We start from the raw sequence: 71,273 nt of genomic DNA on the forward strand, positions 1-71,273 counted from the left end.
TTTCAATTATGAATTTCAAAACGTCATAATCGTCTTCCCCAGGATAGAGAGGCACCCCTGTAGCAAGCTCCACAGCTACCAGCCCTAGAGACCACATGTCAATTGCTTCATCATATGGAGTGCCAAGCATAATCTCAGGTGCACAATAACCAATTGTCCCCACACAGTCACCAGGAATCACTGCAGAGGTGTTACATGCGATGCCAAAGTCTATAAGTTTGACTCTGACTTGAGACTCACTGCGGTTCACAACCATGATGTTGACAGGTTTGAGGTCAGCATGCACTATTCCCACAGAACCCAGGTGGAATAGAGCATTTGCGAGCTGATTCAAAATTGGCCTGATTTCTCTCATTGGGAGACCTCGGTTATTCCGGTCCCCTATGTAGTCTGACAGGCTTTGGTCGAGGAGTTCAAAATTCAGGCAAATGCGCTCTCCATCGAGGAAATAGCCGTTCCATTCGACGATGTTGCACCTGTCTGGATCCAAGCGTCGTAGCTGCTCCAGGATGAAAATTTCCAGTTTTGCCTGGAGCAGAATTTCAGGGTCGCTCTTGTTGACTTTAACAGCAACAGTTTTGTTGTTTTTTGTATCGCGACATCTGGTTACAACACCAAAGCTTCCTTCTCCAAGGAAAGCCTCCACCATGTGGTGATCTCCCAAAATGGTCCCTTTAGATATTCCAAGCTCATCTGAGCCGAAGGCTGGGTTGGCTGACATGGTGTAATGTGTCTGTTTGCGCTGTGAATTGGTGAGAAACAAAACTGAACTTGTTTTGGTTTCTCTCGTAAATTGCTCTCAAAGCTTCTCAAAAGGGTTTTAGTTGCTGCAGGTCAACGTCCGTTAAGCATAAAGTAACAGGTGAGCGCTTCTATTTATAGGTTTTGGATCAAAGCAAAGTTATGACGTCAGAAAGGATCAAAGCAAAGTTATCACGTCACAAGCGATCGAAGCGATTCTAATATGTGCGCATGCGCACATATGAGAAGCGATCGAAGCGATTCTAATATGTGTGCATGCGCACATATGAGAAGCGATCGAAGGGATTCTAATATGTGCGCATGCGCACACACGTGCTTGTTTGTGTAATATTGTTCACACTAAACTTGACCCTAATCCATTTAATATCAGTCAATCAAAGAAAATGTTAGTTTTGGAAAATTTTAAAATGACATAACTGACAGTTAAAACATTTTTTGTTCATGTATTTGTATTTGTATTGTCTTCGGAATTTTTTTTTGCATACCATGTCAAGCTTTTCTGTATATAGTCATGTCGTAGATTTCGGAGCAAACAAGAAATTGAATTGGATTTTAATATTGCAGTGCTTGGATTTCGGATTTGGTGCTTAAAACTTCTTGAAACTGTAACCGTATTTCATTCACCACAAAGAACTATCTGATTGAATAGTTTTCTTATCAGATAGAGAAATAAAACGAGTCGCAAAGTCTAAAAGCAACATTTCTCTGCCTGGGCTGTACCTCTGCACGTTAGTCTGTTTCAGTGTGTGACCCCCCACCCCCTCCCTGATCAGTCGGGGGTGAGTGCGCTAATGTGCCTGGAGGCCGTTTTAATGAGTGTTTGCTGGAAAACGAAAAATACAAGAAGGATTTGTACGTTTTCACAACGGGGGAGTTTGCGTAAGTACTAGTAAATAATTTTCTCGAGTGTGTACGTTACACATGTTATTTGTTTAAAATTGGTATTATTATTTTGCTAGCTAGCAAACTCGCGGGATAAAGGATTGAAGTGCACTCAGTGCGATACAATACGGTGGCGCTATTCTAACAGTTAGTTATTGCAGGGTAACTTGTAGAATATGCTGTGAATTGAACCAAGATTACACAGCAGTAGCAGTAATACGAGTTACTTCCCTCAAGTGAAAGCGTTAAACGTTAGCCCGATGCTTAACTAGCCAACGTCAGGCTTTCTGATTGAAGGCTAAAAGCGACGTTGTCACCAAGTAAACAGAATATTGATGATATTTTTGTGTATCGCTGCAGCCTTTTCAAGTATTAACCTGGTGTCTTTGGGAACAGCTTAGGGGGAAATGACGGTAATATGACTGAACCATATGGGAAGAAAGAATAGGCACTTTTTGTGCTAGCGAAGTTTCCTCGCTTTCATTCAAAATCTGTTTATCATTAAACAATTGAAACATAATGGCTTCGAGCTGACATTGAGGCCTGTGGGGCACTATCAGCCACTGAGACAGTAGACAAGTGACTATTTCACACTTTAAGGCTGCCTGTTTATTTAAGGGAGATGAACAGTACATTCTAACTGTACATAATAATATCAATGATGATAGATTAAATAAATGGGTTTTTGAAAGACGCTTGTGCATTTTTAAAGTCTAAAGTGTTGAATTGATCTGAGTATGTCATGTGTTCAAAGCCTCTCCCAGTCAGTGCTGTTCTCTATGCCTGTCTTACTCTACATGATGTTATTAGCACAAACACTTTAAAGGTGATAATTAGGTCTACAACAATAATACAGACTGCAATGTAGTTAAGCGTCTTACAGTTAGTTTTGAATGAATGAACTTAAAAAACAACACAAGCAAAGATCTGTCTCCTCCTGTTTTTTGTGTCACATAAGAAAGAAGCATCAATATCTGATGAGAAGACTTATTAATTTGGCCTTTCACGTGGTCTTACTCAGGTGATGCGAAGTGAAATATGCATCCTTTTTATGGTAATGTGCTGGAAAATGTTGAAAATGGACATTAAACGTGCTTACAAAGTGCTTGAATTTGACCCTGAAAGGTGTATGAAGCCAGAAAAAGTCACACTTGGAGTAAAAACCTCTCATAGCAAGTTAATCATATTCAATTGATTTGATGCTTTCAGCACAAAATTTAGCCACACAGTCAGGACAGCGTCTGATTTACCTTCATCGGTAAACGTGTTTATGCAGTACATAGTAACAGTGTGGCTGAGTCCTCTGGTTCAAATCAGTTCCAGTACATTTGGAGATGTAAGTCTTAACCTTTCACATGCATCGGGAAGGAAAAAACATTTAATCTTCACAGTACTGCCGAAGTGCAGCGATACATTGTGAAGTGCACATTTGCATTTCTCATACAGTACCGAGCAAAAGTCTTGAACCACCCCCTTATTTTTTCGTGTTTTGCCAGGTCAGTCTGTGTTAACGGTGTTATTAACTGCATTCTTCAACTAAAGAAGTGAGAACAAATGATGTGGGCTTTTGTTTTTTTGCAATAGGCTGCAAGTAAATGTGTACAGATACAATTTAAAATTGGTTCTTTGTTAAGTTTTGTGGTCCTTTCCGTGACTTAGGTGTCTGTTTATGTTTGAATGTTTCAGAGATTAGTGTGAAGGGTCTTAACAGACAAAAAGTGGTCAAATACAAGCCCTGGATTAAAAATCAGAAACACTTTAAAAAGCCTGGAGAGCTATTCCTTAATACCACGTTAAAGATTACAGGGAAGTCCGGATCCCTGGAAGCAAATGAGGGATGGCTCAAGACTTTTTCACAGTGCTGTACATGTCATGTTCCCTGTTTTATAGCTCAGCTCAAACTGACACGTTCTCACTAACTGCTTCTCATTTTCTCCACAGTAAACTTTGACCACTTCCAGATACTGCGGGCCATCGGGAAAGGAAGCTTTGGAAAGGTAATGCAGCCTCCATTTTTCACGCCACTTGTATATTGTTTGCCCTTAATTACCCACCACGGTCGTCATCTCTAAAGAATCAGTGCAAGCGAAGCGAAATGTGCTGGGATTACACTTTAGTTCTCGTGTGCTGCTGTTATTTAATAACAGTTATAAATGCAGCTGATGTAATTATTTCTATAAAGTCAGTTAGAGGAGAGCCGATTTCTATTTCATCTCACTCAATCTAGGTGGGAATTTTGACCCCACGTCTCAATTTAATTACACAGCAGCAAAATTCTGCGGCTCTATTTGTCATCGCGCTCAACGGTTGGGCTGAAGGCAGGAGGAGAACTTAGTGTGTGTGTGATACACAATTGGGGCTGCAGAGATTGGAATAGTTTACCTTCATTTTAAATATCACTGCCCTGTGCACATTGTCGGCTTTAAAATTCAAACTTAAAGAGTTTGTAAGTAAACTGGCTGAGATGAGACAGACGATGCACCGGGTCCTCGTCTGAGTGCTGGCTTTCAGTTGTGCTGTCTCTCTTGCCCAGCCATGCACACACAGACACTGTGCTACACTTACACAGTGAGACAGATGCTCACAGAGACGTCCAGATACATTTTGTCCTTGCTGGAGGTCATCTTGTGTTTTTTGGCCCACTGTGGCCTCACACCGAGCTCCTGCTGTTTTTTGAACACTTTAACAGCACCAGTCTTTAGCTTCCTGTTGAACACACTTCAGTGGGGGAGGTGTTATTATTAGTGGTAAATGATTTGTGTATTTGTTGGATGCACCTCAGAGTAGGGCTGGGCGATATGACCCAAAATTCATATCTCGATGTTTTTTAGCTGGATGGCGATATAAGATATATATCTCGATTTTTTTTTTTTTAAAGTTTTAAGTTTTAAGTTAAGAACAAAAAGAGAGTTCTAGTCACACTGTGTCCCAGATGTCACATGGGCACTTTTATTTACATACAGCAAACCCGGCCTTCCAGTGGGTGGTCGACCCCTCGTGCACAGCTCAGGAGTCTAAACGACCCAGCAGTTATGGACATGTGTGTTTTTGGTGTGCTGTCCCTCCTTCTCCCTGCTTGCAGGTGTGTGTGTGTGTGTGTGTGTGTGTGTGTGTGTATGCCGGCGTTTCTGAGAGCACCTGTTTACAGGCACCTTCAGGCCTGGTGGGTGTGGCCCTGCCAGGTGGTTGGCCACACCTGAAGACCATCACACAGCTGATCAAGCCTTGTCGGAGGAGCTACTTAAGAATGCGGTGGCGCTCTCTCTGACGCTGGATCATTGCGTGACTTCACGTTAGTCTCTCGGCCAGTCAGTACGGATAGTCTGCCGCATTGTATGTGTCTTACGGCTGCCTGTTTGTTATCTCCCCAGGAGAAGCGTGGAGACGAGAGGGCAGCGAGCACGGGGTGCTCAGACACTGAGGAGCGGAGACAAGGAACACTAGCACTGGGAAGAGGACATTTCACGGGAGTCGGGAACGCACTGCGGATTTATTGTTATTTTCCATTCACTGTAAATAAACGCACTGCTTGCATTCAGAGCTCCGTGCCTGGCTCCTCCTTCCTCACATCCCCACGGTTGACGCTGGACAACCGTGACAAATAGCTGTTCTTAGATTCATTATTAGTTCAACATTGACAAATAGTAGTTGACTAATATCAGGAGCCAAAAAGAAAACAAAAAACAAACTAAATAAATATTTCAGACGCTGAAAATAAATTATTACGGTCGTTTAAATTTGCTGTCAGCAAGTTAGGTCTAATACATGTAGTCAATCTAATGAATCAATATTACATGTAAAAAGTACAGAACTGAAAATAAAACTAAAATATAACGGTAAATGAACTGGTTCTTGTATAAAACTTTTCTACTCTCTACAACTTGCCTCATTCATGCACTCACTTTTTTCTATGCTTTTTCTCTGTAAGTGCTTTCTATCTAACATTAATACGCATTCATCCTCCCGATGGATGCATCGGAGAGCAACTTGGGGTTAGCATCTTGCCCAAGGATATTTGGCATGCAGGCTGGAGCAGAGGGGGATTGAACCAGCAACTTTCTGATTAGTAAGTTTCCTGCTCTACCTGAGCTACAGACACCCCAATTTGTGGTGTTTTGGAAACAACCAGTGGCGTGTCCAGCGGGGTGGCCTGGGGGGGCACAGGCCACCCCCCCAACCAGACTGGCCACCCCGAAGCTAAAACAATAAAATTCAATGAAATATCAAATGTATGATTATGTTTTCACAGTGAAGCTCTGATATCCGAGTGTGAGTGAATGCAGCATCGGCTTCTGCATTATGAGCATCATGTTAGCAAAGGTAGGAGAGCCAAGCACAAAAGACGGCACCGCAGAAAACAATGTTTTGGCGAAAGATTAACAGGTTAACATAGCTGGACTGGCCATCGGGCATACCGGGCATTTGCCCGGTGGGCTGATGACTTTTTCTTTTTGTAACGGCATGAACAATGAGACGTGGTGGATTGGCCAGATGCTGGCCGATGTGTAAAAATAACTTCTTCTCTCATTCTCTCCCCCTCCCTCTCCTGTTTCTACTTCAATCATGAAACTGATCAATGATCAGCTGATCGGCTTTTCTCTCTTGTTTGTTTATCGCCCACTTTGCGCCAGAAACAGGAAACCAGCGGATGTCGCGCTAAACAACAGCAGCACATTTAAGCTTGATCAGCTGTTGTTAGAATTTATTTAATATTAATTTCTAGTATCAGCTGATGTTTGCTGGAGCCACAGCTGTAAAGCTGCTGGTCATGATGTCGGTTTGTATATCTGGTGAGAGGGAATCATGAAGATGAAACCAGGAGATGTCCTTACTGAATCATCAGAGCTGAACAGTGATGGAGAAACAGGTTTACCTTTTAGGTGACATGAATGAGTTGAAGGGAAGTTATGAACTGTTTCTGAGAGACAAATAACACCAGCATCCTTTTCTAAGTAGCTGACAGCTGGTAACTGTGCAGGGGCGGGTCTAGGAAAGTTTTGCCAGGGGGGCCAGGTAGGGCTTTAATAGGGAAAGGGGGGCACAAGGAAATACTTTTCTTTCTTATTCTCATTTCAAATATTTAGCTTTTATTAAATAATTATCTGAATCTTGCGAACAAAGTTTTTATCTGACGTAAAATGTATAGAAATCATACATATACCAAAAAGACAGTGTACATCACTGTCACAACAGCGTTTGTTTTCATTCAAAGGCTTTATGGCTTTAATACCTGGTGGGCTGGTCTGTAGTGAAAATGCCCAATTTTTCGTCCCAGTCCAGCCCTGCAGGTTCATACTGGCAGTGTCACCATGCCAGCTGACTGTATTTCATCATCAGCCAGTGTTGTTCTTTATACATCAATATTACCAAAGTTTACCATAAGGCAGCATAGAAAGTATTTACTTGCTTTCAGGTTTTATTCAAATGTTAGTCTTCCTGTTTCAAAATCAAACAACAGTTTGTAAGAAGATTATCTTCTTTTTTTAATAGACAGATAAAGTTTTGCATTGGCATTGGCTAATTTGCCAATTGTATGTTAAAATGTTCGTATTTTAATATTAAAAAATGTTTTTGCCCAAAACATATGTGCACTACATGTCAGTAAAAATACTATGCAAATATTGATGTCCTTGACTGCTGAATAAACACTGACTGATTGTATCTCTTGTACTTTATCAACGCAGTATCTAAAAACTTTGCACCGTAGTGGTTAAAATCTCATTCTAATAAGAGTTAAAAGCGCATTCGGTTATTAGGTTTATAGGGTTATTGAATTATGGTTAACGGTTGGTAGAATTTTTTTTTAACATTATCTGCCAATTAAATCTGCCACCCTTCTCCAAATCTGTGCCCCTACCTGGCCCCCCCAACAAAAATTTTCTAGACACGCCACTGGAAACAACACGTTCTCATCCCAACAGGTAACGATGCTATGTGACAAATCATCAGTATGTGTAAATGTGTTTTTTGTTCTAATCATGAATCGCTTTGTAAAACAAGACCTGATAGGGTTAAGGTTAAAGTTACGGTTAGAGTTAATGTTAGGGATAGGGCTGGAATGGACGGCTGGAGCCTCTCCTCCAAGTGTGTGTTACTGCCGCGAACAGCATTCTGTTGTATTCTGTTGTATGCGTTTCTCTGTAAGCGCTTCGAGCCTGTACTTTTTTTGCTTTAACTGAGTAATGAAGTTGAATCAGTACTTTAACTTTCACTGGAACAATAGTATTTTTACTTCTACTTAAGAATGTCTGATCTTTTGCCAACTCTGGCTGTCTCTCAGTCTTGGAATACCCACTTGTTGTCCAGCGGTGTCCTGGGAATATGGGAACTAGACAGACTGGGGAAACAATGGGAGGAGACACAAAGATGGAATCACTTTTACCATCTTTTATGTATTTGCTGGTCGTTGTGGGCGGGTGGGTGTATGGGGGCGCAGGGTGCCGCCGGTGCGTCGAGCCACCTGGGGGGGGCTCTTCAACTGGTGGGGGAGATGGTCACATCTTGCAGGAGCTTTCCTCTCTTCAGGAACTCTCTGCAGGAGGGGGAGATACAGGAGAGGTGGAGGAAGATCTCAGCCTGGGCGTCTATTGTCTTATGTAGTCTGGAAGATGAGTGGATGGTGGGGTGGGTGCAGTTTTCTCTGTGGTGGGGTTGGGTGGACTGTCCCGGGCTCTGTGCGGCCGGGCAGCGCTGCTGCACTGGGCCCCGGCCCGGATGGGCCTGGGCCCCCTTTCCCTGGCGGGTCGCGGAGTATGGGGGTGCCTACTGGGGTCAGCGGGGGAGCTGGCCCCAGGGAGGGGTCACTTGCCCCTCCCTTCCTTCCCTCCCCATCTCCAGCTGCCTCCCTCTTCCTGCTCCACCACAACCACCCACACATGCAGGGACTTGGAGTAGGGGTGTGTCACTAGGGTGCACAGGAGGCATCCCCCCCTCTGTCCCCTTCTGGCTGCCTCTGCCTCAATTTTATCTCACAACTTAGACATTCACATTACTCACACTCTCATTACACATACATATAGGATCTTGGGGGTGGGCACGCTGCACGGAATCCAAGTTACCATCAGGGTGTACACCTCACCCCTGGCGTCGTTGCCCACCTCTCAATTTTAAATACACGTAGACATTGAGGGCTAGCAGGAGGGACCATGCACTTACCTGCTGCTCTCTGGCAGGTAGCTCCATGCCATCCTGGGTTTTAAATGCACCTTAGAACACATCGGGCGTGTTCAGGGTGATATCACAGCATGTTTAAAAAGGCTGTTTCTGTGCTCTTCTCTCGCTTACGGCCATACCACCCTGAACTCGTCTGATCTCGGAAGCTAAGCAGGGTCGGGCCTGGTCAGTACTTGGATGGGAGACCGCCTGGGAATACCAGGCGCTGTAAGCTTTTGCACTTCCACACACAAAGTGCAGAGAGCGCTGCTGCTCATGTTTATGCTCACAGGCATGAAAAGTTAGATTTCTGGGTAATAAAATCTTTTTTCTATCTTTTTAACATGAGAATATTATATTTCCATCTTGTCTTAAACAGTAATCAGATTAATGATGAGATAAAAGTAGAACAAGGAAAGAATAGGCAATGTATCTCACGTTTAAACAAAATTGATGTTTTCTGAAAAATCTCACACAGATAAACATTTACAGGAAATTACTTTTCCTTCAAAACAAACATCAAAGAGTTTGTTGTTTTCTTTATTGATTGTACTTGAGTAGAAGCTATAATGGAAAATTTCTATTATTCTCATTCAAAGTGTTTAAGTTCTTAAAAGCATATGCTTTGTTCTGACAGTATAATAGACTGTTCAGTGGAAGTTTCTAAACTAGATGAACTTATTTCAGCCCCAGTAGTTGAAGAAGACAACTCCCTATTGCATGAATAATATACCACTGAAATTTATAAAACAGCTTTCAAAAACAAGTTTGAATTTATTTTGGATTTTCTCAAATGCACACAGTGCCAAAAGCATACACACAGTCAAATCTTTTCATGTGAGGTGCTGAAGGTTCTGCACCTCATAACTCAACAAGCCCTATTAACTTCTCATTAGTGATCATGGCCGACTACAAGTGTTAGTTTCTCTTCGCAGCGTAAAAAGGATCAGCTTGAAAGCACTTGTTGGATTGACCAATATTTAGAACAACAGAAAGTCCAAGGAACTCACTGTAAACCATTTTAAGCCATTTTTATACACTTACAGATTCGGTTTAAATAATCGTTTGTAATTACAAGTTGTTTGGATATGTTACCACTTGGCCAAGGACTGGAAGAAGACCAAAGAGTCCCCCTTAGATCAGTGGGAATTTGTTATTACTGTGAACTGAGGATCCCAACCCCTTCTGGAAAGACAGCTTTCTGGGCAGACTAGACTATGACTGAGCTATATGTCCACAATGACAACAGTATGTTTGGCGTATCAAAGGTGATCCTTTGAAAACTGAGAACACTGTACCAGATGTTAAGCCTGGTGGTGGTAGGATCATGCTCCGGGGCTGATTTGCCGGATGGAATAATGAAGGAGGAGGACTAGTAAAGTGAGTTTACAATCAACCATTGAAACTGATCATCAGAAATAGAAAACTTCTATATTTAGTGCTACTCCAAATCCTCAACCTCGACTTATTAGTAAAAGAAAACAAATTTCATAATATAATATGTTCTGATGACATTCAGTTGGATCTGATTTACACATCAGAGGCTTGGTCAAGTAAATGAACATGAAATATACAGAATAAAAAACTGCATGAGAAAATATTCAATACATGACTTTCCGTGAAGCCGTGCTGTCACAACCATCAGATGACACTGCATCAGAATTTTCGCTAACCACTTTCTTCTTTTCATGACCACAACTCAGCACCTTATGAGTGTTTGCAGCTTGGTAATGCACCGTGTGCCAAAACTGTGAACAACTGAATCTGTTCTGAGAGCAGAAGAAACTTCTATGAATGCAATAACTCTAGATGTTATCACACTAACTACATATGTTATAATGCAATCTTTGTGTAATTTAAGGTTATAAATGGCAGTTTTTGGTTACTTTTGAGTTTACCTTCATTAATTTCACTTTTACAAACTGCTTATTTTGCCTTGTTTGAGTTCATTCTTTTCAGAACAACAGTACAAATAAGAATTTACAGTTATTATTTCATTCTGACTGTATTTTTGATAAACAAACATACACACACACACACACACGTACACACACACACAAAGCTAGACTACACAGTCAAAAAATTCCAGAAATCTCTCAAATCTCAAAATTTGCTGTCAGTGTTGCTGTTCTTTATTTTGCATTCACTCCAAGAACCCCTTTCCATAGCAAATACCACATGCTGTCATATAATTTTGGCTGTCATGCTGCATTCCCCCCCAATAGGAAATTGAAGTTGTGTTTTATTTACATTTTTCCTTAGAAGATGCCGTTTTTACTGTTTCTTCTTGCACTAAAGGTGATTTTCAAAACTGGTATGTAGTTTGGCGTCCGCATTTCTGACCCAAACTGAAACGAGACTCAGTGAGGGTTTGATGTCATCTTAAATCAATCACGTGATTTGGATGCTTTGTCTGTAGACTCTAGAGGGTGATACGTTCTCAGTTTATTGCTTCACACCAGACAGCCTCCTGTAATTCAGAAAGCAACTTTAATGCTTCAATACAAATGAAGAAGATAATTATCTTCTTCATTTGTAATAGCAGCCAGATGCTGCTAATGAACTGCACTTGATTAACTGTTTATCAGCAAGTGTGAGCACCTTTACGAAAGCATAATATTTGACAGTTAACACAATTATCATAATCTTCCCAGGAATCATGTCCCAGAAAATTCACGCCAAGGTCAAACTGTGCAATGGTCAGAAAAAGCCCAAAAATCCAAGATTATATGTCAGACTCTACAGGCCTCAGTTGGCATGTTAAATATTAAAGTCCATGACAGTACAATTAGAAAAAGGTTGAAGGCTTGGTTGGAAGGGTTGCAAAGAGAAAGTCTGCATGGATGCAAGTTTGGTAGTAAAGTTGCAATCTCATACCAGCTGTCAACATATAAACACATAAATAAATGTCAGAAACTTCAATGATGTGAAGAAACAATGTAAAGAAGAGTGAGCCAAACATCCTTGTGAAACACTGATAGTCATACAGAAACAATTTGGTGACACTATTGCTGCTAAAAGGTAAATGACTGAATCCTGGAGTGTTCTTAGTTTTTCAGAGTATGCAATAGATTTCTATGAAAACAATCTTTTCCACATGACTGTATGTTTGTTTGTTTTCTTCTGACTGTGCTATGAGGATTAAGTTATGAATCTCTTAAGAGTGCAGCAGCAGCTTGAGAATGCTGCTTGGTTAATGGGACGTCTTAAAAGACCTGGTCAAATGTCTTACTGGAAATGTTTGATATCTTCAGTCAGCTCAGTGCAGGTTTCCCCAACCTGTGTTTGAATTCAGACTTTACATGACAGCATTGACTTGCTGCTGAATTAAAAAAAAACTAGTTCAAGGTGTCCTGCATATATAATACAGTGGTCCCTTGCTATAACGCGGCCTCGCTGTGTCGCAGTTTGGTTTTTGCAATTTTACATGCTTTTTTTTTTTTTTTTTTTTTTTTTTTTTACAGCGCATTGTGTTCTGCGTCTTGATCAGCTGTCAAATTTACTTAAATCTTCGATCGCTAGCAGTGTGACACTGAAGTGCTGTACTGTATGTTTGTAAGTTTTCTCACCAACAAACACAATAATTTGATTTCATTCTGTAATACTGGACTTATTTTCTACGAAGGTTTTAACTGTGATTGCAGCCATTCCCCAACTCTCTGTGAATGGTACTCATGGCTGTTGATCAGTCGGCTGTGATCAGTGGTTGTTGATCAATGGTCATGAGAATGTGCATAATGATGATGGAACTGACCTCCCAGCCCGTTGTTCCTTCAGTCGGCTGGTTTCAGTCATTATGCAAATGTACTGTTTATAAGATTGAGGAAACCTGCAGTCAGCTGAGACTGAAGATGTCAAGGCTCGGCTGTGTGGCAGGCAGGAGGAGGACCCAAAATGCAAAACTCACACACACGGGGATGAACTCAAAAAGCAGCTTTATTGCTGACCAAAGATAATAGGAGATACAAAACTAAACTGGGAAAAACTAACATAAAGCTCACCAGGAAACACGGGGGAATCACACACAGCATGAGGGACGACGTCACGCTGAACAGAGGGAGACGCAGACAGAAATACACAGAGGGTTAACGAGGAAAGTGGGAACACAGGTGACACTGATAATCATAACGAGACAGGGCGGGGTGAACTGAACATGACATGTACGGGCGTGAGAGTCACAAGGTAAACAGGAAGTGCACAGAGGTTCAGACAGGAGAAGAGAGAGCACGGGGAGAACTTAGACATAATGGGCAGGGGAAGCATGGAATAAAACATAAGGAGAGACGAGGGCTCACAGATACACAGAGGGGCACACAGGGGGTAAAAGCCATGAAGGGAAAACACTTAGGGAACAACACAACAGGGCAACTCAGAAAACATGGCCTAAGCAAGGAACAAAATACAAACATACAAGGAAACTAAGAACACTGGGCCAACATGGCCCAGGACCATGACAGAAGAAGTCACTTGGATGAGTGACGAAACGTTTCTCCCACAAATTGCTACGTCCAGATGAACAGAATCAACTTTTGGAGGTTCCCTGTGCTTTGTTTGGCCTATTGTCATAGCGGGAGGGGACGTGGCCCCCCCTCACGTGACATCACGCTCCAAAGCCCTATAAGATGTCTGGCTCCGCCTCTGCTCAGTCGGCTAGTGCCTGAGCTCGGATCATAGCAAAATTAGGGGGAATTTAGGACTGTGCGCTATGTGCTTCGAATATTGTGTGTAGTTTTTTGTTTTATATAGTTGTCAGTCAGGCAACTAACTATGAAACAAATTACACTCCAAAAGACCCCGGGCTTCTGAAACAACAACCCGGGCTTAAGCCCAGTAAGCCACCTCCCGCTCCGCTGATTTCGTGAACACAGCAGAACTGAGGCAAGTGAACTAAGAGGTTATTTATTATTAATGACTGAACAGGGACGGCCAGTTTTCTCCCTAATATTATAATGCTAATGTATATCAGAGAGCTGTTAATAGAACTGAGTCTGTTAATAGAATTAAAAGCATATTAAAAACAAAAATGTAACTTTGTTGGAGTCATTTCAAATTGAGAGACATGGTCATCATTAACTAGGGATGCAATGATACACAAAATTCACGGTTCGGTTCGATACTTTGGTGTCACAGTTCGATATTTTTTCAATGCAAAAAGAGAGTTTATTACAGAGAAATGGCTCTTTCCAAAATAAAAGCTATACTATACGCTTCTTCTGGGCTATATTCTCAGCAGCATATTAAACATATCAGGTCCCCATAAGGAGAATCCTGTGCTAACGGCTGTCTAAATGACTCAGGTAAAGTTTGTAGCATGCGTGCTTGTTGTTTTTGTCTGCTTCCACTTGTCTTTGCACTAGGATGATGTCGGCGTAAATGTGCAGTCATATTCATTGTGTTCCCACTAGTGCTGTCAGCGTTAACCTTGTTAAAATGACATTAACGCCATAACGCTGCAAATCTCCGTTAACGAGTTACCGTGGATCGACCCGTGCGTGGGGCTGGACGGCGTCAAAATGTTAACACGCTAACTGCGCTAACGCACTAGTTCCCACCAATTGAGCATTGCGTGGCACATCCGACATACTGTTTTACTTTTGTCCATGATGCGCTTACCATCTGGGTCATGCTTCACATGAAAACCGAGATAGTTCCAAACGCCAGATCTCAATGACGGTGGGGGAGGTTCAATTTCGGGTAGCGTGAGGCAGTTGCCATGTTGCAACGAGCTGAGCTTCAGTCTTGCTAGCTTGCGCTGCGCTCAGTGGATCTACACTCGACAGTGCAGCCTAGGCGGAGTAGTCGAACACAGATCCACTGAGTGCTCAACACAGACAGCATCGTCAGAAGAAAAGTTGATAAAATAAATTAAAAATGTTGAATTGTTCGATACATATGCATACCGAACCGAAAACACTGTATCGAATGGTTCAATATCAATACGAGTATTGTTGCACCCCTATCATTAACATCACAGGGTGCTTTGCATAGAAACACATAAACAAGCACCAAATACAGAGCCATTTATTCTTTTTGTTCTCAAAGACAAAAGTGGACGAAAGAGAGACAAAATTGTGGCTCCACAAGTATAATTATAATGTAAAATAGACAATATTGATGTAAACGATATTGTCACATCTCATATCTCGTATAAAAATATATCGATATATTTAAAAGCTCGATATATCGCCCAGCCCTACTGCTGAAAGTTCTTTGTTAGTTGTCTCTGCTTATTCCCACACATGGAGCAGATAGAAATCCAATGCAGTCCAGATGAACTCCAGCACTAACTCAGACCTCAGCACTAAGACAAAATCTGTAGCTCCTCTCTTCATCAATGATTTTAAAACCAGTGAGTGTTTGTGGTTTTACAAGAGCTTTGTTTTAAGTATAAAAAAATTCTCTGGAGCAGCAACTTGGTTTTTTTTGTAGATTATTTATTGAATGCTGAAAGACAAGCAATGTCTGTGATCTGAGAGAACAGGATGAACAGCCGGTTAGAAAAAAATGTCAGAATGTAATGTTTACTTATGCAAGTGAGACAAGAAAGTCAAAAGTTCTTTCAATAACTCTTGTGATTGTGGTATTATTCCACATTCACTTACAAACAATTCTTCCATATTTCCTTAATAATAATATTCCCATTATTGTTTATGCAAACTTTACAAAGTCTTAAGAATTCCAAATCTGAAGAAATCCAAAGCAACATCATGAAACAATGATAGAAAGATCACAGTGAGTACAGAGCAGCTCTCAAATCAACAGCAGCATTCGAAGTGTACAGGTTGAAGAACATGGCCGATTTTCACACATGCAATTTCAATATGCTTCTTTATCTTTACGCCTTCGTATTTTCTTTTGTCATTTTGCAGTTTGCAGTGCAAAAGCTCCATCTCTTCAGAGCTTCTATAAAGATTGTCATTTTTATAAACACGTTGTTCTTCTTTACAAATATCTTTGACCTTTTTAAAAGTGCTAAAGATGAAGGTGTTTCTTTTTTTTTTATCTTTACCATTAACATCTTTGATCTTCCGGTCTTCTATTAGTTTATCACATGACTCTTCTGTTTCGATGATATGCTGGTCTATGAAGTGTTTAACACGTTCGTCATCACTTTCTTGTGTTGATCTTCTAGAAGAAACAGACGACATTTTTGTGTCTGGTTCGATGATACGCTGATTTTTGACCTTCTTAACATGTTCGTAATCCACACAGAGCACAGTGACAGAGAGCACCACCAGCAAGAAAATGGAGAGCTTCATATTTCTATTTTGAAGACAAAAAAAGAACACTGATAAGAGTAAGTAAAGTAGTCAGTTTGTTTGTTTCTGAAACGTTTTACCATTTGAACATGCTTACACATTAAAACACATTTAAAATACACATTTAATACAACAAACTGGATGATCCCAGTTGGATGAACCAAAACAACAACTGGTAAAGATGTATTACTTTTACCTGTTTCTTCAGTTAGCAGAGTGATTTGTTGTGCAGTGCAGTGTTTGGTGGGAGTCGGCTCTCTGACGCAGGGATCAATGAAGATCTTCAGGGAAGGAAATTCTCTGAAATGTCAGATTAATTGCTATAAGTTAATAAACTAAATGGTTGAATGAACAGCAGCTGCATGTAAGATCAGTTTGAATGAAGATATTTGTTTAAACAGAAATTATGTAAAGTTGACTGTATATGATACATGCAAGTAAAATATGAAAAATAGTAATGTTAGGAAAGTAAACAGTCAACATGCATCTAAAAGCTGACATGTTTTTTTGGAACAAACGAAGTGAAGCAGCCAAATACTTGTGAGCAATTTGGAGGATCCGCCCACCTGCTGCACCTGAACCAGTTGACTGGCACTCTAATTTCCTAGCTCCAGGTTTTACTTCCACTGTATTATTCTGTCTGGTGTGTTTCTGCCATGTCTGCCTCATCTATTGGAGCTCACAATAGAAACTTCAAATATTTAGGTGTTGAGGTCAGTTGGCCTGTTTACGATGTTGACAACAGCAAATAGAACTTTTTTAAAACTTTGTTTTTCTCTACTTGTGTTACAAAAGATTACAAGATAACATATTATATTCATTATAATTATAATTTAAGTTTAAATAAAGTTTTAATTTCTTTATATTTTTTATTATATTAGTAATGAGGTTTGTTTAGCTTTGCACCAAAATAGATTGTAGAAATAGGCTTTACAATGCACTCAAGTACATTTTAGAGATTTTATTTTCCTCACTTTTGAGTAAAGAAGTTGAATCTCAAAGTTTACTAGACTAATTTTAACCCAAGCACATGTACTTGTACTTAAATGATAAAAATATGTGTTTTACCACATCTGCACTCATGAGAAATTGGACAAACTAACATCTTTTTAAATATAAAAATTGTTTTTAATACTCGGATGAAAAAGTTAATCGTGACCTGAAGTTTTATTACAAGTAAAAGGTTATGCAAAAGTAAAGAGACATAAAATCAAAGTTAAAATATAACAAGTCTAAAGACTGACCTGTGTCAAGCTGAGGATCACTCAAAAAGGACCACGAAAGAAAGCCAAGGGACAAGAGTAAAAAAGATCAGTGATTTCCATGTCAGCCCTTTTTATACTACACAACTGCCTTAGCCATAAATAGATTCAGCGCACATAGCAGCAGCTTAGCAACCACATTTCCTGTCAACTTTGCGTCTTTGAGCCCATATATGGCATATATACATCAACATGAAGCGCTACACAAACATGACTACAAAAAAAAAAATTTATAAGCTGTTTGTCTGCACAGCCAAATATGTAAAGATATGAGTCTCTGTCTGTGTACAGTTTTACACATGTTTGGTTTAATACTTAATAGCAAAAGGTCATGAACTGTTAATTAATGCACCAAACATAATAAATATTACATGAAGTTGATTAACTCATTCACTGCCATTGACGTCTATAGACGTCAATAGCAGTGAATGAGTCAATGGGTTTAACTCATTCACTGCCAATGGCTGGCAGTGAATGAGTTAATAAAAATGTTCCTTGTAATTATGTTACTTTAATTTTACAGGAAATGTGTACTACCCATTTTTTTTGTGAATGTAGTGGCGTAAAGTTCCCATCTGGTCAGCTGGTCAAAATAGAACATGTTTGCAAAAGTGCTCTGATGTTTTTGGAGATGTTGCTAGCTCAGCTAACAGTCAGCTGACAGAGTGCACCGAGCTCACAGCTCCAGTGTTCCAGCTAAAATGTTAACCAGTTAGATTTGTGTGTTCCACATGTTGCATTTAAGAGTTTTGTGACATTTAGCGTGTTTGGAGTCTATAGTTAGTGTGCAGTTAGTGTGTAGTGCAGTTGTTGTTTTGTTTGTCAGTTATACTGATGAATGTCACAGTTGCTCAAAAAAGCCACCAAAGGCAGACTGCAGTGTAAATGCTAGTGGTGTGTTTGACAAGAATCTGGCGATACAATATGTATCACAATACAGGGGAGACGATACGATATATTGCGATACTAAAAGCCAGATGATATTTGTGTTTGTGTCAATTGTAGGAAAACTCGCAGTAAACAGTCTAAACTCTTAAATGTGTGACATGAGCAATCTCAACTAAAATAGAGGGATACAGTTGACTAGAGAAAACAAGTTATTTGGATGTGCTACCACTTTGCCAAGGTCTGCAAGAAGACCCGAAGTGTCCCTCTTAAGCTGTGCATACACTGTGCGATTTTTTTCAGTCACGTTATTCAGCTCCTGCTCAACCCTGTATGATTGAATCGAAGGGGTTAGAACAGGGGTGGGCAACTCCAGGCCTCGAGGGCCAGTGTCCTTGCAGGTTTTAAATGTGTCCTCAAACCAGCACAGCTGATTTAAATGACTAAATTAGCTCCTCAACATGTCCTGAAGTTTTCCAGAGGCCTGGTAGTGAACTAATCATGTGATTCAGGTGTGTTGACCCAAGGTGAGATCTAAAACCTGCAGGACACCGGCCCTCGTGGACTGAGATTGCCCACCCCTGGGTTAGAAGGTCGTAGGTCACGATGCATGGTCTCACAATATGCGGCCTGATGCTCTGATGCGACCTGAATGCTCACACTGTGCGTGTATAACGTGAAGCTTATAACACAAAATCTGTCTCTCCCTCTCTATCTTTAACACACACACACACACACACACACACACACACACACACACACACACACACACACACACACACACACCACCATCAACTTTGCAAACTTGCTAATGAAAAACATTGACCAGACAGCTGCAATTGAGCAGCAATGTCCATCCACCTCTTTTCACGGTTGTTGCAGTCGTGATAATTTTGTGAGGCCACATTGAAGAGGCTTGGACGAGTTGGGCCTCCATCGCTTGTGTCCAGATCACACACTGCACTGCCATGCTACGTCTTTTTCATTTCCTTTTCTGTGTTTGTCCGTGTGCAGTGTGACAGGTTGTGTTAAATCAGCTCGTGGCACCGCTTCAACGGTGCGATACCCTCATGAGGGGCGACCAGAATTTCTAACAGGTTTGAAATTCTGGTCGCAACCATATGATTGCTGATCGGGAGCTGGTCGTGAGGTGTTAATTGCTTCTCGTTACCCCATGTGTACTACACGATATATGACACACGACTAAGGTGCACGACTGAAAATTCATCTTAAATTGGGCCAAAAATCCCACAATCTGGCCTAATTTTTGCTAACCACTTTGACCAGCTTTAGATCAGAGGGAATTTGTCATTACTGTGAACTGAGAGGATCCCAACCACAAAAAAGCCATTTGCTTCTGGAAAGAAAGCTTTATGGGAAGACTAGACTATGACTGAGCTATATGGCCACAATGACAACAGTATGTTTGGTGTATCAAAGGTGATCCTTTGAAATCTGAGAACACTGCACCAGATGTTAAGCCTGGTGGTGGAAGGATCATGCTCTGGGGCCGATTTGCTACCAGTGGTACTGATCAATTGCACAAAATGGATGGAATAATGAAGGAGGAGGACTACTAAAGTGAGTTTACAATCCATAATTGCAACTGACCTTCAGAGATAGAAAACTTCTATATTCAATGTTACGCCAAATCCTCAACTTATTAGTAAAAGAAAACAAATTTCATTATATAATATGTTCTGATAACATTCAGTTGGATCTGATTTACACATCAGAGGCTTGGTCAAGTAAATGAACATTAAAGAAAGAGCAGAAAACACTGCATGAGAAAATATTCAATACGTGACTTTCAGCAAAGCCGTGCTGTCACACTGTGGTTAGACTGAGGGTTTGTCAACCGTCAGATGACAATGCATCACAGAATTTTTGCTAACCACATTGTTCTTTTCATGACCACAACTCAGCACCTTGCAACCTGGTAATGCACCATGTGCCAAAACTGTGAACAACTGAATCTATTCTGAGAGCAGAAGAAACTTCTATGAATGCAATAACTCTAGATGTTATCACACTAACTAGATACGTGATAATGCAATCTTTGTGTACCAAATGCCACACACTGATATTTTTTTTTCCCAATAGGAAAAGGGAGTCATGTTTTATTTTAAAGTTTTGTTGTTTTTTTGTTTTTTTCTTGCATCCTTATTTCTTCCTGCATTCAAGGCCCAGTCACAGTCCACACCTTAACCTAAAATTCAGTGCAGGGAACTTGCGAGAGCTGTACTGAAATAAATACCACAAACCTCAATGATCTGAAGAAACAATGTAAAGAAGAGTGAGACAAACGTCCTTGTGAAACACTGATAGTCATACAGAAACAATTTGGTGACGCTATTGCTGCTGAAAGGTGGCTCTATAAATGACTGAATCATAGAGTGTTCTTAGTTTTTCAGAGTATGCTATAGATGCGTATGAAAACAATCTTTTCCACATGACTGTATGTTTGTTTGTTGTTTGTTCCTAACAGTGCAGCAGCAGCTTCCTGGTTAACAGGAAGTTTTAAAAGACCTGATCAAATGTCATACAGGAAATTGTTGTCAGTCAGCTCAGTGCAGGTTTCCCCAACCTGTGTTTGAATTCAGACTTGACATGTTGTCCAGTTTCAGGCAAGGGAACTGAAAAGTGTGCTGAGGATAAATGATCAATTAGGCAGATGTAAATGAACTCATCGCCTCAGGCTGGTCGCTCTGACATCACCCCGGAGAGCTGGTTCTTGCTCATCTTCGGCCCCAGGTGAGCTCATTGCTGAACCCCTTTCAGTTCACCTACTACACCAACATTAGGGTAGATGATGCTGTCATCCACCTCTGACATCAATCCCTCGCTCGCCTGGAAAGTGCTTGGGGCTCTATGACAATCATGTCCTTTGATCTCTCCAATGCTTTCAACACCATTATACCCACAATCCCTAAGGACCAGCTGGATTACACAGGTGTGGACCATCACCACATGGATCCTGGTGAGTCTTACCAACCACCCTCAGTACACAAGTGCCCATAATTATGTGTCTGAATGGGAATTTTGCAGTATAGGTACGTCACACAGGGAACAGTCCTGACTCCATTTCTATTCACAATATAAACAATAGACTTCTCCTACACTTTTGATAAATGATTCCTGCAAAAGTTCTCTGATGATTCAGTAATTACTGGTAAATGGGGACGACAGGAAGTACAGAAGACTGACTGAAGACTTTGATGACTGGTGCCAGCAGCTCCGCCTCCAGATTAGCACTGGGAAAACCAAGAAGCTGGTAGGACAAACATTCTCCACCTAAGAAAAGTGAACAGGGAATAAACATTAAGATAGAGGACTCAGAAGCAGTGTGTTCATCTGACCAATAAACAGTAGCAGACACATCTCTACATCAACTGTTCAGAGGAGACTGTGTGAATCAGGCCTTTATGGCCAAATAGCTAAGAAAACACTACTAAGGAAGATCAACAAGCAGAAGAGATTTGTTTGGGCCAAGAAACACAAGGAATGGACATTAGACCGGTAGACATTCATGCTTTGGTCTGATGGGTCCAAATTTGAGATCTTTGATTCTACCTGCCATGTCTTTGACTGATACAGAGAAGGTGAACTGATGGTCTCTACATGCATGGTTCCCACCATGAAGCATGGAGGAGGTGTGATGGTGTGGGGGTGCTTTGCTGGTGACACTGTTGTGGATTTATTCAAAACTGAAGGCACACCGAACCAGCATGGCTACCACAGCATCCTGCAGCAACATGCCATCCTAACAAGTTTGCATTTAGTTGGACCACCGTCTTTTTTCCCCCCAACAGGACAATGACCCCAAAGACACCGCCAGGCTGTGTAGGAGCTATCTGACCAAGAAGGAGAGTGATGGAGTGCTGTGACAGATGGCCCGGCCTCCACAGTCACCTGACCTAAACCATATTGAGATGGTTTGGGATGAGATGGACCGCAGAGTGAAAGCAATAGAGTCAACAAGCGCTCAGCACCTCTGGAAACTCCATCAAGACTCTTGGAAAACCATTTCAGGTGATGACCTCATGAAGATCAAGAGTGTGCAAAGCAATAATCACAACAAAGTGTGGCTGTTTTGAAGAATCTAACATATAACATGTTTTGAGTTATTTTTAACATTTTGGTTTGCTACATCATTCCATATATGTGTCATTCATAGTTCTGATACCTTCAGTGAGAATCTACAATGTAAATAGTCACGAAAATGAAGCACAATTTTGTCTTAACCAGGTAACTTTAGGGTTAGCTCTGGGTCTTATGTCCTACAAAGGTGATTTGCTTTTTACTGGGGTATATTGCCATGGTAACTTGTGCTTTAGACCCAATCTGTCCCAGACTGGAGCCATATCTGAATCCTCTTTTTATATTTTGTCTTTACTCTTAAACTTTGCACCATTCCACTGAATGAGGCACAGACTGTATCTGGAGACAAACTAAAGTGATTCCACGTCTCTTCTGTTAGTCTGTGAGAGAGTAAGCTTTAACATTTGAATGTGTCCAATCTGATGTTTCAGAGCTTTAATGTGTAGCAACTGCCTTATAAATAATTAACTCAATTTAATCTGTTTAATCCTCTCTATGTGCTAAATGCTCATTTTAATGCAGCGTTAATCTCATTGTTTTAACAGTGCTGCATTTTACATTGTCTCTGATTGCAGCAGGCGGCACTCATCATGTTGTGTGGAAGAAGACTTCAGCTGAACAACAACACATGACATATTACACCCAAGTTAACAAAAACTAAGCCAAATGCGTTCTCGGTATTTTAAAAAAATGTAATTATTCTGATTGTTTACCTATTTTTTAGACACCTTTTTTTTATTTATATAAAAATAATTTCAAACAGCTGCCTGCAAATATGCCTCTTTACCATTAAGCCAGGTGTGAATGACAACCTGCAGCTGCATGCTGTTGTGGTCATTGGTGTCACATTAGGTTTTGAACCACAAACAGAGACGTTTCTTAGAACTGGTGGGCTAGTGATGTAGGTATTGATGTAAATGATTGCTTAAGGCGGTGCTACAGCAATGTATAAAAACTGAAGCTCCCAGAGCCAAATGTTATTTGTTCTTCCATAACTGAGATGAACTGTAACCTGCTCAGGTAGAATTTAATAACAGCGTGTCTGAACTGCACTTGACTTGATCTCTGCTCATCTCCAGGCTTCTCATTCGGTAAGAACTCGTTGGCTTTTGCATAATTAATTTTAATTAATTAATTTTGCATAAACATAATTTATTAAATTTAATGGAGTTAGAAGTTAGCAGGAAGTTAGCTCGCTAGTTTCCATCTAAACATAAGCATGTTCTGACTGAGAGATTTCTGAAAAAATTCTAACGTACAGCTCTGCTATCACTTCCAACATAAACGAAGACAGAAAAAAACAACAACAGTGACTCTTGGTACTGAAGTTGGGCTAGCTGGTATATAATGATGTGCTACCTGATCGCTAGTGACACAACTATGTTAGCATAACATAACCACAGTGAAGCTGGAGGATAAATGCTAACTTTTTTCCACTCCATAAAAAATAGGGTTCCCGATGGTTAGGGACAAATGCAATCGCATTTGTCTAGATGCCAACCCGAGGCCTGGAGTTGCCTACCTCTGGACTAAAGTCAACTCACTTTGGTAATGTAAATATAATATGGCCAATATTATAGTTATTATATTAATCATTATTAGTTATTACAGCATTAAACTTGAACTCGGGGTCAAAGATTCAAGTTGCAGTTATTTATATTTCCTATCACCTTAAACCTTCACTCAAAGACAAGTATCTTTGACAGTGTATATATATAGATGTATTATATATATAAGAGACAAATATTGTTCTTTTAATATGTTGGCATTACTAAATTTGACTCAGTGCTTACATATATGTAAAAACAAAATGTACGAGCTGTGATAACTGTGTCTGATAGAATGAAGAGTAGACTCATATATAAAATATTCCTTTATTGGGTGAGAAAATCAGACCATGTCATAACTGCTTTAAGTCATACAGAATAGATATCAGAGCCTTAAACAGGCAGACTTCTGCTAAATGGGTCAAACTGGGCAGAAAGTATACAAACTAGAGATGGCACGATACTACTTTTTTATGTCTGATACCGATATCATAAATTTGGATATCTGCAGATACCGATATGAATCCGATATAGTGTGTTTTTTAATCAATAAAACTGTTTTTTTAATATCTTGCTGCTTTTTGTATAAGTTAATACTCAAGTTAAAAAAAACAAACACTAAAGTTATTCTGTTATACCTGTATGCAAAAAATACACTGCACCCAAAATATTTCATAGTTCAACAATACTGATCAATCTAATAAACTTAAAACTACTCCATCCTCCCTATTCTGGTATTTTAAAGAGTAAGCAACCCAACTAATAGGGTTCTAAAACTCCCAGCAACCCCCCCCCCCCCAAAAAAAAAAGAAAACAGGGAATCACCCTCCACTTCATGATGCTTAATCGACGTAATCAACTTTGATTTGATGCAGTGTGAAATAAAATGCACAGAAATCAATTATTTTTTCAAGAATAATTAAATAGATTCAACATCTTTCTTCAACAGAACTGCAGACTGCACAGATGGTTCCCAAAGGAAAAAGTACTACAGCTTACTAGGGTTTATTAGACTTAATAGTTACTATATACAGTAATGGACTTCTATACATTTTACATCAGATTATTTATTAAAAGCGAGACATTTTAAATAAAAGAAAAGTATGTCTCTGTGCCCCCCCTGTCACGGTTCTGGGTCCATCGGACCCAGTAGTTTGAGTTTTATTATGTTTTGGTTTTAGTTTGCATCAGGGATTGTTTTCTTGTTCTCTTGTAGTGTTGATTATGATGATGTTTATTATTTGAGTTTCATGTTTCTGTGGTGTTTAGGATTTGTTCTTCAGTTGTGTCTGCTTAGTATTTGTCTAGCTCCATGTGCCATTTTCTGTCTGTCTCTCTATGTCGAGTTTGTGTCTTAGTGTGATGGTTGCTTGTTCCTGTTTTATTGTGATGGTCTGCGTCTCATGTGAGTGTGTTCAGTTTTACCTTTGTCTCGTCTTGTTGATTATTCCCAGCTGTGTCCACCACCTGTGTGTAATTCCCCTGTGATTCTCTGTGTATTTAAGTCATGTCTGCCGTCATTGTAGTTGCTGGTCCGTCTGTGTTTCCACCCTGCTTCATCTGTGTGTTTCCCTGCAGTCTACCATCATCTGTTTCCGCCCGCTCTCATTCATGTCCAGGTTCGTGTTCTATAGTTAGTTTGTTCCCAGTTTAGTTTAGTCATTGCTCCGTTCGCCGTTTGTCCATTTCCTTTTTGTGTTTAATAAACCACCCTCACACCCATACAAGTGCCTGCGTTTGGATCCTCCTTTATTTTCCACACGGCTCATCTCACTCGCCGTGACAGTACGGACCAGCCAGATATGGATCCAGCGGCATTCACCCCACCCACAGAGCTTCGAAAGCTCATAACGGACTCTGTGTCAAAACTAATCAACCTGTGGCTCAAGCATGAGGGAGAAGCGTTTCTCTACGTTCTGGAAGTCAGGCTGCAACAGCTTATCACGGATTATCCCTGGCTATTGGACTCACTGCACCCTCTGGTACAAAACTTCATTCTCCACGAACTTCACCTCCACCCTCCAGGCGCTGCCGCTACCGCTTCCCAACCCAGCCCGCCGGTGAAGGTTTTGCCCGGCCCGCCGGAGGTTTTGCCCGGCCCGCCGGAGCAGTCGGCAGGGAGGAAGCGACGTTCGCGTCACCGGCTCGGCGCCCCGCAGCCGGACTTCAGGATGTCAAATCGGCCAGCTGTGGTGAGTGAAAGGGACACTTTTGTTGACTCTGTTGCTTCTGTGACTGTTGTTTCTGGGGCATTTTTTCGTGTTTCGACTGAGGATAACAATGATTTTTCATCCATGCCCATAGCATCTAAGACTGCCTGTTCTGAACCCGCGTTCCATGTTTATGACCGTGTCCGTTCCATTGTCCCTTCCTCAATTCCATCCCAGTCAAATGCCAGGCCTGTAACGCCGCTATCAGTTCAGCCAGCCACTCCACCACCTGTTACTACTTCGCTACCTGTAGCTCAGTTACCACCAGTTCAGCAGCCTGCCCACTCATTTACCCAGCCTTTATCCTCACAGCCTCATTACAAGCAGGGAACACACTCCACACAAACTTTTGCTGGTTCATTTAAGCTGGCCATCTCAGAGACAGTTGCTCCCTCTAGGGCCTCCCCAGAGGCTGGGTGTCAGTCACCAGCCAACTCTGGACCCCTAGAGGTCAAGACACCAGCACCAGCAGCCTCACCGGAGAACTCACCTGAACAGTCTCGGCTCTCAGCACCCCCTGAGAGCTCAAGTGAGTTCACCCGTCCGCCTCAGTCCTCTGCTGAGTGTATTGGGGAACACTTCCAGCCCTCTGAGGACTGTATCCCACTGTTGCTGCCTGAGTCTAGCCACGGTGCTGCTCAGTCCCAGCCAGTGTCCACACTGGCAGAGGTCTCCGTACCTGCTGCTTCAGAGACTGCTTTCACTGGAGGGCCTGAGGAGCCCGTCCAGTCTCAAGTCATGTTAGCTGGGGGTTCAGGTGAACCCAGCCAGCGTCCTGCCTCGTCGGCTGGAGGGCCTGAGGAGCCCGGCCAGCCTCAAGTGTCGTCTGCTGGGGGTTTAGGAGAACCCAGCCAGCCTCAAGTGTCGTCTGCTGGGGGTCTAGGAGAACCCAGCCAGCCTCAAGCGTCGTCTGCTGGGGGTTTAGGAGAACCCAGCCAGCCTCAAGCGTCGTCTGCTGGGGGTTTAGGAGAACCCAGCCAGCCTCAAGCGTCGTCTGCTGGGGGTTTAGGAGAACCCAGCCAGCCTCAAGCGTCGTCTGCTGGGGGTTTAGGAGAACCCAGCCAGCCTCAAGCCTCGTCTGCTGGAGGGCCCGAGGAGCCCGTCCAGCCTCAAGCCACGTCTGCTGGAGGGCCCGTGGAGCCCACCCAGCACATCCTCACATCTGCTGGTGGTCCTGGAGGACCCAGCCAGCACATCTCCACATCACCTCCTGCAGCATCACCGCCGTCAGGTTCCGCAGCCGTCCCGCTGCCGTCAGGTTCCGCAGCCGTCCCGCTGCCGTCAGGTTCCGCAGCCGTCCCGCTGCCGTCTTCATCATCTTCGCCTGGTCCAGCCTCCGTGTCTTCATCATCTTCGCCTGGTCCAGCCTCCGTGTCTTCAGCATCGCCTGGTCCAGCCACTGCTTCGTCCTCGTCTGGTCCAGCCACTGCTTCGTCCTCGTCTGGTCCTGTGGTTGCCACGCCGCCGTCGGTGCCAGCTCGACCCGTTCCGCCTTGCCTCTGCCGGCCGTTTTCCGGGCCTCTAAGATGGCGTCATGGCCTTCGCGGACTGCCTCCGGAAGGTGTTCGTCGCCGCCGCTGGCATCGCGGCCGTCCTCCGGACCTGCTCGGTGGCCGCCACTGCCTTCCACGTGGTCGGCCTCCGGAACTGTTTGCCCGCCGTTGCCGTGTGCACGGTCGGCCTCCAGAACTGCATTCGCGCCGCCGTTGCCGTCCGCACGGTCGGCCCCCGGACCTGCTTCCTCGCCGCCGTTGCTGCACGCACGGTCGGCCTCCGGAACTGTTTGCCCGTCGCCACCGTTGCCGTGTCTACGGTCGGCCTCCGGAACTGTTTGCCCGTCGCCACCGTTGCCGTGTCTACGGTCGGCCTCCTGAACTGTTTGCCCGTCGCCACCGTTGCCGTGTCTACGGTCGGCCTCCGGAACTGTTTGCCCGTCGCCACCGTTGCCGTGTCTACGGTCGGCCTCCGGAACTGTTTGCCCGTCGCCACCGTTGCCGTGTCTACGGTCGGCCTCCGGAACTGTTTGCCCGTCGCCACCGTTGCCGTGTCTACGGTCGGCCTCCGGAACTGTTTGCCCGTCGCCACCGTTGCCGTGTCTACGGTCGGCCTCCTGAACTGTTTGCCCGTCGCCACCGTTGCCGTGTGCACGGTCGGCCCCCTGAACTGTTTCGGCTCTTGTGTTGTCGGCCCCCGGACTTTACTGTGGACTCGTGAATGGTCTTGTTTTGTGTTGGCCTGTTTTTGGTTTATTCTGGTCTCTTGTGCTCCTTGTTTTTTTTGTTTCGGTGAATGTGTTCAGTTTTACCTTTGTCTCGTCTTGTTGATTATTCCCAGCTGTGTCCACCACCTGTGTGTAATTCCCCTGTGATTCTCTGTGTATTTAAGTCATGTCTGCCGTCATTGTAGTTGCTGGTCCGTCTGTGTTTCCACCCTGCTTCATCTGTGTGTTTCCCTGCAGTCTACCATCATCTGTTTCTGCCCGCTCTCATTCATGTCCAGGTTCGTGTTCTATAGTTAGTTTGTTCCCAGTTTAGTTTAGTCATTGCTCCGTTCGCCGTTTGTCCATTTCCTTTTTGTGTTTAATAAACCACCCTCACACCCATACAAGTGCCTGCGTTTGGATCCTCCTTTATTTTCCACACGGCTCATCTCACTCGCCGTGACACCCCCCCCCCCCTTTTTTTTTTTTCCCTGTTAATGTCCTATCGGCCCCCCTGGCTAAACTTTGCAAGATCTACCCCTGCACAGTTACCAGCCGTCAGCTCCTGGTGTAGAAAGTAATAATTTTTTAAAGGATGACGTGAGGGTTAAATAAATTCAAACAACAGCTTATCAAGCTTAAACGTGCTGCTGTTGTTCAGCTGCTGGTTTCCTCTTTCTGGTGCAAAGTGGGCCAAAAACAAACAAGAGAGACGGAATTGAAGTAGCAGCAGGAGAGGGAGGGAGAGAGAAGAGGCAGTCCCTCCATATATCGGTTGTTAAGCTTAACGTGGGAATGCTTTACAAACATTCAGAGATGAACTTACACATTTGCTTTACTTCTCTCTGGGATCACTTCCACGGAGATGAAATGCTGGTTTGGCAGCGAGGCTCCAACTGCTCAACCAGACCGCCGACAGGTCTGGCACGCCACAGCAGCTCTATCACGTGACGCATACTGCTCTGACGTGCTATGGTTATGAGCCGAGTTATGCCATGTTGCAAGTTTTGTCAGGTGCTTTTTTGATATTTAATGGATCGGATTACATTTTTTATTTTTCTCCGATATCCGATCCAGTCATTTACGTCAGTATCAGACCGATACATAATATCAGATCGGTTCATCTCTAATTAATAAACTAATACAAGTAGCCACTGGTTGCACTGATGTGATTAGACTCTTGTGAGTCATCAATCTCTCAAATGTCCTTCTCTCTCCTCCAGGGAAACATCTTACCGACCAGAGCTGCAAGCCACTTCCTCCAAATATGATGAAGGTGTGTGATTTTCAGCAACAGGGACACTTTCCAAGTTTCAGGAAATGATTTGTGGTTAAAGTAGCAGGACTGTCGAGCACATTTTTATATTTCAAGATGCCGTTTTTTAAAAAAGGAAAATATGACAGCCAAAAGCTTTGTACCTGTGCAAGTCTGTCAGATCGGTGCATTTATATGAATATGACGCAGTGTTTTTTTTTTTTTTTTTTTTTTCCTGTAAAATTCTGTAAACTATAAACCAAAACTGTGTTTCTGCTTTTTAGAATTATATTAAATTCAACATGTCACATCTTGTTGTTGTTTTTTCTCTCTTACTTGTCTCCATGTTATACTCTGCAATAGTACTGTGATTTGTGCATTTAATCTGTTATTGACAGTGAGGTGCTGCTCTAGGTTTTATAGTAGTTACAGTCAAAAAGAAACATAACTTAAATATTCCTTGATTAGCATCTAGGAAATGATCATTGAGGCGCTTTTGTGCTTCAAGGAAAGCAGGAGGAAACTAGAGACTACAGGAAGGAGTAGTGAGAGTTTTATCGCCCTCTGCAATTTGTGTGTGTAAGTGCAAAAGCTTACAGCACCTGGTATTCCCAGGCGGTCTCCCATCCAAGTACTGACCAGGCCCGACCCTGCTTAGCTTCCGAGATAAGACGAGATCGGGCGTGTTCAGGGTGGTATGGCCGTAAGCGAGGAAAAAAAAGCACAGAAACAGCCTTTTTAAACATGCTGTGATGACACATGCACACGTTTTCTCTCCTATATAGAAGTTAAAGTCTCCAAACGACAAAAATGTTTGAATTACAAAACACACGGTTCTATAATAATCTAACATATGTTATTATGGAGATGTTACTGTGGGAAAAGTATTTCTGCAGCTCAGTGTTGAAGCTGCAGTAAACAACAAATAGCTGCATGCTTTCGCTGTAACATATAAAGCTTGGCACAATAATATATATCAAACTGTGAGACACTTGCCACTTATAAAATGCCCTTTATATAGCAAAGCTTTCGCTTACGGCCATACCACCCTGAACACGCCCGATCTCGTCTGATCTCGGAAGCTAAGCAGGGTCGGGCCTGGTCAGTACTTGGATGGGAGACCGCCTGGGAATACCAGGTGCTGTAAGCTTTTGCACTTCGACACACAAACTGCAGAGGGCGCCGCTGCTCACTCACAGAAAACAGAACCAGAAAAAAAAACTTCATTAAAATGCTTATAAAAATAAGGCATTTCGCTTTTGTGCAAAAGTTGATAATCATCTCACTCTATCTACTTTTCTGGTGTGTATTTTCCAGCAGAGGTTTAGCTCTGTGTCAAGTGTCTGACATTTTGTGGATGTCAGAGAGCATCATTATTATTTCCTAACTTTAGGTTTCAAAACAGGAGGGAGACTGATATTTACTCACAGTAAATATCAGTCTTCCTCCTGTTTTCTATTTTGCAGAGCCTTATTGATGAGCCACAGCTGTTGTTTTATTTTCTCCCCCTGATATCTGTAACTTTATCATTTAAACTGTTGATATGGCTCCAAGCAGCCCTATTAACTTTATAATTGGCTTTTGTTTCCTCCTTTCTCCTCTCTATTATTTACTGCCGATATATTGTGAGTTTATATCAGTAGCATTTGAGCAAAACCTGGTGAGGATTTAGAAGAGCTTCAACATCCCATTAAATTCAAATTCAAATTTTATATGTCGCATACACAGTCATACACAGTACGATATGCAGTGAAATGCTTACACAACTGCTCGTGACCTAAAGAAAAAAGAAAAGGCTATGAATAAGATAGGAAATAAATATGAAAATTTATGGAAATGAAGAAATATAATGTCCAGTGTTGTGCAATCCACATTATGTCTTGTGAAGAGCAAATATGCTTAAAGTGATTTAAGTGATGAAGTGAAAACAATGTCCAGAATGTCCAGTGTGTGTGTAAGAACCATATGTGTGGGTCAGTACTGTGTGGTGGTGTGATTGAGAGACCGTATCGCCTGCGGGAAGAAGCTCCTCCTCAGTCTCTCTGTGTTGGTCTTCAGGGAGCGGAATCGCTTTCCTGACCTCAACAGAGAGAACAGTCTGTTGTTGGGATGGCTGAGGTCCTTCACCATCTTCCTGGCCTTGGTCCAGCACCGCCTGCTGTAGATTGAGTGCAGGTCAGGGAGCTCGGAGCGGATGGTGCGCTCAGCTGACCGCACAACCCTCTGTAGAGCTCGTCTGTCCTGCATGATGCTGTTCCCGAACCAGGTTAAGATGTTTCCCGCCAGGATGCTCTCTATGGTGCACGAGTAAAAGTTCCTGAGCACCTTGGAGGGCAGTTGGAAGTCTCTCAAGCGTCTGAGGTGGTAGAGACGCTGACGGGCCTTTTTCACCACGGTGTTGATGTGACAGGACCATGACAGGTCCCGCGTGATGTGAACTCCGAGGTATTTGAAGCTGTCCACTCTCTCCACTGGGCACTCGTTGATGACGGGGGTCTGGTAGTTCCTCTCCTGCTTAGTGCTGAAGTCCACTATCAGCTCCTTTGTCTTACTGAAGGAGGCTGTTCCTCTGGCACCAGTTCTCCAGATTCCTAATCTCCTTCAGGTAGGCCGTCTCGTTGTTGTCAGAGATGGGCTTTGATCTCATGGTGAAATATTAAAAAGTATACACATTAAAATCTTTTAATATGAGGTTGTACAATGTCTTAAATTGACATGGCTAATGCCTATTAACTTCTCATCAGTGATCATGGATGAATAATGAAGGAGGAGGACTACCGCACTAAAGTGAGTTTACAATCCAACATAGAAACTGACCCCCTGAGATGGAAAACTTTTATATTCAATGATACTCAAAATCCTCATTCTTGACTTATTACCAAAAGAAAAAAAATTATTATATGTTCTGATGACATTCAGTTGGATCTGATTTACACATCAGAGGTTTGTTCAAGTAAATATATTCAAGTCAAGTGAAATAAAGAGCAGAAAACACTTCATGAGAAGCAATGCAAAACGTGACTTTCAGCAAAGGCCTGCTGTCACAGTGTGGTTAGACTGAGGGTTTGTCAACAGTCTGATGACACTGCATCAGAGACTTGTCTTTAAACACTTTGTTCTTTTCGTGACCACAACTCAACACCTTGTGAGTGTTTGCAACCTGGTAATGCACCGTGACCCGAAACTGTGAACAACTGAATCTGTTCTGAGAGCAGAAGAAACTTCTATGAATGCAATAACTCTAGATGTTATCACACTAACTACATGTTATAATGTAACACTTTGTGTCATGTAAAACTCTGAAGTCAAGGTTATAAATGGCTGTTTTTGACAACTTTTGAGTTTACCTTTATATATTTCACTTTTAAAACTTTACAGTCATCATTTCATTGGGACTAAATCTAAGCAGGAATGTTTTTTAATCTCTATAAAAACGTTTTTAATCAGTCAATTTTAATATGAATTGAAAAATATAAATTGTATATTTCAAAACTATGTTTAAGTTGCTGATGCTTTTAACTGGACTTGGAGTATACATGCATAATAAACTGGACTGGGTTAAGAACACAGCTTCACTCTACAGGAAGGGCCAGAGTCGTCTCTATTTTCTGAGGACAATGCTCAGGATTTTTTCCAAATCTGTTGTGGCCAGTGCCATCCTCTATGCTGTTGCATGCTGGGGCAACAGGTTGACGGTCACAGGTGCCAACAGACTCAAACTGATCCGCAAGGCCAGTAATGAGTGGAGATGGAGATGGACTCCTTCAGGGTGTCTGAGAGGCAGATGTCGTCCAAGAAAAGAAGATCATTCAATGAGAGACTGAGATTACCCAAATGCACCACTGAACAACACAGGAAATCATTCCTGCCCGTGGCCATCTCCCTGCACAACTCCTCCATCTAATACAGTTATACCCGCTGGCACATGTTCTACAGTAAAATAACAAATGACATAATTCACAAGTTAGAGTTACAGTTTTTCTCAGTCGCTTTGGTGCGTTTCTCAGATCAGAATTGAAATTCTCATAACTATTAGTTCAACCTCCACAACACTCAGTCATTTGTGCACATCATAGTAGCAATTTCTCCTCTCTCTGAACAAACTGCAAATGATTTTGGACATGAATCAGTTGCTTCCATACATTTCCCTGCTGCTTTCTGACATTTCCATTTGCTTATGTCATGTCAGTCAAAAGTAATCATACCTATGGATGCTGAATAGTCGTTCCCAATAAAACGAATAGTCATACATCCATTGCTTGAGTCATCACACACAAAATTGTTGAACTAGTTATCACATGCCAAATATTGGCCATCTGTCAAGCAAATCCTATACCTTTCTGTATCATTGTTCCTGGAAATGTCTCCGAAATTGAACAATTGATCTCGGGTGAATTACAGCTGTCACTCATGAGGAGGCGTGTGAAAGTTTAGTTGTAACCAATGACAAACAACTTGTTCACTGTCAATAATGGATGAATCCTGTGAATCCCCAATTGGCAAGCATATATAAACTGCGCAGGAGCTAGTGTGTACCATTTCTACACTTCTGTGACACAAAATGGAAGGTCAGCAACGTGGAAGAGGGGTGAGGATGCGGGGAGGAAGGGGAAGGGGAAGAGGGAGAAGAGGCAGATATAGGCGGATTCCTAATGAAATAAGGGCTACAATTGTGGACCATGTTGTCAATCACAGCCTCACCATGGAGGAGGCTGGTCGAAGGGTGCAACCCAATATTGGAAGAACTACTGTCAGTTCAATCATTCAAACATTCCGTAGGGAAAACAGGTATGCAAACAGTAATACACTGTACTGTACTGTGCCATCTCAGACACATCACATGTTACTGTACTGTATTTGCAATTTCACAAAAAGTTCACTCTGCACCACATAGGATTGTAAGACAACCTCGCGGAGGCGGAAGAGGGCCCCTTTTTACCCCACGGCAAGAAGAAGCCATTTGTGCAATGGTCATTGCAAACAATGCAATAAAGCTGAGAGACATACAAAGCGCTGTCATAGAGAATTACACGGTATTTGGCAATATTGAATCTGTTCCAATTTCAACAATTGACAGAGTACTCAAGAAAAATTAAATCCACATGAGCAAATGGCCCTGCTAGCAGCCATGGATGCAGCATGTGACGACATCACAGCAGGGTCCTGCAGAGGATGGATTCGCCACTCCAGGAGATACTTTCCTCGCTGCATTGCGAGGGATAACATCTGTTGTGATGTAGATGAAAATATGTGGCCAGACAGACAGGAACGTCTGGATGTGCCAGAATGATTTACTGTACTGTTACATGTGCTGTTTATTGTTCACATTAGTGCACAGCTCTACCAAATGGGTGATTTTATGTTTACATGTATTCTACAGTGAACAAGTGACTGTAGCATATTTTTCTTTTGCACAATTCTGTAGGATTACAAACACTTCTACACAATGGAAATGTGAAACGTACGTATTCAGTGTCTCAGTTACTCCCAAGACTCCCATAACATCTACAGTGACTTTACTGCACATTTCAGATGGCTGTACAGGTAGGCCATAGTGCTGTCGTCAGCATTTTCAGGTGTCACCAATTGTTTTTGCAATGGGAAACACTGAAATTATAAACTGTCATAGTGGAAACATGACAATGCCATTTGACTATCTTGTTCATAAAGATGGTGTCAAGACTTTTCATTTCGATGGCACTGACAGTTTCATTGACATGGATACTTGCTTTTGAGGTATGGATAATCAATTCTGTGCATGTGACGTGCTTTTGCAGGCTATCCACTAGGTTTTGCAGTTTGCACTAATTGTTTTGGGAAATGCACTAACTGCTGTGCAAATGTTAATGGTGTTCTGAGAAACGCACCAAAGCGACTGAGAATAACTGTAAATGTCAGTCACACACATTTCCCCTCACCTCTTGATATGTGTGATTGTGTGATTCGTGTGTATAGATAGATAGATAGATAGATAGACAGATAGATAGACAGATAGATACACACACACACACACACACACACACACACACACACACACACACACACACACACACACTTGGAGCAACTGTAATCCACATAATTATCTTAGGGATTATTAAAGTAATCTGATTCTGATTATTCACTTTAAATATGAATACCACACCAGACAGCTCATATTATTCAGAAAGCACCTTTATTGCTTCAATGCAAATTAGAAGGTGATTAACAGCCAGATGCTGCTAATCCACTGCATTTGAATAATTGCTCATCAGCATATGTGAGCAGCTCAATAAAAGCAAACATTTTGTCAGTTTGCTGGTCTGGAGTATTCAGGTGTTTGTTAACACAATGTCATAATGTTCCCAGGAACGGATGACCCAGAAAATTCACCCCAGGGTCAAACTGTGCAGTTCTCAGAAAAAGCTCAAAAATCCAGAAGCTACATCTCAGACTCTACAGGCCTCAGTTAGCAAGTTAAATGTTAGAGGCCATGACAATTAGAAAAAGTTTGAATAAGTGTGGCTTGTTTGGAAGGGTTGCAAGGAGACAGTCTCTGCTCTCTAAAAACAGCATGACAGCATGGCTGCAAGTTTAGTAGCAAATTTGCAAAGCATAACAGCACAAACACCGCATACCAGCTGTTAGCATGGTGGTGAAGGGGTGATGATTTGAGCTTGTCTTGCAGCTACAGAACCTGGGCCCTTGCAGTCATTGAGTTTTCCATGAAGTCCCTTGTATACCAAGTACTCTACAGTCAAAACTGAGTTTTGGTAATGCAGCAGGACAAAGATCCCAAGCACATCAGCAGAGCTACAACAGAATCAAGGTGTTGCAATGACCAGGTCACAGTCCACACCTCAACCTGAAAAACAGTGCTGGGAACTTAAGAGGGCTGTACATAAACAAATACCACAAACCTCAATGAACTGACGAAACGATGTAAAGAAACGTCAGCCAAAAGTCCTGCACAACCGTGTGACAGACTAAGAGTCATACAGAAACAATTTGGTGACACTACTGCTGCTAAAAGGTGGCTCTACAAGCTACTCACTCATGTACAGTGCTTAGTTTTTCAGAGTACTCTATAGATTCCCATGAAAACACTCTTTTCCACATGACTGTATGTCAGATAAAAGAGATACGATCTGTGAAGAGGATTCTGAGAAGAGAAAACATCTGGGGACCTGCCCCGAAAAGTTCATTTTGTTCATCTGGGCGTAGAGTTTTCAGTAGCAGGAACGCTCTGTCACTCATCCGAGTTCGACTTCAGACTTCTTCTGTCTCGGCTCAGTGCAGGTTTCCCCAACCTTTGTTTGAATTTAGACTTTACATATTGTCCAGTTTCAGCAAGGGAACTGAAAAGTGTGCTGAGGATAAATGATCAATTAGGCAGATGTAAATGAACAACAGCTGCAGGCTGGTGGCTCTGACATCACACCTGATGGACACCTAGAAGGCTAGATTCAATTGTTTTGGAGTTTCTGAAGACCGTCTATGACTCTGGGGTGACATCAATCATCTTTTATGGTGTGTTCTGCTGGGACAGCTGGGGCTTCCCTCTTTCCCCTGCTGGGATGGGCACGCACACGTCGCTGAGATGTGTGGTCTCAGGTAACTGGTACTGCTGGAGGCTGCAGGTGACATAGTCATACTATACCAGTGTAATAACTGAAATAGAAATGAATAAATAAACAGATAACATAGTCACATGAACAAGAGGAGCCTATAGAGATTCTAAGTAGCTGATCTTGCAAAAGCAAAATGTGCTCTGCACCACAATGCATTCAGGTCACAATTCTGATTGCAAAAGCTGGCAGATAGGACAGGATATTAAAAATAAAACAAAAACCCACCTCCCACCACATGCAGGTCATCCTAGCAGCACTGAGCAGCTCCTACAGTGACACGCTGCTGCAACAACAGTGTGCGAGGAGAAATTTCAGATATCTTTCCAGCTGCTGTCAGACTCTACAATAGAGTCTTAGTGCCCACTTTAAAATTAGGTGTATACAACATCGGGGGAATAACAACACGTGATATATTACACCGTGCCATTATTTACTTAACAAAAACTAAGCCAAAAGGCCGTTTCTGCACTTTTTTCACAAATGTCAATATTTTATTAATTTACTTATTTTTAAAACATGTGGTTTATTGAATTGGAAAAAAAAATAGCTGCAATTGTTGTAACGCGAGCTATGAAAGACAACCTGCATCTGCAGCTGTGGTCACTGGTCCTCACATCATGTTTGCAGCATGTTCTGAACCACAAACAGAGCAGTGCTAACTGGTGGGCTGGTGATGTAGACACTGATGCTAGTTAATTTAAGGTGGGGCTGCTGAAATGTTTAAAAGCTGAAGCCCCCAAAGTTTTACTTGTCTGTGACACAAATGAGCTCCAACCTGCTCAGGTAGAATTTAACAACAGCTGAGCTGCACTAGACCTGGTCTCTGCTCATCTTGACTCCTCGTTTGGTAAGAACTTTTTATTTGCATATTTAAAATCTTTTATAGACAGCATGTTTATTTTGAATAACTCGATCTCCTGCCACACTTATACTCACATTCACTAACCAGATATGGGCTTTAAAACATGCATCATCTGGGTTCTGTGACCATGAATATCGTACATAAGAAATGTGCATGCACAGGCAGAGGCCTATCTTTTTTTATTTATGTTCAAATAATGTTCAATTTTAATTCCCCCTTTAGAGCATTTCATTTACTGAAGACATCTTCACCATCCGCTGTTCCAGACGACTGACTCGTGCCTGAACTCCTGCAGGTTAATCTACCAACCACTGATCAGTAAAGCAAAAAGTACGGTAAGTGTCCTCAGTTGGAAAAGTTTGCTTAAAAGTTTCATATCTTTATAATATAAATAATTATATTTAGCAAGAATGTTGTCATGACTGAGTGCAATGACCGTTTCCCTCTGTAAGGTTCAATGTGTGGATGCAAGTAGAGAAGTTGTCTTTAGATACACCTCCTGAATAGGGGTGGGTTTTTATAATCGATTTATCGATTAAAATCGATTCTGGCTTGGATAGCGTGAAATCAATCCATTAAAATCCTGAATTGATTTTTTTTAATATAAATTTATTTTGCCCAAAGTGCCAGAATCTCTGGTGAAAGATCACAAACTTTCAACAACCACCAAACAGCTAAGACAGTAAATGAGAGCAGGAACACGGATTCTGCACAAAGATGTAAACACACAGCGCGGAGCGCGGATCAGAATCAGTTAGATGTCGCCTTTCTCACAGTCGGGGCTGAAAGCCGACAGCTCGCTGATTCTGATTTGTCGGCGGGTCCGCGCTTTGTGTTCACGCCCTTTTTGCGCTGATCATAAAGCTGTTAGTTTTATCTCTCTCCAAACAACATTGACTGAACCAGCAGCAAACGAAGCAGCAAACTACGCTTCACATAAACATCGTCATGAATTCACTCTGACTTTTGCTGTTTTGCTTCCACCACGATGCACAGCTCTCTCTCTCTGTCTGTCTGTTGTCTTGCTTGTTACACAGAAGTCTACCGTTGTTTACAGGCTGTCAGCTGCTGTTTTACTTACTTCCGAAAAGAAAACCCAATTTCTGCCGTTCAATACTAAACAAATGTAAACTTTTTAAAATTATGCAAAATGCAAAACGCTTAGCCGTGTCTCTAATAAAACCGCGGTAATGTCAGAGGTAACGTTCATATGTTGATTAATGGTTTTCTTTCATTTTTGATGTACTGCAGAATATTTTTATAAAATCCCAGAACAGTAAAACCACCTTCATGTTTTTCTGTGTTTTATCTTCAGCTACTTTGACACAAAGGCATCTGCTGTGACGCTCACACCTCTGATAACGTCTTGTGTGTGTCAGCTTCCTTTTTATAGATACAATAAAATGTACTGTACTGATCTGAATTATAATATTTCTGACTGTCCAAATTTCCCAGATTCAAATCGAATCGAATCGTGGATCGAACTGATTCGGTACCTTGTGAATTGGAAGCGAATCGATTCTAGAAATCAGTGACGATACCCTGCCCTACTCATGAACTCATCAACTGAGAGTTAAAAAAATCATCAAATTTATTTAAATGACTTGTTGTTAATTTCCACTACTTTACATAAAAACTTCTGTCACATGGTAAATGGCCTGTATTTGTATAGCGCTTTTACTAGTCCCCCCTAGGGACCCCAAAGCGCTTTACACACCCAGTCATTCACACACTGGTGGAGGCAGTTACAGTTGTAGCCACAGCTGCCTTGGGGCAGACTGACAGAAGCGAGGCTGCCATATCGCGCCATCGACCCTTCTAGCCAACACCAGTAGGTGAAGTGTCTTGCCCAAGGACACAACAACCGAGACTGTCCGAGCCGGGGCTCGAACCGGCAATTTTCAGATTACAAGGCGAACTCCCAACTCTTGAGCCACGATCACCCCAAATGAGCTGCTATGCAGGCATATTCAAATATTTCTAAGATTATAAGGTCTTACCAGCAAACTCCACAATTTTATTTGTGTCTTCGTGAAAAAAGTCAAGTTTAATCTTGTGAATGTAAAAAATTATTAGGTAAAGCAGCCCCTTCATAATGTCTACATGCTACCAAATGTATGTAAATGATTACAATTTCCTGTTTTAAAAAAATCAAGTAATACTTTTAAAAATTACACAATATTATTGTTCAACATGTCCTCCGTGGCTCTCTGAAAAGTTTCAAAATATTTACTAAAGTAAAAATTAGACTGGTTTTGATATTGAATTTTTGGAAGCTGTCATATTGATATTGATTTTTTATTTTTATTTTATTTTATCATTTAATGATTTTAAAAGTCATCATTAAAAGGAATAAGAAAGTAATGACACATGTTTTTAGTTAGTTTCATTTACTTTAATTATTATTTTTTAAATGATCCTTGGCGCATATATTCCTTTCAGGCACTCTCCAATAACCTGCGGTCTTTACAGTGAAGACACGCAAACATCAACCTGGAACATACCTGTATGAAAATATATGATCCGTATTCGTCTTAGTTCATAGTTACACTGTTTAAAATAGAATATTAAACCAAACAGCGGTAATTACCTGTCCAGCAGAGATTCGCTAGCTCTTGTTTCATTTCAAGCTCAGTTAAATTATTTCTTTCTGCTTTTCCTCATCAGCGATCTTCCGTCTTTTCTTTTCGACTTGTCTCTCAGTCCGCGCTTCCTGCTCAAGTAAGTCAGCCCCCTCCTCTGGCGCGCATGCTCTGCAGCGCATACCCGACGGGGTCTGCGCAGCGCGTGCACCACAGGTGTGGAGAAGTACTGATTAGTGCTCCAGTTTCAACATAAACGCTTCCAGAAAGCGAAACATGCTCCTTTTCAGACTAAAATATCAACGTTTCAAACCATACTCCAGGGTTTTTAGTTCACCGTTTATGAGGTTTAACAAGAAAATAAAAGACAAATCTGAATGTTTGAAAATGATTTGAAAAAATTCTGTAAAGAATGGATCAGAAATACTAAAATTATCCTTTTACTTAAATTTAGTTGCTTTATTCATTTGTTACATAAGTTAAACAAACTTATGTGGGTTTCTATATAAGTCAATAAAGAAACAAGAACAAACTGAGAGGTTCTGGAAGCGTGGAGTTCAGTTTGCAAATTTATCTAATGCAAAAAACATCTATGAATAAAACTTTTTTATTATTATTATTATTATTATTTTTTTTTTTTTTTATTTTGAATAAATGAATAAAACTTTGTTGGCCAGCAACTTTTCAAAAAGACAAAAAAGAGAAAAGCTGGTCATAAAAAGAAGCTATTATCTGGGGGGAAATAATCATTTGATCCTCTGCTGAGTTTGTAAGTTTGTTCACTTATATTAAATAATCAGTCTCTAATTTTTTTTTTAAAGTATTTTCATTTTGATGTAATGAGACAGAATATCAACCAAAATTGAATAAAAAATGTATTTGCTAAAATAAATGAATTGATTTATATGTCACTGAGTGAAGTAAGTATTTGATCTCAAACACAACTTAGTACTTGGTGGAGAAACCTTTATTGCCTAGCACTGCGGTAATATGTTTCTTGTAGTTGGTCACTGGGTTTGCTCACATCTCAGGAGGGATTTTTTTCCACTCCTCCTTCCACAAACTCTCTAAATTCTTTAGATTTCTTTGCTGCTGTTTGGTAACTTTAAGCTTCAGCTCCCTCCACAGATTTTCTTCAGGACTGAGGTTTGGAGACTGCCTTAGCTCCACTCCATGTCCTTGTGCTTCTTCTTTAGCCACACCTTTGTTGCATCAGTGGTATGTTTTAGGCCATTGTCATGCTGGAAGACCCATCGATGACACATCTTCAGTCTTTTGCCTGAGAGAAAGTGGTTCTTGTCCAAGATTTTGCAGTACATGGCTCCATCTACTGGCCGCCTCAGTGTGGTGAAGTCGTCTTGTATCCTTGGCAGAAAAACAGCCCCACAGTATAATGTTTCCACTTCTGTGCTTGACAGTGGGGATGATGTTCTGTGGGTTACACTCGGCATTTCTCTTCCTCCAAACAAAGTGGGCTCAGTTCATGCCACAGAACGCTTGTTGGGTTGTCGAGGATCAAAAACTTACTTCACTCAATTATATGCAAATCAGTGAAAAGAAATCATGTATTGTGTTTTTTTTCTGTTGGTGTTCATGTCTCTCTCCAGTAAAATAAAACATCCACAAAAAATAGAGACTGTTCATTTCTTCATAAGGGAACAAATTTACAAATTCAGCAGGGGATCAAATACTTACTTCTGCCACTACAGTGATGACGCTTTTGTTGCATTAAATTCTTGATCTGGAAAATGTTCCTGTTTTTCTCTCTCCAGGAAACAATGAGGATCATGTTTACCTGTTTGCTGCTTGTGCTGCCCTTTGTTACTGGACTCTCAAAACCAGCCAATCTTCAACCCAACCGAATTGAGAAGCGACTGAATGAAACAAATTATGAAAAGTTTAGACGACAGCATGTAGATGCCAAGATGAGCGTGAAAAAATGTGATACAGAAATGAAAAAAAAGAAAATATATGCTGATCGAAACAAATGTAAGGATGTTAACACATTCATCCTCAGTGATTACAAACAGGTCAAAGCCATTTGTAACGGTCAAGGAAGATATGATCAGACGAATGGCACGACAAAGAGTGTAGCAAAGTTTCGCATTGTTAGATGTGACCTAAAGAACAATGGAGCCAGGAAACCCAAATGTCAGTATAAAGGCACACTTCTCACTAACAGAATAGTTGTGGTCAAATGTGAAGGAAAGTTACCTGTGCACTATTGTGGTGATGAAATGACCTTTGAATCCAATAATGCAACTATAGGAAAAATCCCCATGCGCTCTACTTCTGTACCCACAAATATACATTTCTGAGATAACAAAAGAGCAACATTTATCATCAGCTCTAACTAAACGTCGCTGGAAACGTCTTCTTCATTATACGTTTTTATTTGAGTCTGTCTTAGCAATAAGTATATACATTTTTTAACATGTGATCAACCTCTATTTCTTCACACGTTACATGAAATAACATAAAACTATTATTTCCTTCTGATGAGGGAATTTTATATTCATCCCACCAATACCGACATATTAATTGTACTGACTGTAGGATGCTGTGTAGAAATAATCTCTTAGATCCAGCTTGCTTCTAATAAAATATTTTTTATCTGATCACAGGATAAGCATATAATAAAAGTCACTTTTTGGTGTTTGTTGGTTTTTATATATTTATTTTTTAACATTTGGAGCATCACCAGTTACAAGACTCACAAGCTGACAAGTTCTTATTCAGCGCCCTGTCTCTTGTTTCTTTTGTTTTTAATGTCATCCAATTTTTTTGTTTTCATTTTGGCATGCGATTCATTTCTAAGACTTTTCTAAATGTCTAAAAGACAAAAGTGTAAACGTCGTTGCCATAACGGAGGGGGCTTGAGCATTTGCCCCTTTCCTCTTGGACGTCCCAAGAGCCCTGTTCTTGAGGCATTACTATTTTTTAATCTGTGTACATGTGCTGTCTGTGCCCCTCAACAATAACATTTAACTAATAACCCCAATTTTGCTAAATAAAAGGATCTGGCTTCCACTAGTCACATGATGCCCATTAACTAATTCTCGACTTTGACGGCAGAGGGCATTGGTTACGAGATCACAAAGAACATGCACATTTTTTGCCGCCTGGGTGGTGCGGAGCTGTAAGCGAAACACACAAAGTAATTGGGAGATGCAGACTGGTGCAACAAAAACCAGTAAGTAGGTGTAGAGCGTACACTGTAGTCTATAGCAGCGGTCCCCAACCCCCGGGCCACGGACCGGTACCAGGCCTTGAGTCGTTTGGTACCGGGTCAAGAGAGTTGAAGCTCGTACCGCACAGAAAAAATAAATAACTTACATTATTTCCGTTTTATTTATTATCCGACTCTGAACAGTGTTTTATTTGGAAAAAGACTGAATTCTCTCAGTTACTTCAGTCTATGACTGACTCTTGACGCATGTCAAGATACATTAGTTAATATTAAACCCACAAACTAGCAAAATTAGTAAAAAACAGATGTCTTTGGAGGGTTTCTTTGCAAAGGAAAAAAGGCCCAGTGAGGAGACAGAAGAAGAGTCTATGACAACTACTAAGAAAAAGAAAGCTGCATTTAACAGACAACAAGTGGATATATTGCAACAAGTGATTCCCATGCACCAAGCCCGCTCTGCATAATATATGTGGAGACCAGCTCTCCAGTGAGGCAATGAAGCCTTCAAAACTGCTTCGTCACTTGGAGACCAAGCACCCGACATTAAAAAACAAGCCTTTGGACTAGTTTAAAAGAAAAAAGCAGGAACAACAGGGACAGAAGCCATTACTGAGGGCCTCCACAACAACAAATACAAGTGCACTGAGAGCATCATACTTGGTGGCTAACCGTATTGCTAAGGCTAAAAAGTCATTCACTATTGGTGAAGAATCGATCCTTCCTGCCACTAAAGACATTTGCTGTGAACTTTTCCCCTTAATATTGGTATGATCCCAGCTCAGGCACTGAGCGAGGGGGCGGGGCAGCTGCTGCCTGCGAGTGCGCTGTTGGAGAAGCGCAGCGAGGCAGACAGAGAACTGAAGTTTGACCAGGTTCCAAAGCAAATCATTCGTACTGTACAAATAATGTAAATATGACGGTGCATCACAAAAGATTGATATCAAACTGATCACTTGACCCATATTACGTTACTTGCTCTTCAAGTGAATCAACAAAAGGTGAAATGAAAAGCCGAACAACAACAATGCTGTTTCTTTAGAGAGTCTCAGCTTACATGTGTGTTTATTTCATATTTTCAGTTGTTTCCCTCCACGGCTAAATAAATCGGTTTCAGTTATGCACTGATATACAAGACTGGACATAAGGAGCTTCTTTCAAAGAAAAACTCTGGTAGATGTTATTTTATATATTATGCTTTGTATGTTGTTCAGTATATTTCTATGCAAAACAAAAGGAATTTCAATACACAGCAGTACATTCACAGTTGAAACCAGATATTTACATACACTTTATGGAAAACACAAGAACATTTTTTTACTGTACAACATCAATTTAGAGTAAACTTGTTTTGTTTTGCATAAATAAATATTGAAATATATTTTGAATTAGTTAAAGAGAGAGAGCTGTCTCTTTTTTATCACTTTCACCAAATTTAGGAGCACATATACACTAAGTTTATTGTTAATTAATAAGAAAACTCCAGACGATTCCATTCTGAGCTGAAGAAGCTTCTGATAGGTTGGTGGCACACCTGTGGATGCATATAAGGCAAAACACAGAGCCTGTTTCTTTGACATGGGAACATCAAGAGATGTCAACCAAAACACCTGGAAAAGAACTGTGGAGCTCCATAAGTGTGGCTCAGTTTGAATACAATTTGGTGCCATTTACAATTAAGAAATACAGACAGTTTCTCTCTTTACTCTTAAAGTTAACAAATATGTTTTTTATATTTATCAACATAAAAAATAAACATTTAGTCTGATTTGATGTTACAATTAAAAAAGTGTTTTTGTTTTTATCTGAAGAGTTTGTAAATATCTGGTTTCAACTGTATATTTGATGATGTTGGTGTTTGGTTTGATTGTCAGCACAAAGAGGGAGAGAGAGGGAGGGAGAGAGAGAGAGAGAGGACAGAGCAGATGAACAAGAGCAGGTGAGACACACATGTTAGTCAAATGGTTGTTTACCAAAAGTATCAGCGTATCATAGGTCCTCATGTATCTCGTACCTAGTGTTTCTTTTTAGGTTTGTTATTTTTCAAATTCTATATTTATTAAGTTTTGCAGGCTTGTTTGCACAACAAGGTTAAATAATTATCTAAACTTTTCTGAATCTAAATAGTGGACTTTGGTAGAATTAAAAAATAAGTGTAGTGCAGGTCTATGATGATTTTTAGTGCTACTATCATCTAGCTCTGATTCTGGTTCTGTCTTGGTTAAATCCTAAGTAGTCCTGCTTCTGAACTGTTGTAGTCCTGTTTTAATTCCGGATCAGTTCTGGGTCTGGTTGAATTGGGGTTTAGTCCTCGTGTCTTGATACAGCCCCGACTTTGTTCTGCCTTGCTGCTTAATTAAAAAACTACTTTAAGGTGTCCTGCACATGTGATATATTTTTCCCTATATGAATATGAACTCAAAACAGAGCCAATTAATCTTTCAGTCATTTCTTCCCCCCCACCCCCCAAGTCCCAGATGCATACTACCCTTTAGGGCTAAGCCCCGGGTGTATCAAATGTCTGCCTCTGCTCTGCTCTACAACAGAATCACAAAGGTGTCTCCAATAAGCTGCAGAGATGATTGTTGTTTTAATTTTTTAACGGTACACAAGCAAAAAATTAGAAGAGAGGTCATGAAGTTTCTTACTAAACAGTAGCGCCCTCTGCAGTTTGTGTGTGGAAGTGCAAAAGCTTACAGCACCTGGTATTCCCAGGCGGTCTCCCATCCAAGTACTGACCAGGCCCGACCCTGCTTAGCTTCCGAGATCAGACGAGATCGGGCGTGTTCAGGGTGGTATGGCCGTAAGCGAAAGAAGAGCACAGAAACAGCCTTTTTAAACATGCTGTGATGACACATGCACACGTTTTCTCTTCTATATAGAAGTTAAAGTCTCCAAATGACAAAAATGTTAGAATTACAAAACACACGGTTCTATAATAATCTAACATATGTTATTATGGAGATGTTACTGTGGGAAAAGTATTTCTGCAGCTCAGTGTTGAAGCTGCAGTTAACAACGAATAGCTGCATGCTTTCGCTGTAACATATAAAGCTTGGCACAATAATATATATCAAACTGTGAGACACTTGCCACTTATAAAATGCCCTTTATATAGCAACGCTTTCGCTTACGGCCATACCACCCTGAACACGCCCGATCTCGTCTGATCTCGGAAGCTAAGCAGGGTCGGGCCTGGTCAGTACTTGGATGGGAGACCGCCTGGGAATACCAGGTGCTGTAAGCTTTTGCACTTACACACACAAACTGCAGAGGGCGCTTCTGCTCCTGCTTGTGCTAAGAGGCATGAGAAGTTAACATTTATGGGTGATAAAATCCTTTTTCTATATTTTTAACATGAGAATATCAGTGTGTGAATGTGTGTGTGAATGTGTGAATGACTGAATGTAGTGTAAAGCTCTTTGGGGTCCTTGGGGACTAAGTAAAGCGCTGTACAAGTACAGGCCATTTACTGTGCGTGTGTTTATGCTCAAGTGTATGAATAAATTAGTCAGTTTTAAACAGTTGCAATTTAAACAGTAGAAGAGTGGCACTATATTTATATATTTATAAAGAATTTCAAACAACAATTAATTGATGGTCAAAGCAGGTTTATTTAATTAATATCCAGATTTCCAATTAGTTCCGAATTGATTCAGCAGCAAATCACATCACCAGTCACTTCAAGGCTGTATGTATTATTGTAAGGTAGACCCTACAATAATACATACAGAGAACCCAACAATCATATGACCCCCTATGAGCAAGCACTTTGGCGACAGTGGGAAGGAAAAACTCCCTTTTTACAGGAAGAAACCTCCGGCAGAACCAGGCTCAGGTCGGGGCGGCCATCTGCTGCGACCGGTTGGGGTGAGAGACTGAAGACGTTTGTTGTAGGTCTGATTGAAGGACTGATGTGATGGTAAGTTGTCTGCTGCTCCGCTTTGAATATTGAGAGATTAGTTGATGGATTTCAAGCCAAATTGTGCCCAAGTTTAAGACCACATTCATTGGTTGTTTTTGTTGATGTTATTGTTTTGGGCTTTTTTTCCACAAGAATTTCTAGCTCCCCTAGAATTCTGGCCACCCAAACGATGATTGCTGCTGAGAGAACACAAGGTTTTGTCCCCCTGTACTATTCATGTCAGTGCAGGGGGTTCTCCTTGAGAGGCCAGGGTGGAAAAAGGGATGCTTCAGAACCTCCGAGGGTGTTATGCGCAGATTTGCATCCAAGGCCAACATTTCTTTGATTAGCCTTACAAATAATGTTTGGCCATTTTCCGGTCCTCGCCTAACTTTCAGCAGTTTTTCGAGGTCATCGAGACACTTAAGTTTTATATATCGAGTTTCCTTTGATCGATAATGTGTCTCGTATTGAAATTGTTCTTGGGTCTTAAATGTCCAGCGCTGTTTGTTGTAGTTATCCTCGATGAAGTAGCTGTCAGTGTACAAGCCAGACTCTAGGAGATGATCTGGTAGCTGACCCTGGGTTTCAATTATGAATTTTAAAACATCATAATCGTCTTCCCCAGGATAGAGAGGCACCCCTGTAGCAAGCTCCACAGCTACCAGCCCCAGAGACCACATGTCGATTGCTTCGTGGTATGGAATGCCAAGCATAAGCTCAGGTGCACAATAACCAATTGTCCCCACACGGTCACCAGGAATCACTGCAGAAGCAGGACATGCGAGGCCAAAGTCTATGAGTTTGACTTTGACGGGAGACTCACTGTGGTTCAGCACCATGATGTTTCCAGGTTTGAGGTCAGCATGCACTATTCCCACAGAACCCAGGTGGAACAGAGCATTTGCAAGCTGATGCAAAATTGGCCTGAGTTCTCTCATTGGGAGACCTCGGTTATTCCGGTCCCCAATGTAGTCCCACAGGCTTTGGTCAAGCAATTCGAAATTCAAGCAAATGCGCTGTCCATCGAGGAAATAGTCGTTCCATTCCACAATGTTGCACCTGTCTGGATCCAAGCGTCGTAGCTGCTCCAGGATGAAAATTTCCAGTTTTGCCTGGAGCAGAATTTCAGGGTCGCTCTTGTTGACTTTAATAGCAACGGTTTTGTTGTTTTTTGTATCGCGACATCTGGTTACCAAACCAAAGCCTCCTTCTCCAAGGAAAGCCTCTACCACGTGGTGATCTCCTAAAATGGTCCCTTCCGTTATTTGAAGATCATCTTCAGAGGCAGATGGGTTGGCTGAGGTGTTGATGTCTCCTTTTTGAGGAAATTCAACTGAGTTTTGGAAACTGCAGCTGAATTTTTGCAATCCATGACTTTTCCAGCTTGAAGGCTGCTGAGAGAGCACAAGGAGTTTTCCCCCTGTACTATTCATGTCAGTGCAGGGGGTTCTCCTTGAGAGGCCAGGGTGGAAAAAGGGATGCTTCAGAACCTCCGAGGGTGTTATGCGCTGATTTGCATCCAAGGCCAACATTTCTTTGATTAGCCTTACAAATAATGTTTGGCCATTTTCCGGTCCTCGCCTAACTTTCAGCAGTTGTTCGAGGTCATCGAGACACTTAAGTTTTATCGATCGAGTTTCCTTGGATCGATAATCTGTCTCGTATTGAAATTGTTCTGGGGTCTTAAATGTCCAGCGCTGTTCCTTGTGGTTATCCTCGATGAAATAGCTGTCAGTGTACAAGCCAGACTCTAGGAGATGATCTGGTAGCTGACCCTGGGTTTCAATTATGAATTTCAAAACGTCATAATCGTCTTCCCCAGGATAGAGAGGCACCCCTGTAGCAAGCTCCACAGCTACCAGCCCTAGAGACCACATGTCAATTGCTTCATCATATGGAGTGCCAAGCATAATCTCAGGTGCACAATAACCAATTGTCCCCACACAGTCACCAGGAATCACTGCAGAGGTGTTACATGCGATGCCAAAGTCTATAAGTTTGACTCTGACTTGAGACTCACTGCGGTTCACAACCATGATGTTGACAGGTTTGAGGTCAGCATGCACTATTCCCACAGAACCCAGGTGGAATAGAGCATTTGCGAGCTGATTCAAAATTGGCCTGATTTCTCTCATTGGGAGACCTCGGTTATTCCGGTCCCCTATGTAGTCTGACAGGCTTTGGTCGAGGAGTTCAAAATTCAGGCAAATGCGCTGTCCATCGAGGAAATAGCCGTTCCATTCGACGATGTTGCACCTGTCTGGATCCAAGCGTCGTAGCTGCTCCAGGATGAAAATTTCCAGTTTTGCCTGGAGCAGAATTTCAGGGTCGCTCTTGTTGACTTTAACAGCAACAGTTTTGTTGTTTTTTGTATCGCGACATCTGGTTACAACACCAAAGCTTCCTTCTCCAAGGAAAGCCTCCACCATGTGGTGATCTCCCAAAATGGTCCCTTTAGATATTCCAAGCTCATCTGAGCCGAAGGATGGGTTGGCTGACATGGTGTAATGTGTCTGTTTGCGCTGTGAATTGGTGAGAAACAAAACTGAACTTGTTTTGGTTTCTCTCGTAAATTGCTCTCAAAGCTTCTCAAAAGGGTTTTAGTTGCTGCAGGTCAACGTCCGTTAAGCATAAAGTAACAGGTGAGCGCTTCTATTTATAGGTTTTGGATCAAAGCAAAGTTATGACGTCAGAAAGGATCAAAGCAAAGTTATCACGTCACAAGCGATCGAAGCGATTCTAATATGTGCGCATGCGCACATATGAGAAGCGATCGAAGCGATTCTAATATGTGTGCATGCGCACATATGAGAAGCGATCGAAGGGATTCTAATATGTGCGCATGCGCACACACGTGCTTGTTTGTGTAATATTGTTCACACTAAACTTGACCCTAATCCATTTAATATCAGTCAATCAAAGAAAATGTTAGTTTTGGAAAATTTTAAAATGACATAACTGACAGTTAAAACATTTTTTGTTCATGTATTTGTATTTGTATTGTCTTCGGAATTTTTTTTTGCATACCATGTCAAGCTTTTCTGTATATAGTCATGTCGTAGATTTCGGAGCAAACAAGAAATTGAATTGGATTTTAATATTGCAGTGCTTGGATTTCGGATTTGGTGCTTAAAACTTCTTGAAACTGTAACCGTATTTCATTCACCACAAAGAACTATCTGATTGAATAGTTTTCTTATCAGATAGAGAAATAAAACGAGTCGCAAAGTCTAAAAGCAACATTTGTCTGCCTGGGCTGTACCTCTGCACGTTAGTCTGTTTCAGTGTGTGACCCCCCACCCCCTCCCTGATCAGTCGGGGGTGAGTGCGCTAATGTGCCTGGAGGCCGTTTTAATGAGTGTTTGCTGGAAAACGAAAAATACAAGAAGGATTTGTACGTTTTCACAACGGGGGAGTTTGCGTAAGTACTAGTAAATAATTTTCTCGAGTGTGTACGTTACACATGTTATTTGTTTAAAATTGGTATTATTATTTTGCTAGCTAGCAAACTCGCGGGATAAAGGATTGAAGTGCACTCAGTGCGATACAATACGGTGGCGCTATTCTAACAGTTAGTTATTGCAGGGTAACTTGTAGAATATGCTGTGAATTGAACCAAGATTACACAGCAGTAGCAGTAATACGAGTTACTTCCCTCAAGTGAAAGCGTTAAACGTTAGCCCGATGCTTAACTAGCCAACGTCAGGCTTTCTGATTGAAGGCTAAAAGCGACGTTGTCACCAAGTAAACAGAATATTGATGATATTTTTGTGTATCGCTGCAGCCTTTTCAAGTATTAACCTGGTGTCTTTGGGAACAGCTTAGGGGGAAATGACGGTAATATGACTGAACCATATGGGAAGAAAGAATAGGCACTTTTTGTGCTAGCGAAGTTTCCTCGCTTTCATTCAAAATCTGTTTCTCATTAAACAATTGAAACATAATGGCTTCGAGCTGACATTGAGGCCTGTGGGGCACTATCAGCCACTGAGACAGTAGACAAGTGACTATTTCACACTTTAAGGCTGCCTGTTTATTTAAGGGAGATGAACAGTACATTCTAACTGTACATAATAATATCAATGATGATAGATTAAATAAATGGGTTTTTGAAAGACGCTTGTGCATTTTTAAAGTCTAAAGTGTTGAATTGATCTGAGTATGTCATGTGTTCAAAGCCTCTCCCAGTCAGTGCTGTTCTCTATGCCTGTCTTACTCTACATGATGTTATTAGCACAAACACTTTAAAGGTGATAATTAGGTCTACAACAATAACACAGACTGCAATGTAGTTAAGCGTCTTACAGTTAGTTTTGAATGAATGAACTTAAAAAACAACACAAGCAAAGATCTGTCTCCTCCTGTTTTTTGTGTCACATAAGAAAGAAGCATCAATATCTGATGAGAAGACTTATTCATTTGGCCTTTCACGTGGTCTTACTCAGGTGATGCGAAGTGAAATATGCATCCTTTTTATGGTAATGTGCTGGAAAATGTTGAAAATGGACATTAAACGTGCTTACAAAGTGCTTGAATTTGACCCTGAAAGGTGTATGAAGCCAGAAAAAGTCACACTTGGAGTAAAAACCTCTCATAGCAAGTTAATCATATTCAATTGATTTGATGCTTTCAGCACAAAATTTAGCCACACAGTCAGGACAGCGTCTGATTTACCTTCATCGGTAAACGTGTTTATGCAGTACATAGTAACAGTGTGGCTGAGTCCTCTGGTTCAAATCAGTTCCAGTACATTTGGAGATGTAAGTCTTAACCTTTCACATGCATCGGGAAGGAAAAAACATTTAATCTGCACAGTACTGCCGAAGTGCAGCGATACATTGTGAAGTGCACATTTGCATTTGTCATACAGTACCGAGCAAAAGTCTTGAACCACCCCCTTATTTTTTCGTGTTTTGCCAGGTCAGTCTGTGTTAACGGTGTTATTAACTGCATTCTTCAACTAAAGAAGTGAGAACAAATGATGTGGGCTTTTGTTTTTTTGCAATAGGCTGCAAGTAAATGTGTACAGATACAATTTAAAATTGGTTCTTTGTTAAGTTTTGTGGTCCTTTCCGTGACTTAGGTGTCTGTTTATGTTTGAATGTTTCAGAGATTAGTGTGAAGGGTCTTAACAGACAAAAAGTGGACAAATACAAGCCCTTGATTAAAAATCAGAAACACTTTAAAAAGCCTGGAGAGCTATTCCTTAATACCACTTTAAAGATTACAGGGAAGTCCGGATCCCTGGAAGCAAATGAGGGATGGCTCAAGACTTTTGCACAGTGCTGTACATGTCATGTTCCCTGTTTTATAGCTCAGCTCAAACTGACACGTTCTCACTAACTGCTTCTCATTTTCTCCACAGTAAACTTTGACCACTTCCAGATACTGCGGGCCATCGGGAAAGGAAGCTTTGGAAAGGTAATGCAGCCTCCATTTTTCACGCCACTTGTATATTGTTTGCCCTTAATTACCCACCACGGTCGTCATCTCTAAAGAATCAGTGCAAGCGAAGCGAAATGTGCTGGGATTACACTTTAGTTCTCGTGTGCTGCTGTTATTTAATAACAGTTATAAATGCAGCTGATGTAATTATTTCTATAAAGTCAGTTAGAGGAGAGCCGATTTCTATTTCATCTCACTCAATCTAGGTGGGAATTTTGACCCCACGTCTCAATTTAATTACACAGCAGCAAAATTCTGCGGCTTTATTTGTCATCGCGCTCAACGGTTGGGCTGAAGGCAGGAGGAGAACTTAGTGTGTGTGTGATACACAATTGGGGCTGCAGAGATTGGAATAGTTTACCTTCATTTGAAATATCACTGCCCTGTGCACATTGTTGGCTTTAAAATTCAAACTTAAAGAGTTTGTAAGTAAACTGGCTGAGATGAGACAGACGATGCACCGGGTCCTCGTCTGAGTGCTGGCTTTCAGTTGTGCTGTTTCTCTTGCCCAGCCATGCACACACAGACACTGTGCTACACTTACACAGTGAGACAGATGCTCACAGAGACGTCCAGATACATTTTGTCCTTGCTGGAGGTCATCTTGTGTTTTTTGGCCCACTGTGGCCTCACACCGAGCTCCTGCTGTTTTTTGAACACTTTAACAGCACCAGTCTTTAGCTTCCTGTTGAACACACTTAAGTGGGGGAGGTGTTATTATTAGTGGTAAATGATTTGTGTATTTGTTGGACGCACCTCAGAGCAACAGGAAACATGACACGACACGCTCCAGTAACCTGCAGTCTTTACAGTGAGGACACACAAACATTAACCCTCTGCTCCTTACAGAAACTCTCTAAATCCTGTAAGTTTCTTGACTGCCACTTGGAAAGTTGAAACTTCAGCTCCCTCCACAGATTTTCTACAGTACTGATGTCTGGAGACTGACTAGACCACTCCGTGATCTTATAGCACTTCTCCATTAGTACATACTCAGATCAGCTTGCTGTGACTCATTTTCCATTACAATCAAGTACCACCTAATGTGCGTGGGGTCATTACAGCAAAGCGGCCCGATGTCCATGTTGTCATTTATGAGCAACACGAATGCCACAACAAAGGAAGACGTCGCAGCGATGATGTATCTGTGGCTTTTTGTCACACTTGGAAACCACGGTGTTGTGCAGCTATTTGCCTTGTTGCAGGGTTTTAAAAAAACTGCAGTTTTGATTTTAGTGAAAGACAAAAGCCAATCCGTGGCCTGCAGTCTGACGATGTCACATTTCCTGACTGCTTGGAACCCCGACTAAGTCGTCCTGTAGCCCACATCATAATGTTTCCATCTCTCTGCTTGACTGCAGGGATGCTATTTTTTGCATCACACTCCTATTTCAAAAGGTCAGTTAAAGCCACATAATTTCGTTTCATCTCCCCACAGCACTTTCTCCAAAGTCTTCCCTGAATCATTTAGATGTTCACTGGCACTTGAGATGGGCCTATACATGTTTCTCCTTGAACAGGTAGCTACCCTATGTTAGCCTAGCTTTCTATCACTGATGCTCTGTGTGTATGCTGCTGCCTCTCGTCTCGTGTTACTTAAAAAATTAACCCCACAGCTTCAATAACCGTATCTAAAAATCTCTCAGTGAAAGTTACGGTTGAAGGTTTGGAAACATTTTGGGGTAGCCAGTGTTAAATAGAGACAGTGCCACATTCTTTATCTAGTCATTGTAATGAAAGAAGCACATTAAAAACTATATGAGAGTTTGCTTTTAACAAGCATGTAATGACTCTACTTAAAAACTGAAGGTAGCATTTTGTGGATGTTTTCCCTGCTGCCCGATCCCATCAGTCTCTTAAAGCATCATTTTTTATGCGCCCTGGTGTGACAGAGGTTTCATGGCGCTACAGGTTACCTGAGCACATCAGGTATATTACGGTTGAAAACGAGTGCCCGGCCTTCCAGTGGGTGGTCGACCCCTCGTGCACAGCTCAGGAGTCTAAACGACCCAGCAGTTATGGACATGTGTGTTTTTGGTGTGCTGTCCCTCCTTCTCCCTGCTTGCAGGTGTGTGTGTGTGTGTGTGTGTGTGTGTGTGTGTGTGTGTGGATGCCGGAGTTTCTGAGAGCACCTGTTTACAGGCACCTTCAGGCCTGGTGGGTGTGGCCCTGCCAGGTGGTTGGCCACACCTGAAGACCATCACACAGCTGATCAAGCCTTGTCGGAGGAGCTACTTAAGAATGCGGTGGCGCTCTCTCTGACGCTGGATCATTGCGTGACTTCACGTTAGTCTCTCGGCCAGTCAGTACGGATAGTCTGCCGCATTGTATGTGTCTTACGGCTGCCTGTTTGTTATCTCCCCAGGAGAAGCGTGGAGACGAGAGGGCAGCGAGCACGGGGTGCTCAGACACTGAGGAGCGGAGACAAGGAACACTAGCACTGGGAAGAGGACATTTCACGGGAGTCGGGAACGCACTGCGGATTTATTGTTATTTTCCATTCACTGTAAATAAACGCACTGCTTGCATTCAGAGCTCCGTGCCTGGCTCCTCCTTCCTCACATCCCCACGGTTGACGCTGGACAACCGTGACAAATAGCTGTTCTTAGATTCATTATTAGTTCAACATTGACAAATAGTAGTTGACTAATATCAGGAGCCAAAAAGAAAACAAAAAACAAACTAAATAAATATTTCAGACGCTGAAAATAAATTATTACGGTCGTTTAAATTTGCTGTCAGCAAGTTAGGTCTAATACATGTAGTCAATCTAATGAATCAATATTACATGTAAAAAGTACAGAACTGAAAATGAAACTAAAATATAACGGTAAATGAACTGGTTCTTGTATAAAACCTTTCTACTCTCTACAACTTGCCTCATTCATGCACTCACTTTTTTCTATGCTTTTTCTCTGTAAGTGCTTTCTATCTAACATTAATACGCATTCATCCTCCCGATGGATGCATCGGAGAGCAACTTGGGGTTAGCATCTTGCCCAAGGATATTTGGCATGCAGGCTGGAGCAGGCGGGCATTGAACCAGCAACTTTCTGATTAGTAGGTTTCCTGCTCTACCTGAGCTACAGACACCCCAATTTGTGGTGCTTTGGAAACAACACGTTCTCATCCCAACAGGTAACGATGCTATGTGACAAATCATCGGTATGTGTAAATGTGTTTTTTATTCTGATCATGAATCGCTTTGTAAAACAAGACCTGATAGGGTTAAGGTTAAAGTTATGGTTAGAGTTAATGTTAGGGATAGGGCTGGAATGGACGGCTGGAGCCTCTCCTCCAAGTGTGTGTTACTGCCGCGATCAGCATTCTGTTGTATGCTTTTCTCTGTAAGCGCTTCGAGCCTGTACTTTTTTGCTTTAGCTGAGTAATGAAGTTGAATCAGTACTTTAACTTTCACTGGAACAATAGTATTTTTACTTCTACTTAAGAATGTCTGATCTTTTGCCAACTCTGGCTGTCTCTCAGTCTTGGAATACCCACTTGTTGTCCAGCAGTGTCCTGGGAATATGGGAACTAGACAGACTGGGGAAACAATGGGAGGAGACACAAAGATGGAATCACTTTTACCATCTTTGATGTATTTGCTGGTCGTCTTATTTCTTCTATTTTGCAAGCACAGTGTTGCAATCATTGTCTTTGTGGTACAATGACACAGGTAGAATGCAGGTGTTTTCATGTAACACGATGCCAGAAAGATGAGTAATGTGTTTTGAAGAGAAGATAAAACATCATGTTTGAACAAAGATAAGCAGCAGACACGTCTGTGTGTGAGTTATTCAGGTTCAGTAAGAAGGTAATATGTCTGCAGAATTTGTAATTCTTATGAAGATATTGCTTGTACAATAAATAAAATCCCTTTAACTTCTTCTTCTGGAGAGTGTCTTTATATATTTAGTCATTTATTTAGCCTTTATTTAGTAGTAACTCTAGTCGGGGATATATATCAGAGTTTACTTTCAGATATGAGCATTGTGTTTCCTGTGGATGAATGAATGAATTATTTATTTATGTAATTTTTGAAAGACTGGCTCATGTAAAATCTCTGAAAGTATGACACAGCTCTCCTGTTACACTTTATGGACACCTGAGCTTCACCATGAGGGCCTGTCTTTATTCACTGAAATCCACTTTTATAATGAATTCACAGTAATCACTGACACCTTCAGAGCATTACATTCATTAAAGACGTCTTCTACACCTACTCTTCCAGACGACCGACACATACTTCAACCACTGCAGGTTAACCAGCCACTCATCAGTAAAGCAAAAACTAAATGTAAATGTCCTCATGTGGAAAAGACTGAAACACAACTCCCACATATCACTAATGTAACAGATCCATTTAGGGAGAGTGAGAACACTAGGCTGGATGTGTTTTAATGCAGGAACATTCATCATGTCTTGAGTTCAACAAATCATTTACATTGAATATGTGAGCTGGATGGTTACACGATACAATGTGATTGTCAACAATAACTGCAATGAACGCTGGTTTGAGGGCGGAGTCAAGGAGGCCATTTACGTGAAAAGGGAAAGACCCTCTCTGAATCAAGGAGGGGGCCTAAGGGTACATCTGTCACCATCTTACAATGCTGTGATTGCAGCCGTTCTCCAACTCTCTGTGAATGGTACTCAAGACCATTGATCAGTGGTTGTTGATCAATGGTCATGAGAATTTGCATAATCATGATTAAGGAACTGACCTCCCAGCCCATTGTTCCTTCAGTCGGCTGGTTTCTCTGACTGAAAACGCTACGTCCAGAAGAACAGGATCAACTTTTGGAGATTTACTTCCCTGGATGATTGAGCACGCATCAAGACCTTTAATCAGGCCAACAAATATCTTGTACTCAATTTTAGCAGCAGCCATTGTGACACTGATGATAAAACTTGTGTAAAAGTGCGAAGCTGTAAAAAAGTAATTATAAAAAAGCATTTTTGTAGCTGAATGTTACTGGATAGCTGTTTCATCTGTAACACATCAAAATAACCTGCTAAGGTTTAATAGGCTATAAGGAACACACTCACTTCCTGAGCCCTGGGCAATAAGAGACGTTTTGTGTTTTATAATTTATTGATATGTTTGATCCTTTCTGACCTGCGTTAATGAAGCAGTCATTAGAGCACCATGTCCGCTATAATAGTTCTGTAGTTTGATGCTTGAGTCGTTGCAGACTTGTTGAAATTCCCTCACCCGTCAAAGCAGCGTCTTTGTTATTGGAGTCCAGCAGATGGCAGTGTTTCACTGTCTGACGGCTGTCTGAAGCTTCAGCTGGTTTATCCGTTTGCTATGTTTGCCATGTTACAGTGGGGAGGAAAAACTCCTTTTTGACAGGAATATCTAGACATGAGTGATTACTGCAGTGGGGCACTATCTGTGCTATCTATAAGAAATGTTAGCAACAATAAAACTCTGAGGATCAGGGCTCCATTTCACTCCAGTGTTCAGTGGCATTTTAAAAGAGTGAATACCGACGCTGAATGTCTTTGTAAAGCAAAAGCACTTTGTTAGCCTTTACAGAGCAAAGCTATGGATCAATGTGCAGTGAAGAAAAATCGAGGTGGCCAGTCTGTCCTTTCCTAACCAATCACAGAGCTCCTTACATTGTTGCGCTGGAGAATAACTAAATATAATATAAAGATGATATTGAAAATAATCTTTTGTAGAGTCACTACTTAGTGGGCAGAGGACAGTTATCACTTTGCTGGATGCTTTAAAGTCGCATGTTCTGTATTTGCAGATTAACAGGATATTAACAGATTAACAGCTTTCATTAGACTTCATATGATAATCAACAGTGAAGTGTTTCTCTTTCAGTGTTTATTCTTGCTCATTGAATGGTCTCTGTTCAGATAATATGCTGCACTCATCTCATGTTTCTTTAAATACGGCATCACTTGTCCAGCTGTCAAACTCTGAAAGAGTTACAGTTTCACCACTGAGCACTTTGAATGGTTATTCTTTTATTTAAAAGCACTTATTCTAGCTGCATCATCAATACGACAAAAACTGTGACTTCAACAAAAATGTATCTAAACATATTTAGGGGGAAATGTTCCTACACCCCTCATGTAAACGTTACACCTCCAAAAGGGAGAAATAATCAGAATAAGGCGTAATCATTGTCTTGATAATAATGACCATGAAAATGAAACTAGGCCTACCTTTAGTTCAGCACACTCAGTGTTGCATAAAGACATGCGAACATGCAATCATCCATTCTGGAGCCTACTTTTAAAAAGAGCGAGCTGTTTATTCTGGCTGAGTAGCAAACAGAACCAACCATGAAAACCTAAACTGGGAAAACACTCGGAAACCTTGAACACTGGGAATATGGAGACACAGGGGGTAGGTGAACAGACACTCTGACAAAGGACAGAGGAAAACAGATACAGTATATACACTGAGGGGTGATCCGGGAGTGGACAAACATGGGAACACAGACTAGGATTATCAAAATAAGACAAGAAGTAGCACGAACACAGACTGAGATAAGGACACATGAGCTTGACACTAGGATGGAAATAAACAAACATGGGAACACACGACGGACTGAGGAGACAAGGACAACACACAAAGAGAGGGACACTGGAAACAGGTAAAGGAGACAAAAACCCAGAGACAGCACTAAGACACAAAGAGAGGGAGACACAAGACGGGCTGGGGACACTAAGGGGACGCCGAGGACAGAACACAGAAACGAACTCTATGACAGACATTACGTGACAACAAGACTGACATCCACAGGAGACACAGAAAAAACAATAATCAGAAAATTCACGAATGCAGGAAAAGTAAACTAGGAAACTTCAGTCAGTATAAGAACACAACAATAATGATGAAGCAACATTCAAAAGTCCACCAACACAAAACACTGGGACAAAGACCCAGAACCATGACACACAGACACTGACAGTGTTCTTGTTAATGCTCTGCCTCCTCTGGATCTTTAGTTAGCTAAAGTGGACTGCAGTCTTTCATTTATTGATATCATTAATAGTTTACCCATATTAGACTCTTTAGTCCACCTGAATCAAACATAACAACATGTTACAAGCTGTTTTGCTGCTTCCAGTGTCTCAGATCTCATGCAAACAAGTGGCTGGCTCAGTGAATGTTAATTTAGCACATGTTATATAGAATAGAATAGAATAGAATAGAATTCAACTTTATTGTCATTGCACACGCACAGGTACAGGGCAACGAAATGCAGTTTGCATCCATCCAGAAGTGCTTTAGTGATATAGATATATTACAATATATATTAGCAATAGTATAGATATGTAAGTATATTACAGAAATGGGTCTATTATGGTATGTTATAATGTACACGGTATGAAGTATGTTGTGAATATTCTATAACTATAAGTATGTACAGGCTGTAGTGAGTACAAGCTATGTACAGGCTATGAACAGGATATAAATATGAAAAACTATACAGAATATGAAATAAATAACTTTACAGAATCTGAGATATACAGCTATACAGAAATGGGAACTATGCAAGTTGTAAACAGTTGTAGGGTTAAAGATTATCGAATGTACAGAATGATTATTTACACAGAGCTATACAGTAGTGCAGTTAAGATAAGTGAGGGTGTAGATAGTTTCTACAGAGGCTATATAAAGTGCTAGTGGTTGTGAGTGGTGGTTCAGTCCATGTTATTATTGTGTGTTTGAGGGTACAGTTGTCCATTGTGGGTGTGTGTATGTTCAGTCCATGAGTTTAACGTGGGTCAGATGTCAGGAGGCAGAGTTCAGGAGTCTGACAGCTGTGGGGAAGAAGCTGTTCCGGTACCTGGTGGTCTTAGTCCGGAGGCTCCTGTAGCGCCTCCCAGAGGGCAGGAGGGTGAAGAGTCCATGTGATGGGTGACTGGGGTCTTTGATGATTTTCCCAGCCCTTTTCAGACACCGCTTCCTGTAGATGTCTTTTATGGCAGGAAGTGGTGCTCCGGCGATGCGCTGGGCAGTTTTCACGACCCTCTGCAACGCCTTCCGGTCCGAGGCAGAGCAGTTCCCGTACCAGACTGTTATACAGTTGGTCAGGATGCTCTCGATGGTGCAACGATAGAAGTTCACCAGGATGTCTGAGGACAGGTGGTTCTTCCTCAGAGTCCTCAAGAAGAAGAGGCGCTGATGAGCCTTCTTGACCAGCTTGGAGCAGTTGGTCGTCCAGGTGAGATCCTCGGAGATGTGGACTCCCAGGAACTTGAAGCTGCTCACACGCTCCACAGCCGTCCCCTTAATGTGGATGGGTGGATGTGGGTCAGCATTCCTCCTGTAGTCCACGATGAGCTCCTTGGTCTTCTCGGTGTTAAGCAGCAGGTTGTTTCTGTCGCACCACTCAGCCAGACGATCCACTTCCTCCCTGTAGGCGGCCTCATCGTTGTCACTGATGAGGCCAATCACCGTGGTGTCATCTGCAAACTTAATGATGGTGTTGGAACCATCAGCAGGTCTGCAGTCGTGGGTGAAGAGGGAGTAGAGGAAAGGGCTCATCACACAGCCTTGTGGTACACCGGTGTTCATTGTGATGGTAGATGAGCAGCGGTTATCCAGCCGGACATGTTGGGGGCGGTTGGTCAGGAAGTCCAGTAACCATTTGCAGATGAGGGAACTGATGCCCAGGTCTGTCAGTTTCTTGATGAGTTGTGAGGGGTGGATTGTATTGAATGCTGAACTGAAGTCTATAAACAGCATTCTGGCGTAGGTGTTGTTGTTGTCCAGGTGTGAGAGGACAGAGTGCAGTGCGATGGAGACTGCATCCTCTGTGCTCCTGTTCTGGCGGTATGCGAATTGGTGGGGGTCCAGGGTGGGGGGGAGACAGGATTTGAAGTGTGCTAGGACCAGCTGCTCTAAGCACTTAGTGATGATGGGGGTGAGTGCTACTGGGCGGTAGTCATTGAGGCAAGATGGGTTGGAGTTTTTGGGTATCGGGACGATGGAGGTGGATTTGAAGCAGGCCGGTACCACAGCGTGGGCCAAGGACAGATTGAATATGTCTGTGAGCACTCCTGCAAGCTCCCCAGAACACGCTCTGAGAACACACCCGGGGATGCCATCGGGACCTGCAGCCTTGTGGACATTGATCCTGCTCAGCACCGCTCCTACATCGGTGGGGGAGAGAGTCAGAGGTTGGTGGTCTGGCGTCATGTCTGCTTTGGTTGTGGTTGTGGGGTTCCCTCGCTCAAAACGAGCATAAAAGTTGTTGAGCTCGTTGAGGAAGGAGACATCAGAGGATGCGGGGGAGGGTTTGGTGGTCCTGTAGTCTGTAATGGTCTGGAGTCCTTGCCACATGCGTCGGGGGTTGGAGTTGGAGAAGTGTTCTTCTACCTTCTTTTTATAATGGTGTTTGGCTTTTTTGATGCCCTTCTTTAGATTAGCCCTGGCTGTGCTGTAGGCGTGTGCATCTCCTGACCTAAAGGCGGTGTTGCGGGCCTTCAGGAGGAGACGAACATCCCGGTTCATCCAAGGCTTCTGGTTGGGGTACATGGTGATCCGTTTCTGGGTGGTGACCAGAAACGGCTCCAGCCAGGTTGGAATACACATGGTCTAAAGTCTTGTCTCCTCTGGTGTGGCAGGAGACATGTTGGTGGAATCTGGGGAGGACTGTCTTTAAGTTGGTGTGGTTGAAGTCGCCAGCAACAATAAAAGCAGCCTCGGGGTGTTTATTCTGGTGTTTGTTAATGGCTGCAGAAAGTTCTTTCATGGTCCGATATATCTCTGTTCAGATATTATGTTGTACTCATTTTTTTCCTCTATTCAAATAAGAGCAGTTATTGTTCATTTAATCAAACGCTGCTCTATCATCCATGTAACGAAAACTTTGATTCTCTTCATCTGGATGTAACGTTTTCAGAATCAACTTTTTTGGGAGCTGCAAAGCAGTTTCAGCTCAGAGCACCGTTCATGTTAACTTTTGCACCACTTATTGAAGCTGCATCATCATTTCCATCGAAGCTGTGTGTTGACACAGCTTCTTCTGTCATTGCATCCTCTTGTTTTTTTCTTGCTCTTGGCCTTTGTCTTTGAGCCAGAGAGATGGAGGTCCATGGCGTCATGTAAAACTACTTTGAAATTCTGACCATTTGATAATAAATTGTGAAAATGTATAATTTGAACATATTTGTTTTCACTCAGCACTACAAGCTGTATGTTCTTGCTTTTGAGCCCCGCACTCCCTCCTTTTTCCAATTCGTTTACTTCTCATTAGCACTCAGGGATCTGCACAGCTCAGGAGTCACTGGCTGTCCCCTCTGTGACCTTCCCCAAACTGCAGCTTAAATTCATGCTCAAGCCATCTGCCATTATCTACTAAAAATGCTATCAAACCTAAAAAAAGGATGCGGTCTCAGCTGGTGAAATTGCATTATACACCGCTTTGAGGCAACTGTAGATAATTCATTTATCATTATTCAACATTGACAAATAGTAGTTGACTAATATCAGGAGCCAAAAGGAAACAAAAACAACAACAACCCCAAACTAAACTAATATTTCAGATGCCGGAAAAAAATGATTACAGTTGTTCAAATTTGCTGTCACCGAGTTAGGTGTGATACATGTACATCAATCTTACATGTAAAAAGTAGAAAACTGAAAGTAAATCTGAAATATAAAAATGAACTGGTTCTTATATAAAACCTTTCTACTCTCTACAACTTGCCTCATTCACCCAATCACTTCTTTTTTTTCTCTGTAAGTGCTTTCTATCTAACATTAATACACATTCATCCTCCCGATGGATGCATCGGAGAGCAACTTGGGGTTTGCATCTTGCCCAAGGATATTTGGCATGCAGGCTGGAGCAGAGGGGGATTGAACCAGTAACTTTCTGATTAGTAGGTTTCCTACCTGAGCTACAGACACCCCAATTTATGGTGCTTTGGAAACAACACGTTCTCATCCCAACAGGTAACGATGCTATGTGACAAATCATCAGTATGCGTTTGGAGGCATGCGAGCCGTTTGGAATGAATCTATACATGTAAATGTGTTTTTTGTTCTAATCATGAATCGCTTTGAAAAACACTACCTGATAGGGTTAAGGTTAAAGTTATGGATAGAGTTAATGTTAGGAGCCTCTGCTCCAAGTGTGTGTTACTGCTGCGAGCAGCGTTCGGTTGTTTTCAAATGGGAATCTGGAGCATCTCATAAGGATGCGGAAAGATACCTTTCACGTTACTATGAGATGCCTCAGGCCATGACAAACTTTTGGTATGTTATAAGAACTGAGGGCAGCTGTATTTGGGCCTTTATTGGCTACAGAGATTCATTAGAGGTAAGGGTAAGGAAATGTGGCTTCCAGTAATTGTCCTGAACATACACCTGAGAAAACTTCAAAATCAGAAAAAAAAGCATCAAAGTAATCTTAAAATGTGTAATGTGCTTGTTACTCTGCTACAACTGGGATCATGTACCGCATAAAAAGACTAGATAGTCTATGTGATGTGGATGCTAGAGCGAAAGCCATGGTTGATATTTGACCTTGTAGTATTTTATAGTTTCCTTCCTGGAGCCAAATAGAGAAACAAATGAAGGCCCCAATTGCAAGAAGATGCTAGCATAAAACAAGCAATATAAAGACAACATATTCTGATCAAATAGCGCTGCAGTCATTGTCTTCATACTGGTAGTGATGATGCATTTCTGATAAATGCCTGTAAAAGAAAGACTAACCATATATGGTGCTCAGTGGTGAAACTGCTTTGTAAGTTCCTTACAAACCATTTTATACTGATTAAAAAACCAGAAATGAGAACGCTATATCTGAGCAGAGATAAGCAACAGACAGCTGTGAAAGTAAGATATTCAAATTCACTGAGCCAAAGACGCAGCTACAGAACTCATGACTCAAGAGTTTGCAAAATATATCCTTTCAAGAAACAAAGTTAAAAATGAGCTTATTGTTCATTATGATAGCGAGCGATATTCCACAGGGCATTGACAGATCCAAACCACTTCACACTTCACACACTTTAGAATTAATCCTGAACAGCTCACCACAACATTGTTTTCTCCACGGGATCTGCACACAGGAAAATAAATAATGATGGGACATACTGAACATTTGTGGAGAAATCCAGTACGTTTTTTATGAAGCACGTATCAAGGCTTGCTTATTTAAGAGTGAGTAATGTCTCTGATAAGAAAATTATTAGAGTCTTGCTGTTTCAGAAAGTGGTTTGAGTGCTGGTGTGATTAATGACCATATACAGTGGTCCCTGGTTTATCGCAGGAGTCACTGATAGATGAAATCCATGAAGTAGCCAACTTTATTTTTTACAATTATTATAGATGTTTTAAGGCTGTAAAACCCCTCACTACACACTTTATACACTTTTCCCAGGCAGGCATGAACATTTTCACACTTTTCTCTCTTGTTTGAACACTCTCAAAGTCTTGTAGAAAAATAAGTCCAGTGTTATAGAAGGAAACCAAAGGCACCCGCCGGTGACGATGTTTTGTCGACATTGTTGTGTTTGTTGGGGAGAAAACTTACAAACATACAGTACAGCACGTCAGAGTCACACTGCTAGCGATCGAAGCTTTATGTAAATTTGACCAGCTGAACGCATTCTGTACTGTACAGGAGACACAACACGAGATTGATTGACAATGGTCTAATTGTCTACAGCCAGTCAGGACGCAGAATACAATGCACTTAAAAAAATAAATAAAAAATGCAACAAAAAAGAAAAAATCAGCGAAACAGTGAGGGACCACTGTATGTGCTATTGGATCCCTGCAAAATTCTTCTGCTCATGTTGGAGATTCACCTTTTTCACCTCTTTTTGTGTGTGTGCCAAGCAACTGGGGTACAACAACACCTAATCTATATAATCTAAGCAGAGGTGCATCTATCCAAATCTTTACAGGCTTTCTGTGGGATACCCTTAAACCCCTGCCTACTTAGTACCACGTGAAAGGGTTTTTCTCCAGAGATGGAGAGGTTATTACTAGAGATGGACCGATCTGATATTGCGTATCGGTATCGGTCCAATACTGACGTAAATTACTGGATCGGATATCGGAGAGAAATAAAAAATGTAATCCGATCCATTAAGGCCAAAACAGAGAGAATGAAGAGGAGCTTCTTCCCCCAGGCTATTCGGGGCCTGAACCAGGTGTAGGACTGGACTCTCCCAAACACGTCACTATAAGACTGGACTCTCACACACGTCACCACACGCACCACCACACATTTCCTATAATCCTATAATTCCTATAATTTATAATCCTTATCTTTATAATCTCTTCTGCTATTTGCACATTCTTTACTGTAAATTCCTAAGTTAATTTGTAAATTTTTGTAGTAAATTGTAAATATTGTAGAACTTTTCTTCTGTCATTTAATGGTCGGGCATTGTACAGCTACAAGCATTTCACCCCCATGTCATACTGTGTATGGTTGTGTGTGTGTGACAAATAAAATTTGAATTTGAAATTTGAATTTAATTGTCAAAATCCACCATATTTGTATTTTACTTTTCTATTAATTCAGGAAAATGTCTCACTGACTCCTTACGATAACCTTTAAATGTGCGTGCAAAATGATTTTGAGACTTAAAGGAAACAGAGATGCATATAGGATTTTAAGAAATTAATTCGTTAATTTTTTTCCACAAACCGAAAATTATATTTAGTTACAAAATTTTCAATAATTTTTTAAGGTCTGGTGAAATGGGAGGAAACATTGTGACAGTCATATGAAAAGCTGGGATGTGATGCTGTTGTTTCATCAGCTAAGAGAACAAGACCAGAGAGATCAGCGTTGTGACAAAGAGCAGACGGCCAACAGCTGTAGTGCCAGCAGTTGTACTACTGGGCTGTGATGTAGTTGTCATCCCAGCACTGTTGCAGAGGTCACCCTGGCAGCAGCTGGTTTCTGCTGGAGTGATTCCTGTGATCTGTGGAGATTGTGTGCTTGAGCAAATCAGCTTGGAGGCGCAGCCCTTTACAGTCACCTTTTGTCCTTCTGCAGTCACTGAGGAAATGAAAGGAAGGAATAACAGAACATTTGTCTGAGCAGAAAAGAACAAACATGCAGACACTGAATCCTGTCGGTATATTACTTGCTGATGAGATGCAGTGGTCCTCATTTCCGTTGCAGTTTAGAGTTTGTGTGCAATCGTTTCCAACACATTGGAAGCACTTTTTCCCATTTGGAGATGAGATGCTGCCCTCTGTTGAATACAGAAATATTTGTAATATTTGTTTCCCTGCTTATTTTAACTGTGTGCCAAAAACATCAGCTTGGAAAAAAAACCAACAGAAAACAATATGTTACTAATATGTTTGTTTGAGAATTTTCAATCAGGAAATTTTCACAGATTGATTATTTTGCCCTGATCTATTCAAGCAAATACGACGATTGACCCACTTTAAAATTTCTCAACATATTTGATAAAAAGATTTTTTATTTTTTAAGTTTCAAGAACAGGAAATTAGATTTCAAAATACCAAGAAGCATGATAGAAATTACCAGGGGCAGCTTGAGAGTTGCAAAGATCAGAGGTGCAACACTTGCTGGTAATTAGAGTTCGGGCGCCTCCAAAGTTGATTGAGGCCTGAACACACTCCTCAGCCGCAGCACAACTTTTACCTTTAATATCAACCAGTTTTGAACCACCTGCAACAAAAAGACGAACCATTGAAAACTGAACCAGTTTAAAAGAAGAATAAAATAAGAACTATACAAAATCAAACCTGCGTATGAAGCTATTCTGACTGATGCACACTGAGTGTTGGAAGGACATTCTTTTGTTGTCTGAGCGCAGCTTCCAGAGAGGTCCGGTATGCATTCGTAACATTTCAAAGCACAGGCTGATAAAACAAAGATAAAGACAAGTAAACTTTCTCTTGCTTCCAATGCATGGACATATTCTAAAACATTCACTAAAACAGTTTGAAAAATAGATGGCTAACAGTACAATAAATAGTGCAATCATTTGTAGAATTGACAAACCTTTACTAAGATGTAATGACACTTGTTGTAAAAGCATTAAAAAAGAAAACATTTCATTGAATATTACAGAACTTGCTGGTTTAAAAATGTTAAAGAACAGATAACTGAACAAAAACTTGCCTTTAGGGAGCAGCACAATCCCAAGGATCAGCACAAAGATCTGCATTGTGTGATGGTCAGATAGAAGTGAATTTCTGTTTAGTTTCTGTTCAGTTTATAAGTAATTCTTATTGGGGGGAAGTGGTCTTCTTGCTGTGACCACTCCTTAACTCCTCCTTTGACAATGAAAGAACCTGACTATCAAAAACAAGCCTTTGAAACAGCATATATGTATATATGAATAGACTTCATAGAACCTATATCTAGATAATTAAATTGGTATTAGTTAGAATTCTCCAAAGTTAAAATAGAATAACATAGAATACCTGAATCTCAACATATGTATGAGGAAGAATAATATCTATTAAAACTAGTTTAAAAACCTGTTTAGTTCCAGTTTGTTTATTTGTTTGAAGTTTTAGTGATAATAAAATGCCTTATTGATTTTTGTATCAGTGTATTGATGACAGGTGGCTATATATATGCTTCTATTCATAGCTGAAGTTTTAGTGTTATTAAATTGCTGATTTTTGTATCATATATTTGATGGAATATTCTTTAAAGTCGTTTCATTCTATTGCTAAAATATGTTTAGGCTGCATTTAGGCTGCAAATCATTTTCTTTTAGAACGGACGTGAATTGTTTTTTTTTTTCTTTGATAACCAGTGACTGTTTCAGTTGTCAGCAGAGTATGTTTTAACCATGCAACCACTCTAGTGGCACTGAATGAAAAAAAAACTGACTGTGATGCATGCTACATGCATTCTACAATACAACATATATCTTTAAAAAACCAGGCCCACCAGTTCTCTCTTTCATTTTTACCATACTTTTTACAAAGGTAATAACAAGACAGAAATCTGTATTTTCACCTTATAAAACATGTTAAGTATCAGTGCATCAAAACTGAAACACAGTCAAGAATGACTTGAATTTAAAAACTATTCTCGCATTTTTATTAGACATGTGCTGAGAGAAGACACTTTCTTTTCCCGCTCACCACCTCTGCACAGGCTGTAACTTTATCTGTAACTATCAGAATTCCTGAGGACAGTCCCAGGACACTATAGAACAAGCAGGACTCAAAGTCTGAATAATTATATTTATTTTATGTCCCAGTGATGTTTGTTTTTTTTCAACATCCCATTCAGCTGCACTTCTTTTGTCTTTGTGTGATCTGATCAGTGAAATAAAACTGTACATAAGAGCAGTTAAACACGTGTCAGCAGAGCAGACGACTGTATTCAGAGAGGGCCGAGGACTTTTTCACACCATCCCAGATACGAGCTGCATAGTGAAACCTGTGAAAACAAAGAAAGTTAAGACAGGAAACAGAGGGATAAACTTAAACGAAATCCCAATAATGTCTCAAGATTTCACAAAATTACAGTGACATAGTACAAAGAAGAAAAAAATCAAAAATTGTATGCATTTCTGCACCAACCTTAATTATTAACACTTTTACTTTCTTTATATGGCATGGAAATATGTTTCTTTTCACTGTAGTATTTCATTTTCAATTGATATTGTTTTAAGCATGTTCAGAAAAAAATTAACCTGATATCCCACAGCAAGAAATATTTTTCACTACTCTGAAAGTTTTGTGCTTGTAGGTACATGCAGCAAGTTGCACCTCAGAAAACTATTTCACAACAAACCACCAGCGCTCATTTTCTGTTGTTTACAAAAAACAAAACAAAAAGACAGTAGGTTGTAGTCACTGAAAGTAAAGGGAAGCAGAGAGACCCCTCATCTCTAATAGATATTTTGCATTTCTTCCACAGGGATTAAAAACTGTTTCTATGAGAGTTCAAAAACAATGACATTTATGATGGCTTTGTTGAGCAAACCAGTTTAAAACATAAAACTGATTCTCACCCTGGGTGCAGGATGTATTTACTTGGTTGTCTCACTTTTTTTTACCATGGATTAGTCACCTACACTTTTTGAATAGTGGAATATGAATAAAATAATTATTCATTTATAAATAAATAGTACTGATATGATGTTTACCAGTTTTTCTCAGTGAGAATAGTGTGTGACAGCTGACAGCGGGGCATGGCCAGTATTTGGCTGCGGAGTTTTGAAACCATGGTGGAAAAGGCCGGGTGTCCTCTATAGCCGGGGAGCAGAGAGAACAGTGGGTACGTTCCTGACCCTAAACAACGTACAAAGATTCATTTATTTTTCACACAACACACGAGATGTCACTTGAGTTTTACCTTATGAGAAGAATAAATGTTTGTAACCTGCTTTGGTCAAATTATCCTCCCCGTCATTTTCCTGCACAGGAAGCAAAAACATATTGACCTCGGTTGTCAGATAGTCCTGCCCCAGGCCTGGGAAGACATTGCAGTCAAGCATGGATAATGTTCCTGAGAATAAAACACATGTTATAGTTGTGGCCAGCCTGTTAATCCACTTCAGAAGTGATGCTTTGTTTACAGGACTACAAAACCAAACACATTCACTAAAAACCTCAGACCTCTACATTGGAGAGACCAAACAGCCACTTCACAAGCGCATGGCACAACACAGAAGAGCCACCTCCACAGGACAAGACTCAGCAGTCCATCTGCATCTTAAGGATAAAGGACACTCTTTCAAGGATGCCAATGTTCACATTTTGGACAGAGAGGACAGATGGTTTGAAAGAGGAGTGAAAGAAGCCATCTATGTCCACTGTGAGCGACCATCTTTGAACAGAGGCGGGGGTTTACGACACCAACTCTCTGCCATCTATAATCCAGTTTTGAGATCCCTTCCCAGACGCCTTAACGCCCACTCACATCCTGGGCCATCTGACCTCAGGAATTCGCATGATAAGGTGGGGCCAGGTTTCACAATGAAGACACCCGAAACTGGCTGATTGGGACCCAGGCCCAGTTTCACACCTTGGCTCAGGCGATTAGAGGATCATCAGGGGGTCCTTTTGTCCCTCTGTGGGGGGTTACTCCCACTAGGTTTATATCTGGGACTCTCCACCATTTGACCTTAGAACTGAAGAAGCTTGAGAGGTGAAACGTCTTCAAGCAACTTAAAGAAGTCCAGACGCTTTTCTTTGCAAGCTCCTTTGAC

General features: G+C 41.4%; 3 protein-coding genes, 5 long non-coding RNA genes, 4 other non-coding genes and 1 pseudogene across 12 annotated transcripts in view; 7 read left to right on the forward strand and 6 right to left on the reverse strand.

Moving 5' to 3' along the window:
- The window catches only part of LOC146681863 (uncharacterized), a 3,051-nt gene extending 2,093 nt beyond the window's left edge, over positions 1-958 (reverse strand). Inside the window, exon 1 of the mRNA XM_085449795.1 lies at positions 1-958. This exon is cut by the window's left edge and continues 2,093 nt beyond it. Coding sequence (XP_085305921.1) covers positions 1-721 — 721 coding nt within the window. The 5' untranslated portion in view covers positions 722-958.
- Positions 959-4,529: 3,571 nt separating this feature from the next.
- LOC146681864 (uncharacterized) lies at positions 4,530-5,184 on the forward strand. Its single transcript, XR_014918278.1, has 2 exons — positions 4,530-4,936; positions 5,016-5,184. It is a non-coding gene; the product is annotated as an uncharacterized LOC146681864 (long non-coding RNA).
- A 3,738-nt stretch (positions 5,185-8,922) lies between these two features.
- On the forward strand, positions 8,923-9,031 carry LOC146681865 (5S ribosomal RNA; annotated as a pseudogene).
- Positions 9,032-22,850: 13,819 nt separating this feature from the next.
- LOC146681866 (uncharacterized) lies at positions 22,851-29,829 on the forward strand. Its single transcript, XR_014918154.1, has 3 exons — positions 22,851-23,394; positions 23,755-23,851; positions 29,484-29,829. It is a non-coding gene; the product is annotated as an uncharacterized LOC146681866 (long non-coding RNA).
- Positions 29,830-30,105: 276 nt separating this feature from the next.
- Positions 30,106-30,224, reverse strand: LOC146681867 (5S ribosomal RNA). Its single transcript, XR_014918361.1, has one exon. It is a non-coding gene; the product is annotated as a 5S ribosomal RNA (ribosomal RNA).
- A 322-nt stretch (positions 30,225-30,546) lies between these two features.
- LOC146681868 (5S ribosomal RNA) lies at positions 30,547-30,665 on the forward strand. Its single transcript, XR_014918438.1, has one exon. It is a non-coding gene; the product is annotated as a 5S ribosomal RNA (ribosomal RNA).
- A 5,011-nt stretch (positions 30,666-35,676) lies between these two features.
- Positions 35,677-42,005, reverse strand: LOC146681869 (uncharacterized). Its single transcript, XR_014917915.1, has 3 exons — positions 40,575-42,005; positions 37,348-37,405; positions 35,677-37,162 (listed from the first exon to the last, which is right to left on the reverse strand). It is a non-coding gene; the product is annotated as an uncharacterized LOC146681869 (long non-coding RNA).
- Positions 37,842-43,222, forward strand: LOC146681870 (uncharacterized). The gene is made up of 3 exons (XR_014917914.1): positions 37,842-37,969; positions 38,207-38,319; positions 42,339-43,222. It is a non-coding gene; the product is annotated as an uncharacterized LOC146681870 (long non-coding RNA).
- A 3,221-nt stretch (positions 43,223-46,443) lies between these two features.
- On the reverse strand, positions 46,444-46,562 carry LOC146681871 (5S ribosomal RNA). Its single transcript, XR_014918439.1, has one exon. It is a non-coding gene; the product is annotated as a 5S ribosomal RNA (ribosomal RNA).
- A 319-nt stretch (positions 46,563-46,881) lies between these two features.
- On the forward strand, positions 46,882-47,000 carry LOC146681872 (5S ribosomal RNA). The gene has a single exon (XR_014918441.1). It is a non-coding gene; the product is annotated as a 5S ribosomal RNA (ribosomal RNA).
- Positions 47,001-47,347: 347 nt separating this feature from the next.
- On the reverse strand, positions 47,348-50,395 carry LOC146681873 (uncharacterized). The gene has a single exon (XM_085447606.1). It carries the CDS (start codon positions 50,159-50,161, stop codon positions 47,825-47,827), a length of 2,337 nt encoding a protein of 778 aa, XP_085303732.1. The 5' UTR covers positions 50,162-50,395; the 3' UTR covers positions 47,348-47,824.
- A 42-nt stretch (positions 50,396-50,437) lies between these two features.
- On the forward strand, positions 50,438-55,639 carry LOC146681874 (uncharacterized). The gene is made up of 2 exons (XR_014917847.1): positions 50,438-51,081; positions 53,026-55,639. It is a non-coding gene; the product is annotated as an uncharacterized LOC146681874 (long non-coding RNA).
- Positions 55,640-65,384: 9,745 nt separating this feature from the next.
- Positions 65,385-70,674, reverse strand: LOC146681875 (uncharacterized). Its single transcript, XM_085447608.1, has 7 exons — positions 70,445-70,674; positions 70,209-70,353; positions 68,216-69,496; positions 67,837-67,953; positions 67,613-67,759; positions 67,203-67,313; positions 65,385-67,114 (listed from the first exon to the last, which is right to left on the reverse strand). The coding sequence occupies exons 3-7, from the start codon at positions 68,259-68,261 to the stop codon at positions 66,873-66,875; spliced, it is 663 nt and encodes a 220-aa protein (XP_085303734.1). The 5' UTR covers positions 68,262-69,496; positions 70,209-70,353; positions 70,445-70,674; the 3' UTR covers positions 65,385-66,872.
- Between the last annotated feature and the right edge of the window lie 599 nt (positions 70,675-71,273).

The sequence above is a fragment of the Copadichromis virginalis genome, linkage group LG23 (assembly GCF_057382275.1).
Source record: "Copadichromis virginalis isolate Kocher_CV1m ecotype Utaka linkage group LG23, C_Virginalis_male_GT1.1, whole genome shotgun sequence".
NCBI classification, from domain to species: domain Eukaryota; kingdom Metazoa; phylum Chordata; class Actinopteri; order Cichliformes; family Cichlidae; genus Copadichromis; species Copadichromis virginalis.

What these genes read in the sequence shown, in the direction of transcription:
- LOC146681873 (XM_085447606.1), bottom strand. Translation starts at nt 50,161, where the DNA reads ATGTCAGCCAACCCATCCTTCGGCTCAGATGAGCTTGGAATATCTAAA.
- LOC146681875 (XM_085447608.1), bottom strand. Translation starts at nt 68,261, where the DNA reads ATGCAGATCTTTGTGCTGATCCTTGGGATTGTGCTGCTCCCTAAAG. An exon ending in CAGAATAGCTTCATACGCAG is followed by an intron (nt 67,760 to 67,836) that starts GTTTGATTTTGT and finishes TTTTTGTTGCAG; the next exon opens with GTGGTTCAAAACTGGTTGAT. An exon ending in CAACTCTCAAGCTGCCCCTG is followed by an intron (nt 67,314 to 67,612) that starts GTAATTTCTATC and finishes TGTATTCAACAG; the next exon opens with AGGGCAGCATCTCATCTCCA.